General features: G+C 45.3%; 2 protein-coding genes and 1 long non-coding RNA gene across 13 annotated transcripts in view; 2 read left to right on the forward strand and 1 right to left on the reverse strand.

Annotated features, from left to right (window-relative positions):
* Ppm1j (protein phosphatase, Mg2+/Mn2+ dependent 1J) overlaps positions 1–2,913 on the reverse strand; it is a 5,816-nt gene extending 2,903 nt beyond the window's left edge. The window contains exons 1-4 of the mRNA XM_078027027.1: positions 2,549–2,913; positions 1,115–1,229; positions 330–617; positions 1–48 (exon numbers count right to left, since the gene is read on the reverse strand). The exon at positions 1–48 is cut by the window's left edge and continues 71 nt beyond it. Of these exons, the coding sequence (XP_077883153.1) occupies positions 1–48; positions 330–617; positions 1,115–1,229; positions 2,549–2,874 (777 nt within the window). The 5' untranslated portion in view covers positions 2,875–2,913. The remainder of the gene's footprint in view (positions 49–329; positions 618–1,114; positions 1,230–2,548) is intronic.
* A 3,521-nt stretch (positions 2,914–6,434) lies between these two features.
* On the forward strand, positions 6,435–18,045 carry Tafa3 (TAFA chemokine like family member 3). 7 transcript variants are annotated; one of them, XM_021734780.3, is made up of 8 exons: positions 6,435–6,837; positions 8,075–8,133; positions 9,992–10,113; positions 10,493–10,580; positions 10,700–10,815; positions 11,776–11,925; positions 12,761–12,885; positions 14,054–18,045. In XM_021734780.3, exons 5-8 carry the CDS (start codon positions 10,701–10,703, stop codon positions 14,063–14,065), a joined length of 402 nt encoding a protein of 133 aa, XP_021590455.1. In that variant the 5' UTR covers positions 6,435–6,837; positions 8,075–8,133; positions 9,992–10,113; positions 10,493–10,580; position 10,700; the 3' UTR covers positions 14,066–18,045. The 7 variants fall into 7 exon arrangements, with proteins under 7 accessions (XP_021590455.1, XP_040143299.1, XP_077883156.1 ...); XM_078027030.1 differs by lacking the exon at positions 6,435–6,837 and adding an exon at positions 7,339–7,357; XM_021734781.3 differs by lacking the exon at positions 6,435–6,837 and adding an exon at positions 7,707–7,896.
* An 8,028-nt stretch (positions 18,046–26,073) lies between these two features.
* Positions 26,074–57,981, forward strand: LOC144368256 (uncharacterized). 5 transcript variants are annotated; one of them, XR_013428056.1, is made up of 6 exons: positions 26,074–27,163; positions 28,171–30,077; positions 30,171–30,304; positions 47,908–48,049; positions 56,495–56,842; positions 57,528–57,981. It is a non-coding gene; the product is annotated as an uncharacterized LOC144368256 (long non-coding RNA). The 5 variants fall into 5 exon arrangements; XR_013428055.1 differs by having other exon boundaries at positions 28,171–29,463; positions 30,044–30,077; positions 56,495–57,981; XR_013428053.1 differs by having other exon boundaries at positions 56,495–57,981.
* The last annotated feature ends 2,967 nt before the right edge of the window (positions 57,982–60,948 follow it).

Consider the following 60,948-nt stretch of genomic DNA (forward strand, 5'->3'; position numbering starts at 1 on the left):
CTCCACTTGGTGGCCACGACGCTCCCGCTCCCGGGCCATCTGCTCATCCTGCCAAGTGAGGGAGGAGAGTAAAAGAAGAGTTTGCAGACACCGAGTCGCCCTCCCCACTCCTATCTGCAGAAATCATCAGGCACAGCCAGACCACAACTGGAAAATAGTGAAACACATGGGGGTAACTATCCCTTCTGCCTCCCCTCAGAACCAAACTCTGCTCTGGCTCTCAGTGGTGTTGTAGGTTCTCAGGGTCAGTCCCTGAGGCCACCGGGCTCTCACACAGAGTTGGCCAGAGTGTCTGCCTAGCCAGCCTTTGGCCCAGGCCACCCACTCACCATGAGCTGGAAGGCATTCTCAATGGCCCCTACTACCAGGCTTTCATGGGTCACTTCCTTCTGTGAAGACCAGCAGGACTGAGGACCAATCAAGTGAGAAGAATCAGAGCAACCTGGGGTCCCTGAGGTGCCTGGGAGGCAGAGGGGAGGTGGTGAGGGGTCTTGAAGTATTTCTACTAGGTCCTTTAGTTGCTCGCGGATGTGGCGATGCAGGAGCCGTGAGGCCATTTCGGCAGCTCCACCACCGGCATGCCCATCAAACAGGCCCCAATAATAGAAGCAGAGTCCCTGGTGGAGGAAAAGTTGAAGGTGAGTATATCTGTGTGTGTGTGTGTGTGTGTGTGTGTGTGTGTGTGTGTGTGTGTGTGTGGTATAGGGAGAAGAACAAGACTATAGGCATCCAATAAATATCAGAGAGGTTGACATTACAGGCAAATTAGATTTATTCACTTATTCACCCAGGGCACACCATGTGTCAAAAGAAAGGAGAGCCTCAAAAAAGCCAAATTCTGAGGATAAAAGATGCAAAAATCAGCATCAGTGATTAATTAAATTATCCATAATTTAATTACACAAACATCTACATTTGAAGTAGAAAAGTAAACATTCATCTGACATGGCAGGATTCAATGAATCAACACCACATAAGGGTTCTGTGGCAAACACAGAAAGCTAGTGAGTTAGGAGACAGTTCTTCCACGTCTCAGATATGAAACCAGATGCCTGACACCCCTCAGGATGAGTGTCTGTGTCTCCGGAGGCTAGGAGAGGGGGTGAGGTCTTACCTGGCTTTGGCTAGGTTCCCTGGGGGCCCCGGTAACACTCCTCCGTCCTTCCACATACACCACTTCACAGCAAGCCTGGTCCTCATTGTGCCGGCTCTTGCCAGCGTTGATGACCCTGCCAGGCCAGAGTGACCACATCAGGTTGGACACCAGACCAGGTCCTGGAATAACCCCTACCTTAGACACATACACATCCTCCGCTGTCGGCTGGCCAAGCTGAGAAAGGTCACAGCCACCTGGGATCCAGGCCAGAGAGAAAAGGAGCCGGGAGAGCTGAGGAGGAGTACTGTCTGGGTGGCAGGCCCTACTTCATAGAAAGGTAAACAGTAGCACCTGCCTGCCTCAGTTCCCCCCTTACTTGGCAAAAGAGGATCCCTCAGGGGTTCTGCTGGAGGAGGCAAGATGAGGGTAAGAAGCTTTATTTCCCTGCAAGCCGAGACCCTACATTCCACCTCCAACCTCCATCAGTTCTCCCAGTACTTTGTCCTCAGCACCCCCACAACTCATGGGCACACCCACCCTCACCCTAAAACTAGCCAGCAAAAGTTTCTGCCTGTTTGGCAGTGAGGAAGTGCTTCAGCCCAGATCCGGAAAGAGGAACTGAGAGGAGAGTAAGAGTATAGGCCCACCTGGACTGGGAAGGAGCCACTTAACCACAAACTTCTCCCTTGGAGGAAGTTAAAAGAGGGCGTGGTGGGGCCATGGGACCACCAGCCACCTTTCTCAGCGATCTCAGTGTCCCCATCTCCCTCAGGGTTAGGTTTTCTGGTAGATGCATTAAAAACACAGGTAGCCTAGGAGCACTGGTCAAGGGGTCTATTTCCTTGATCTGCAGCACTAGTAGGTCCACCGGGAGAACGCAGTCCAAAGGGTACCCTTCCACGGCCGTGGGCTGCCCCCTCCCCCACCCTGGGAGGCCGGCGGCCTTCTGGTGTCGGGCTATTTCTGGGTGTGGAGGGGGAGGGGAACGGTAAGAGGGACAGGGAACTGGGGCTCTAGGGCTGGGAAGCTGCTGATAGTCTTTCCAACCGCTATCTCCCGTTAGAAGGAACTCCGCTCCTCTTTGAACAACCGCCCCCACCCCGCAGTCCCTTAGCCTCTAAACTGCCCAGCCGCGATTAGGAACTGGCCAACTCATCCTTGGCAGAGCCCCCCACCCCCCACCCCCCAGCTCTGGGAGACAACGGGGGTTTTGAGGCGAGAGAGTGATCAACGAGTTACAAGGTCCCATGAAAGGTGATTCAGGCTGCACCCGATTGGAGAGAGGGCCCGGAGGGGGTGATGCCCGAAGCCCGGAGGATAGCAAAGGTCCCGGGAAATGGGGGGTTCCTGGCTCCGAGCGCCGCACGGGGGGCGCATCCTTGGAGCGGGGATGCAGAGTTGGGGAGAGGTGGTAGTCCCATCCAGGTCTGGGTGCCCCGGGAGGGCGCTCACTCGGCGTAGCCAGTGCTCCAGGGCAGGCGGCGGCCCCTGTCCGGAGGGCTTTGCACAGCCCGGCCCGCGTGGTCGTCGGCGCGTCGCAGCCCCCCGGGACTCAGCTGCAGGAAGGTCGGTCTGGAGAAGCTTGCGCGAGTCTCTACGGTCTTCGCGGACGCCCCGCTCTCGCTCCCTGGCCTCGCTGGAGGGCTCTTGGGCGTTTCTGGAGCGGCGGCCGGTGGCGCCGAGGTCGTGCTGGGCAGGTCTGGGGATTTGGGGCGCGGAGGTGAAGCACCCCCGGAGCTCACCAGGTGCGCCACCGCCGAGCGCACCCGGTTTAGCATGCTGCTTCCCTGCCCCGCCCTCGGCCTGGCCCCGCCCCGCTCAGGCCCTGCCCCTAGGGCTCGGCGTGGGCGGTGCTTACCCCTGTTGGTCCTTTGAGGCCATTGGCTCCCTGCCGGGTTGGGGCGGTGCGGGGCAGAACTTCCCCTAGCTCTAGGCCACCCTGGGAACCGCCCCACGGGCTCCCGGTCTCTTCTCCACCTCATTCCGGCTTCGTCCTGCCGCAGTTTCTCCGAGGGAGAAGGGTTTGTTGTGGGAAAGGTCTGAGAGCCGGAAATTTTTACTTAAGTCGTGCTGTAGGAGAGACAGCAACTAGACCGCCCTATTGTGACGAGGGTCGGGGAAGCAGTCTCCCCACGCCTGGTTCAGGGTGGCCAGGCTGCCTTCAGGGCAACGAAGCTGATGACCTCAGAGCGAAACAGCCGCTTCGGGGCCACTGGGTGTGAAACAGCTGGTGTGACAACACCTCTGGAGCTGCTGGAGGGAGAGCGAGAGCAGCGAGCTGGTGCAGAGTGGAGGCCCTGGTAACCATGCAGGTCACAGCCCATCACCTTGGATCAGAGAGCCTCGGTAAATTCCTGGGCTCTTGACGGTACTGTTAACTCTGAGGCCACTGCCACGTGTGGGAGAGCGGTTGTCACTCATACCCCACTTACTTTCTCAGAACCTTCCCCGTACACCCAGATTTAGACTTCTCATCAGTTAATAAGGATAACAATGTAATATAATAAATAAATACCATTTATAGAAGACCTACTGGGCAGTGGGCCTTTGACAAAGCACATTCTATACACCAGTTTATCACGCCCATTTTACAAATGAGACGGGACTGGATGCACCTGTCATTTAATATGACGTGCCCCCAAGAGATCATACGGCCATTGAGAGATTCGTAACCACGTCAGTCTCCTGATACCAAAATCCGGTTCTGACTTGAGAATAAAGTTGATTTCTCTGAATCAGGGAGGGAGAGTTAGGAAGAAGATGACAGCCATGAGAGGGATGGGGTTCTTCCTCTGCCTGTCTCCTCTTTGCGCAGAGGCTGGGGAGTCCTGGAATGCTGGGCAAGTTCTCTGCCGTCAGGGGGAGACAGAGGCCAGGTTAAACTCCTGCCTGGGTGGATTAAAAGCCCACTTGCTTCAGGACTGAAACTAGACCTAGCACCAGGTGGGATGCTTATTCTTTCTGCTTTCTGCCTCCTGAGGGAAGGTGGTACTGACCTGACCTGGGAAGAGCTCTATTCCTAAACACGGTATCAGGGAATAGATCATTTTAGGTCCCAGGTACACCCACCCAACACACAGTTCAAATGAGGTCAAGGTCTCTGTGCCCTAATGCAAGTTGGGCTAGCCTTCACCGGCCATTGGAATCAGGTTCATTATAGGGTCCCTACCTCTGGGCTCTGTCCACTGAGTGCTTCCTGACAATACCATATTCTGTCCCCCAGGCTAAACTGTGCTCCCAGAAGGGGTGGCTTTCCTGGCCTACAATGGTCACTCAGGTGTATGGATTTGCTGTAATTATGCCCGAGATTTGGGCAGAAAGCCAGAGCAAATGAAGTCACAAGAGGGAAAAAACATCAGACCCTACAGAGCAGCAAAGACAGGGACAAAGAACACGATGCTGCTTGCTATAGGTGTTCCCCTCCTGTTTGAGAAAAACGGGAACCAGCTCTCTGATAAATGACATAACATCACTGCCAGGTCAAAGACTGAAGAAAAATATGACTCCTGGCTATTTTTATTATTCAGTGTTTCTGGGACAGTTTACTTATCACTTCTGACTGTCACACAGCTCCTTATTCCCTGCTCTTCCCAGCATCTATGGAGTGGCTGCAAAAATAGGCCACAGAGCTAGGGTCTGGAGACCCCTTGCTTCTGTACCAGATGGTCCCCAGGGAAGTTGGCAGCGTCTGTGGGCTGTTGAACAGCACCCCGGCCCACCCAGACCCTGAGACTTTCATCTCCCGGAGCCACCCACCCATTCCTGACACCATCACACCTCCTCCATCCTCAGATTGCCCCAGACCTGGTAAGGTGGTCATCGCCCCTACCCATCCCAAGGTGGCAGAAGGTGAGAGGAGAAAGGTAGCAGGCTGGGAAGGAGCAAATCTGTGGGATGTTTTTCTCAGTTCAGACGGATAATGTCTAGCCATGAAGGGGGACTGGAGAGCCTCAAGGCTCTCCACATGCAGGGGTTCACAGTCCACATGCAGGGGTTCAGGGCCTATTATTTTTATTATTTGATGTGTCAGGGATACTTTGCTTGCCATTTCTTCCTCCTTGCCTTTTCCCTCCACATTACCCCAACCCCAGAGCCCTGTTACAGTAAGAGGTATGTCCCTCCTATGAAGAGAAAAACTCACAGAACCCCTTTGCCCTTTATTTTCCTAGTACTTTTCACATACAAAACATAACCTTACAAAGAATTATACAGTTGCCAGGCATAGTGGTGCGTGCCTGTAATCCCAGTGGCTTGGAAGGAGAATGGCAAGTTGGAGGCCAGCCCCAGCTATTTAACAAGGCCCAAAGCAACTTAGTGAGACCCTGTCTCAAAATAACAAATTTCAAAAGGACTGGGGATGTATCTCAGTGGTAAAGCACCCCTAGGTCCAATCTCCAGTACCTAAATAAATAAATAAATCGACAGTGGAAATTATATTACAGTTTTTTTCTGATGCTGACACTGGGTCCCAGAATTTGGTTCCCAAGTTGAGACTCACACCCATCATCCATAGGGACCATTCACCAGCCTATTATAGCCCTCCTGCCTGTCACTAAGGATACCATTTCTGGGGTAGAAATATTGCCTTCCAGATATCAATCTAGGAGAGGACTGCTGAAAAGAACTTTGTAGCTGGATTTAATGGTGAATATTGAGGCCAGCCCTCATCTATATACCCTACTGTCATGTATATCTAAAAACAAATTAAATATATATATATATATACATATATACACACATATATACATATACACACATATACATATATATATATACACATATATATCCCCCTCAAAAAAAGACCTCCTTTCAAAATAAAAAGGATCAGGGATGTAACTCTAGTAGAGGGCCCCCTGATCAATCCCTAGTAGGAGGAGGACAGGGAACAACTTTGTGCAACCATGGGAACGTTCTATATCTGCTCTGCCCAACACACTTGTCCCTAGTTTCTTGTGGCTACTGGACACTTTAAATAGCATTTGAGTGCTAAGTACAGTTTTAATGAGTTTTAAATTTAAATTTAAATAATATGCGGCTAGCGACTACCCAACTGGACGATGCAGTTCTGGAATCTTCAAAGCTCCAGACACCCTGCAGGTCCGGGCAATGCCTCCTCACTTCCAGCGCCCCACCGCCACCCCCAGCCCGCCGCCGCCCTTCACCTCCGAGCATCACCTCCTTCCCCTGAGCCACAGAACCAGGCGTCGGGAGACCTGCAGGTTTTTGGAGGACCTCCTCGGGGTTACCCATCTGGCCGAATCCGTAGGGGCCAGTGGTTCTCCCCTCCCTCCTCCTGTCCTGAGCCGCCAGGGGCCGCTGCGTGCCGGCTGTGCCCGCGAGCCCCGCCGAGCGCCCCGCGCTGTCCCGAAGGAAGCGGCGGCTGGTGCAGGGCTGGAGGAGTGGGGCGGCACCGGCGCCGAGGCTGCAGCGGCCGCAGCACGCTCCCCGGCCTTCAGGCGGGAGGATCGCAGAGGATCCGACTGAGCCCCGCAGGGCGATCGGAACCGGGCCCAGGGCTCTCATCACCGCCGCTTCGGTGATGCGGGTTTGGCCAGAGCCCCGCCGTCTCCTGGGGGCGCAGCAACTTGGTGACGGACGCAGACAGAGCCCCGGACTAGACGGCATTCAAACTGGCCGCACCCGACAGTAGTCTGCTTTTTCTGAGTCTTGGTCCCAGGTTCAGAGAGGCAGCGCGGACCTCAGGCCATCAGGTTGAACAGTGGGCACCTCTGTAAGGACAGGTAGGTCCCTGTGAGAGTGCTCAGAATTTTGGAGGACCAAGTGGACACTGGAGTTGGGTGAGGGTAGGTTGGGGAAAGTTGGAGGTTCTTGTGGTCTTCAACTCCTTGTTGGTGTGCAGGCTGCTCACTCAGTCTCACTCTAGCATGGGTTGGAGCAGGGGAAAACAGGCTGGGAAACTGAGGTAGCGCATAGAAGTTGAAGAAAAATTCCCAGAAGCTTTCTGCAGCTTCCTCTAGCCCCAATCCTCTCCCCTCCCCCAGGTCTTTTGAGTCTTGGGGTTCATAAGAGAGACCAGGTGAGTGGGATTGGAGGGTCTGGAAGCTCAGAAACAAGATCACCTGAGACAGGCTGAGCATGTAGCTCAGTAGTAGAGCCCTTGTCTAGCATTCCTGAGACCCTGGGTTCAATCCCCAGCACCCCTCACCTGGGAGAAGCTGCATTTCTAATAATGGAGATGAGGTTTCCTGATAGGGGCGGAGAGAGGAGAGACCTATTCAGGAAAGAGATACATCCAGAAAGGTGGGAGCATACCTATCCCCAGGGCATTGCCTCACTTCCTCTGAACACCTTCATTCCCCTTTTTAGGACCCTTGTTGCTGGGAGCTAGGAGGCAGGGTTCTCTTCCTTCCCGGGCCTCACCATCCTGTGTTTTACTTCTGCCTCCTTAGGAGGCTGAAAAAGGAGGAGTACTTAGGAGAAAATGTTGGGGAGCTGTGGCCTGCAGTTCAGAGACCTGCTGCACCCCCATTCTGGCTCTGTGGGGTGAGAAAGAGGGTAACAGTGGCAGAATTGAGCCAGCTGTAAGTAAGTCCAGGAAGCAAATGCCATGGGACATTGGTGGTAGAGGCAAACAGGATTCAGGGCTCAGGAATCCTCCCCAGAGGTCTATCCCAGCAGGAATCTATCTGGCAGATTCTGCTTAGAACCCTCCCCTGATCCTCAGCTCTGTCCCAAGATCAGAGAGATGACAGTGCTGATTCTTAGACCCCTCCTACCGCTGCTTCACTCCTGTGACATTGAAGCTCCCTGGCCACTGGTCCCAGGCTCATCCTGACTCTGTAAGGACTATTCCCAAGCCAGAGGAAGAGACTCTGCCCCTGCCTAGAACAGCTTCAGAACTGGACTCCGGCCAGCCCACCCCCTTGCCTTCTCCCAAGCCTTCCTTTACCCTACCACACCAGGGCCCGGGCTCCCTCTAGACCTCACAACTCACTGAAATCTTTCCTACTTGTCCAGGTGGAGTGAGTCTGAGACCAGCAGATGAGCAGACTGAAGCTAAAAGATCCCAACAAAAGGTAAGTGAAGAAACAGTTGAAGATTTGAAGTGTGAGGGGTGGGCAGAGATCGGGCATTTTATTCTAAGAGAGCAGCTGGGTCCTGGCATTTGGTTGATCCCTGATACTCTCAAAATTGTGCTGGCACTTGAGGGAGGTCAATAGTGACCCAAGGGATAGCTGAGCAACAACAGAGGCAGTGACGGGGTCTATCCCTGAGCTTGAGACCCTGATGCCTCCTGAGACTGCTTTTGCCCCCATCTTTGGCTTTGCAGCTCCCAGCCATTGTGTACCAATACTTCCCAGATGGAATTCCCTCCATTTCTAGCCCACTCTCTGGAACAGATTTGGGAGTTTGAACCACCAAGGATGGAGGAGGATAAGGAAAGGGGAAGAGAGTTTGGCTCAGAAGCAAGGTGGTGGATGGGCATAGGGAAGATTGCTGGGTTCTGGCCCCTGCCACCCCCATGCTGCCTGACCTTGGCAAATCATGTGCCTTCCATTAGCCTTCTTTTCATTTTTAAATGTAAATATTGTTTAAATTAAATGGCCACTACATTCCCCAGGTTTGACACTCAAAAAATGAAAAAGAGCCCGGTATGGTGGTGCACACCTGTTATCCCAGCAACTCCCTGAGGCAGGAAGACGCAAGTTCGTGGTCATCCTCAGCAACTTAAGGAGGCCTTAAGCAATTTAGCAAGACCCTTTCTCAAAATAAACAAACAAACAAAAAAAACAAATAAATATAAAGGGTGAAGCAGGGGATGTGGCTCAGTGGTTAAGTATCCCTGGGTCCAATCCCTGGTACAAATAAATAGGGAGTAAAAAAGAAATTGGTAGAAAAATAAGTCATCTTCTTTCTCAGCCAACCACTTTTCCTTCTTAATGGCAAACAATGTTATTCCTGTTTTTTCCATAGCTAATTTTTTGACGTTTTTGCTTGGTGTGGTTTGGTGTTTTGTGTGTGTGTGTGTGTGTGTGTGTGTGTGTGTGTGTGTGTGTGTGATATTAGTGATTGAACTCAGGGCTACTCTATTGCCAGCTACCTCCTTGGCCCTTTTTATTTTTAATTATTTTTCCTGAAATTGACCTTTATTTTGTTGTACTAAAACTTTCTGATACAAAGTAACCTTTTAGTACAGAACATACCAGGCTGTCAGATCCTGTATCTGCCTGCACACCACCCATCACAGCCCAATCTGCCTGCAATGTAGAAAAACGGCGTGTACCCAATGCCTCAAGAATGATCTATAGTTTTTCTCAGTTGTCTGAGCTAGAAAACTTGTACCTGAAAAAGAAAGGTCAGCATTGAGAACTGAAGCTTGTTTCTTTTTTGAACGGCTGTGCAAGAAGTCATATCCCTTTTTTAAAAAATACCAGTAATGGCTAAACTACAATCTCATTTCTAGAATTACAAAGAATAAAATCAAGTCAAAGACATCTTGCTATTAAATGAAATGTTAGGAACAGTATTAAAATATGGACCCTACACCAATAACATGCGGAGCCTGGTGTAGAACCTACTAACAGGACACTGCAGGACACACCATTTAAGGAATCTTCAGCCAGACTTATGTGGCCTCCGAAGTGCATGCCCTTTTTATTGTATTTTGAGACAAGCTCTCACTAAGTTGCCCTGGCTGACCTCCAACTTGCAATCCTGCCTCAGCCTCCAGAGTTGCTGAGATTTACAGGTACAGACCACCACATGTGGCTCCAGAGCTAGTTTATGCCTATTCAAGCAGCATAAATAATCCCTCTCTTTTACACATTTTATACACATCGTCCCACATGTTGCTGCCCCCGCTTAACAGTGGATTATCATTGGAGATCACTGCATGCATCATTATATAAAGCTTTTCCCATTGTGTTTCCATAGCTGTTTGGAAGAGACTGCCCTGGTACAGATTTCTCTTCAATGCATTTAGCCAGTCCTTCACTGGTGGCTGTTTGGGTTGTGTCCAGACTTTTTGAGTTTCCGTTTGCTCATCTATAAAATAGGTAATAACTATCCTACTTTGTGGAATAGTCATGAAGGATTCAAGAGCATGCCTGGGTTAAGAACTCAAAAAAAAAAAAAAGGCGGGGGAGTTAGCATGATTGGTCCTCCTACACCACAGCCCCCCTTTTTAAAAAAATTTTGGGTGATACCAGGGATTGAACTCAGGGGCACTAGACCACTGAGCCACATTCCCAGCCCTATTTTGTTTTTTACTTAGAGACAGGGTCTCACTAAGTTGCTTAGCGCCTGGCTTTTTGCTGAGGCTGCCTCTGAACTCTGGATCCTCTTGCCTCAGACTCGCCGCAAGCCGCTGGGATTACAGGTGTGTGCCACTGTGCCCAGCTCTAAGACCCCTTTTAAATGTCACTTCCTCCTCAGGTCCTCCTTTCCTGCTCCTCTGTTCTCTGTGGCATCCATCGCTTCCTACAGTGACTTTGTTCCAGGCTGTGAGCTGCCTGGGGACAAGGTGAGCATCTTACCCACCCTTGGCTCCCAGAGAGCATAGCACAGAGAAGCGACTGGGGCTGGGCACTAGGAGAGCCCCTCCTGCCTGGAGCTGTGCGAGGTGTGCCCTTCTCTCCACAGGATGAGTGAAAGAGCCGCGCAGAACTGGAACGCGGGCCACTGGCTGCTGGCACTGTGCCTGACATGGCTGTGGACTCTCCTGGCCTCTGCTTCCTCGCAGCCTCCCACTGCCACAGGTTAGCGGGAGGCGGCAGGGACTGGGAAGGAGGTTTTCCAGCACACCTGGAAAACTGGATAACACCCCACCCTGTTCCACACAGCGAGCTGATCTCGGAGGCAGAGTAAAATCCATAGGTTTCAGGGTTCTGGCTCCTCCTCTGTTCATCACCCAGGCAACTGCTCCCTTCTGCTATCCCCGCCAGGAGGATGGCTGGGCAGACCCACCGCTCTCTGTCCCTTCCAGGCCAGAAGGTGTTCTGCAGGGAGAGAGGCCCTCGGGTGGGGGCTTAAGTCTCGTCTCCTGGCCTAATTCTGGGGTTTTCCTTCTGGGATGGCTAAAGCCTATATAAGCGGATGATCCTCCCCACGCACTGTAAGCCCTGGGGCCCTTGCCCTCACCCTGAGAATGCAGGGAGGTGGGGGCGGGACCTGGTGCGGTGGGACTTTAGTTTTCTTCTGCTCCGAGCCAGGGTCTGCCAAAGGGTGATGAGTGCGTCCTTCACTGGGGAAGAGCAAGAAGATTTCATCTGCTTCTTTCTCCCCTGCCATTGGATTTTTCTATGTGTGATGCTGGGGACCGAACCCAGGACTTGATGCTGCTGGGCACATGGTCCATCAGTGAGCTAAAACCACAGCCCTGGAAATCTCTTAAATAACCTTCCCCCAGCCAGTGTAGTGGTGCACACCTGTAATCCCAGTGACTTCCGAGGCTGAGGCAAGTTGAAGCCAGCCTCAGCAATTTAGCGAGACCCCATCTCCCAATAAAATATAAAGGGCTGGGGTGCGGCTCAGTGGTAGAGTGCTTCTGGGTTCAATCCCTAGTACTTCCTGCCCAACACACACAAACAAGAAAGGAAGGAAGGAAAGGCCTTCTCCCTAGCAGGTAGAAGGGGCTCAAGGACCAGCAGGTGGGTGGGAGGGGAGCAGGGCTGGAGGCCTGGGCTGGGGACCTGACCTGAGGTGGCTGGCCCCACCAGTCCTTGTAAAGCAGGGCACCTGTGAGGTGATCGCTGCTCACCGCTGCTGCAACAGGAACCGCATCGAGGAGCGCTCCCAGACCGTAAAATGCTCCTGCTTTTCCGGCCAGGTGGCTGGCACTACGCGGGCAAAGCCCTCCTGTGTGGATGGTGAGTGAGAAGCCAGGCCCTGGTCAGGGGGACTCTGAGCAGAGAGATAAGGAGGTCTGGTTGGGCCTTGCCATCTGCCGGGGATCCAATTTCATCCCCATCTCAGGGCTTTCATGATCAGAGTCTCAAATGATGGGGCACCCTCTGGGGGACAGGAGGGCAGATATGACTATCTCTGTGTCGTAGATAAGGAAAGCTCTTGTCGTGTGCTGGCCCTCACTGCCCAGCCCACACCGACAGACACGTTCCCTCATACTTTAGGCTTTCTGCCACACACAGCCTTTCAGACGTGGGCTCTTCACCTACTGCTCTCTCTTCCACATGCTCTACTCTCGTTCCCACCCCTGGCTTTACATGGACACGTGTGTGCCTTCACATCACCCTTTCCTACCTACCCACTCTGGCTTCTGTTCTCACCCTTAAGTGGCATCCGAGTCACCACGCCCACTGTGATCACATGCATGCCAGCTTGTGCCCTCCTGGTCTGTGGACCTCTGCACCTGGTGCATAGTTGCTCACACACACCAAGCTGCAGATTGGTGACTCTGCCAATGACATGGTTGCCTCAGAGGCAACTTCACCTGCCTCCATTCCCCCTTGATGTCTTTGGTGAGATGCTAGGACCCGTAGGATTAAAGTTGGTAGGGGTATGTCCCCAGGCCTCAATAGTTCTGCCTCTCTGGGCAGCCCAGCGTAGGGCGGAAGACAAGGGAAACACGGGACTCCATGCCAGGGGTGTGTGGAAATGTGTACCTCATTCGCAGACCCCCCCTCTTGACTGCCGGCTGTGCTCGCAGAGAGCTTAGAGCTGCACTCCTGCCTCCTGCCCCAACAGCCTCCATCGTCCTGCAGAGGTGGTGGTGTCAGATGGAGCCCTGCCTGCCAGGGGAGGAGTGTAAGGTGCTCCCGGACCTGTCGGGATGGAGCTGCAGCAGTGGACACAAAGTCAAAACCACTAAGGTATCCAGGTGGACACCTCATTCTACTCCTCTTCTTCCCCTTTCACCTGGGGCAGCCAAGGGAGCACAGGAGCCCTGGGGATCCAGGATGGCATGACCCAAGGTGGTATCTGTGAGCAGTGAGATACTCACTGCATCCCCAGGTGGTCCTTCCATGTACGGTCAGACTCTGGGGACTGGTGTTAGGGCTCTGGATCAGAAATCCAGGAGTGTCTTTCTGGCAGATTTTTTGATGTCCATATGCCTTGGTTTCTCTTCTTTGCCTACAGTGAGTTTGCTTCTGGAAAACATCAAGTCTATACAAACAAAGTGGGGAATTGGGGAAACTATCTAGATAATTCAGGGAGGAGTCTCTCCTCCTACCTGAATTCCAGGTATAGTAGCTACTCTGCCCACCACTTCTCCATGGACTGTCCCCCCATTCCCACAATTCTAAACTCCTTACAGTTCACACCTCCCTTCCTCTAGTCAAATTGCTCTGTCTGCTGTGACAGCACCCAAGAGGATTATTATTTTCATGGTTTGTTGCCTGCCCCATGAAACAAGGGGTAATTAAAATTTTATCAAAGTTGTTAGCAATGCCATGCGTGTCATGGTTAATTAGTTGCATCTCTCTGTCATCACCATTTGTACAGATGAGTGACACTGCGGGGCCAGCCAAGGCACTGCCTTCTACATTCCGTACCCATCACCACACACATCAAACAGGCAAACAAACAAGAAGACAAGGAAAGGCAGCCTCTACAGTTTTGAAGAAAGCAACCATTTTCCCAGAGCACAGAACAATATGGAGCAGGGAGTTTGACTAGATATAGAGCATCTTATCTGTAGGCAGAGAAAGGAGACAGCCATTCTGAATATACCTAAGCCTAGATGAGAGTGAGACCCACCACAGAGCTTGTGACATTTGTCGCCACATTATATGTTTAGGCTTTTAGCCCATGAAGCCTACACTGTGCTTGCAATTTGTACAGTGACCTGGAAGCAAATAGTGGGTAAAGTGTGCCTGATTTACGTTTGCATGGTCCACCTGGCCACTTTCCCAGCCTGGACTGCTTCAGGAGCAAGGGACCAGCAGCAATGTGACCTGCATATCCTGGAGAGTCTCTGGCACACTGGAATGGATCCACCTTGTCTTCTCTAACCTTCCTCTGTTTTTTGCTGTCCAGGTCACACGATAGGTCTTAGGGATCACAGCCAGGACAAGAGAAGCTTGATTGAGCCTTGGACTGAAGAATGGCATCCAGTCATCACCCAGCAAATTTAGAGATTAGCTCACCTGGACTCATGCTCCATGTCAAATTCAGCATTACCTCTCTTGATTTTAATCAAGTCGCTAAGCAGACATGGATGGATCTCCCACCGCATATCTAGAAGACTGTGCTCTGCTAGAGACAAAGAAGGTCAAGACACAATTCCTGCCTTTAAGGAATATCCAGTTGGGCTGGGGGAATTGAAGACAGATAATTTAGGTCATTGAGAGTCTGTGGCACCATGACTTCTGAACCATCTGCTGTGGGCATGGTAGGAGTTTGGGGATGAAAATTTCGAAGCTCTTTGGGTACCCCCCTGGTCACAAGGCACAAAGATGAGAATTCACACACTCAGCACCTTTCCATCCATCCTGATTCCCTGGTAAACTGCTAACAAGTTGAAGGAAAGCTTTCTCCCTTATGCCAGGCCAGCGGTCTCTCATTTGGATGGGATTGGATTGACTTGGGGAAGGAAAGCAACGATCGTGACAACTTTTCCAGCAAAGCATCTGTGGAGTCCGGGCATGTTTGAGCTGTTTGTTGGGTACGGAAGGCGCAGGTCCTTAGAATCAGCCTCATCCAAGCACCTCAGGTTTCTGTTCATTTCCTTATTGTAACGGATAAGAAAGCTGGATGTGGTGGCGCACCCCTATATAATCCCAGCAACTCTGGGGCTGAGGCAGGAGGATCACAAGTTTGAGGACAGCCTGGAAAATTTAGCAAGACCCTGTCTCAAAATAAAAAGAGCTGTGGGTGTAACTCAATGGTAGAGTGCTTGCCTAGCATATGTGAGGTCTGGGTTTGATTCCTCAGCATTAGAGAGAGAGAGAGAGAGAGAGAGAGAGAGAGAGAGAGAGAGAGAGAGAGAAACTGAGCCCCAGAGTGCTGAGATTGAGATGATTATCCCATGAGCTCACAGCCTGGTCTCATCTCAAATCTCTAAGACTGCAGCCTTTCACTAGTGTGGACATTGGGATTCCAACCTGGACCTTCCTTGTTACGCCTGACCCTGTAAAGCATTGGCTGGACAGTAGCAACATTTTTCATGGAACATGCTAGACACTTTGACCAAGTTTACTGTTCTCCTATCTGCAATAACCCAGAATCTTCACACACCAGGATGTAGAGTCACTTTGTCTCCACTCTGCCCTAAGCCCCCCCAAATTCCAAATAGGCTCCATGATAACACAGAGGTCACGCAGCCCACTTGCAGTGGGGGCGCTCGGTTGGCATCCCCATTGCCTGCTCTGACCCGTCTCTCTTGTGGTCTTTAGCCTCTGACACTCTCAGAGGTTCCGGTTCTAGGAGAAAGTCTGGGAGGAGTGTAGGGCTGGCCAAAGTCCTGTCCCTTCAAAGTCACCCGCTGAGGTGGTAGGCTGGAGCCTTTGTCTAGGGCTGAGGGTCAGCTGGCACCATATGATAGTTTGGATGCAGCCTCTGTGACGGTGGGGATCACCAGGGCTTTAGGGGGTAGGGTGTCGTCAGAAACCAACTGGGGTGATGCCGCTTTCTGATCCTCAGGAAGGCAAATAAGATGATTTGGGACTACTCTCAGTTCCTCCCTCTCTGCCTACCTCTTTATACAGTAGAACCAAGACTGATGTGTCCCTCACCCCACCCTAGTGTATTTTTTCTTTTTCTTTCTTTTTTGTTAATGGGGTGAGCAATGGTGCCAGCTTCTCGCTGGACTGTAAATATCAGTGCTCTGACAACTACAATTTCTGCATACAGGGGGCTCTCGGGTGGGGTTATTGGGGAGCTGATCAAAGCCATCCTTGCCTCCTTCAAGGCTGGGAAGGGACCTGGAGGAGGGAGTAGAGGTTGACATACTATTCCTGGAAAGAGTCGGAGAGTAAATATTTTAGGCTTTGCAGACCACAGAAGTCTCTGTTGCACATTCTTTGTTTTCGTTGTTTGATTTGAAAAAAAAAAAAAACTTTCAAAATTGCAAAATCATTAGCTCAAATACAAAAAAACAACTCTTGGCCTTTTTTTAGACGGTCACTAATCCCAGCGAACCTCGGAACTCAGGCCATGTCTGCAGCTTGGGATGGCTTCCCAGCCTCCTGTCCTCCCTGGGTGCCGTGGAAACCTGAACTTGAGGGCAGGGGTGGGTTTTGTTTTTCTCTGAATGCTCCTTTACAGATGGGTAAGTTAGTTATTTAGACCACAAGTGAGACAACTTTAGCAGAGTCAGGCAATAAAAGACTGCTCTTCTGGAGGCCAGGATGTGGGCTCCTCCATTCCCTCCCCACCCTCAAGACTGTGTCTAGGAGGGAGGGACAGAGCTCCAGGCCCCTGCTCATCATAAGCCCACCAGTGCCAGCCTCTGCACCAGCCAACCTCATTCTCCTTCCTTCCCTGGCCTCCCTCACCCCTGCTCAGAGGAGACTGCTTTCCTTTGACACATGCTGGGATCTGGTATTTTATTTTATTAGCTCCTCAAGGCCACATTTCCTCCAAACCTATTCATATATTTATCTGAAGGGCTTTGAAGGGTATCCTCGGCATGGCCAGAAAAGCCCCACATGAAGGATCTGATGGAGAAGGTGTCCCACTTTCCAATAGTAGCTCCCTGGGATCTTGTTTCCAGCTAAGTCAATATTTGTGTGCATTTTGTAGCTGTGCAATGACAGCCTAGAATGTAAATTGGTTTCCCTGGATTGTCTTCCTCCTCTCCCCTTAGTGTGCTGGGCTCTCACATCCTCTGAGTTCACAGGCACCCTCTGCCCCTCAGCTGTGAAGGCCTTAGGAAGGTTGCTAGTTACAGATCACGAGCGGATTTCTATTGCCTCCTGGCAGTTTCCTTAAGGTCTGTGAGTGACATCTTAATTAATGGCCCCAGACAGTTGCACAGAGTTGATGCTGTAGCTTCCTAAAATCACAAACTCACAGCTGGAAGGGATTTCAGAGGCCAGTTAGTTAACCCCCTCATTTATTAGATAAGGAAAGAGTGTCTTGGAGAGCTTAGGTAATTTTCCCAAAGATACGCAGCAGACTGCTGGCTTGTTCACCCAGACAAGTGATCTTTTCATTACTGCACATCACTTCTTACCCCAGAACTGATGAGGGACCTGGAAAGTAGTTAGCAAGAATGAATGTGAAGCTAGGTGCTGTGGTGGACACTTGTAATCCCAGCGGTTCAGGAGGCCGAGGCAGGAAGATCTAAGTTCAAAGCCAGCCTCAACATTTAGCAAGACCCTAAGCAGCTTCCTGGGTTCGATTCTCAGCACCACATATAAATAAATGAGTTATTGTCTTTGAATAAAGTATAAAATAGGCTGGGGATGTGGCTCAGTGGTTAAGCATCCCTGGCTTCAATCTCGAGCACAAAGGAAGAAAAAGAGGAGGAGGAGGGAGGGTTGAAGAATAAGAGAAAGAAGGAGGAGGAGAATTATTAACATGAAAGAGTCTGGACACTTTCATGGCTTGAGTGCAAGAGGACAGAAGAAAAATGGAAACATTGAGAGATATACACACAGAAAGAGGGAAGAAGCAGCCAGGTACAGTGGGGCACACTTGTAATCCCAGTGACTGGGGAAACTGAGGCGGGAAGATGACAAGTTTGAGGTCAACCCAGGCAACTTAGCAAGACTCTGTCTCAAAAAGTAAAAAGGGGTGTGGATGTAACAGTGGTCAAGTGCCCCTGGGTTCCAGCCCAGTACTGCACCACTTCACCACCACATCAAAACACCAGGGCACAGGACACGATAAAACAAAACTAATGCCACGACAAAGAGAATTGATTTTTGCCTTTTCTGGAGGGAACGGAATGGAGCCCCTGTCAACCCCTGAAAGCTGTGAAGCCAGCCCTGATGGCTTCTAGGTTCTTACACTCTGCGACACGAGTCTGTCAATGAAACTCCTTGGTCACCTTTCCTTGTTAATAAAGTTTTATTGCAACAGAACCATGTTTATTTGCTTATTATTGCCTACTTATTATTGGCTACTTTTGTGCAATAACAGCAGAGTTCCAATTTTTTTAAAAGAGACCATATGTCCCCCCTCCCCAAAAATACCTAAATAATTATCTGAGCCTTTATAGAATAATTTTGCCAATCCCTGCTAAATTTTTTTTTAAGCTTTCTCAATATGCACACTTCAAAATCTGGAAAATGAGACTGCATTGTATTCCTGCTTTGGGGGGCCTGTTTGTTTGACACTGAGTGTGCCTGTGTCCTTTGATTCCCTTCCGTTGTGATACCTGAAAAGAATTGAAGACATCAAGACTAAGAGAGAGGAACTGAGGCTGTGTGGCCCAGAGGTAGAGCACTTGCCTAGCATGTGTGAGGCACTGGGTTTGATTCTCAGCACCACATACAAATAAATGAATTTAAAAAAAAAAAAAGGAAAGAAAGAAAGAAAGACTAAGAGAGAGGCCAAGAGTAGACTTGGAGCAGATAGAGCCTTCCCTAAGGTTTTGTCACTCCATGCATCAGTTCAGTTCATGCTTTCCAAGTTCATGTTGTTTCTACTTTTAAACTTAGAGAATATAACTGCAGGGGCTGGGACTGTAGCTCAGTGGTATCGAGTGCCTGCCTCATAAGTGTGAGGCACTGGGTTTGATCCTCAGCACCACATAAAAATAAAGATATTATGTCCATCTATAACTAGAAAAATACTTAAAAAAAGAATATAACTGCATATGTATCTTGGTATAATGATAAAAGTGTACATGCATGTATGCTTCTGGTGTTTGGGGTGTCTGTGGATTTCATATTTCCATGCCTACAAGCGAGGATGATATTCAAAATACGTACCTACGTACAAACTAGTTCAGCACAGAGATGATCAATCAAGCCAGATGGCTAGACCAGGGCACACTGGCTGCACACAGCCCAGCAAGTAATTGTACATTCCTCCTCCACCTGCTGGGGCTAAGATGGCACTCCTTTACAGGGTAGAGAGGACTCATTTCTCTCTTCCCCCCCAGGGCAAGTAGCTAAACTGGATCCCGATATCCTTAAGCTTGTGGTTTGTCACTGAGTGTGGTTCTGCGGTGGACATGGGCACAGCAGCTACTGGACTCAGATGGCTATTCATGTATTTGGAATAGACTTGTAAAATAGGTAAAAAAAAAAAAAAAAAAAAAAGCCCAGTCGACTGCCTTTTAAACCATTCATGAGGGTACTAATTCTGGAAGGGGAGTTCAACTTTTGAAAACGATTGTGCATTTTCAAAAGTTGGATTGACCTACATGCTGGGTGATTGGCAGTGCACCGTCATCACTGCTGTTAATGAATGTCTACCACGTATCAAGTACCATGCGAGGTAACCATATATTAAACATGTGAACTAAAGATCTCCAAAGAGCCTGCAGACTGTTTGATCTTGGACATCTAACATATCTTGAGTGGAGAGATGGAATGTGGCAGATCAAGAGCCAAGTTAACTTGGGCTATCTTCAATCTCTTTTAATAGCTTTTTATTATTGACCTCTGTATCCGACGTAGCATTCTTGTGACTATGAAATAAAACTCTTGGAATGAATACTAAGCTTGGTAAAAACGTGATAACATCTGAATCTTGTAAAAGATTTCCTCAGTTTATGAAAGATAACGCCTGAATCTTCTAGAAGAGGTTTCTCCATCCCTTTGTAGTCCCCGTCTACTTTCTTCTGTGACTCTAAAAGCCCATTCAACTTCTTCCACAGGAGAACCATGTCATTCCAGGGAACTTGAATCTGTTCCCAGCCCATGGTTACTCATGTTTGGCTCAGAATAAATCATTTTCTTATTCCTTAGAGCAGAGTTGTTATTTTCTGTTGACAAATGGAACTCCTCCCATCTTAAAATTTTGAGAGGGGGCTTAAAGGTTGGAAAAAGAAAGTGGGGTACAAATTATTCTCGAGCAACCCTACATTCTAAATCAAGATGCTAGACTATTTGTTCAGACTTGTAAAGTGGGTGATCAACAGCTCATTGCCCACCTCCTCACGGAATGACAGAAGGCTAAGAGTTGAGGCTGAAAGGTGCACTTGAAGAGCTGTCTGCAGAGAGATGTCACTTTCTTCCCCCTCCAGCCAAGGGTGTTGATTCTTTCTTACTATAACCCTTAAGGTGGGTAATCCAGAGGAAAAAACCCTAAGAGTTTGACTGGAATCATTGATACATGTGGGGGGTAAAGGGACTCAGGCCTAAAGATAATCTAAAGGCAAGTGGCTGTGGCAGGATTGCTGCTCTCATAGTGAGTCCAGATGACTGCCTTCAGGGTGAGTGCAGCCCTAAGAGCTTAGTAGAGCAGATGTTTGCATTTTCCATGGGCCAGATGTAGACTGCCCTGGAGGGCCTGGAAAGGAGAGGTGACCCTAACTAGGGAAGGACTTGCAGAAGCCACATGGCCAAATGGTCTTAAGTGGCCAGGGGAGGAGGCATTGCCCACATCAAGGGACCTATAAGTAAGAGATCCTCTGTAATAGGACATCATCCAGAAACCCAGGACAATGTCCCTCGAGACAATGCCAGACTGTGATAGAAACAGAAAGATTCGTAGACATTAAATAATTTGCTCAATATCAAGCAGCTAATAAATGGTGTATGGTGGTTTTGTGTGGTGTCATTTGGGTAAGCTAGAACTACACTTTCCAGAATCATCTTCTTGTCGTGGTTAGGATTGGCTGAAAAGATATATTTTTAAATTATGTGGAAGGCAGAGAAATTCAGCAGTAGCAGCAATTACTTCCAGCACGTTCCAGGTCATACTTATTCTGCCCCATGCCACTACCAGAAGTAGTAGCAACTTCCAGCCATTTTGACCCACAGAAATCCCAGTCCATATTTCAGAGGCAGAGACAACAGACTTCCATTGACTTCTCTAGGATCCTGCTCTTAGTAGCTGGCCTGCCTGAGCTCAAAAAGTTTGAAAGTCTTTCTCTGATCCTCCAGTTTCTCTATGCAAACCCTTATTCCCTCAGTGTCTCCAAAAATCATTGCTATTGCTTGATTATGGTTTATTCCCTTCAAAGTTCATGTTGTAATTTGAAGTGATGGGAGGTGGGACCTCTAAAAGGAGATTTGGTTGTTAATGCCTTTCTCATAGGAGTGGGTTTTGCCTCTTCTGCACACACCCATATGCCCTGCCACACCGAGGCCCTCACAGAAACTGGCACTGTGCTCTTGGATTTCCAGCCTGTGGATCTAAGACCTCTTACGGCATCTGGTTTGCAGGTGTTGACCTGGCAAAATGCTTATTTTTTTTTATGCCTGTTTAGGAAGGATCACCAGACTCAGCTTACTTCCAACTGGTAAAGCCAGCAATATGCCTTCATCTTCCTTCCTCAGGGCTTTATCTACCACAGGAATGAGATGATGCTGAATGGACCAGGTAGGTAGCAAGTAGCAAGTACTTCAGAGGATTTGGTAAGACACACGCATCCAGATGGTGGGAAATCAGTACCACGGAAATTTGGGTAAAATTTATCGAGGCCCAGAGATTTGAGGTACATTAAAGTATCACATCTAAGGTGAAAGACAAATTGCTACCACCTCTCGCTTCTCTACCCTGAGAAAGGGGTGCAGTGTTTGGTGAGCCTCCTTAGATTTGGAAAGTAACCTTCAATTCCTTGGGTCATGCAGCTTTAATATATCAAACAACTCAAGTGTCTGGCAGTTTTGAGTAGGACCCAGAATGAGACAACTCTCTGTCATAGGTATAGGCGGATGTGCCAACTTATCTGCTCCTCAAACCAAGCTGTCAGGTTCAATGGCGCTTCAAGTGTCTGGTACTGTGTAGGACTATGAACAAGTGTGTGGAAACTTCAGCAGATGCCAAAGATGAATCACAGAACAAACCTTTTAGGATTTTGGATCAAACTATGCCATTCTCTTCAGATAATACTTTCCCTTTTTGGTTTCATTGGGGAGGGGCTACTAGAAACTCAATGTTTGACTCTGGATGACCAAGTTACCATGTGACCTGAGCTGCCTATCATGAGCTGGATGTTATTTACAGCGATATTCTACTCTCAAGTGGAAGTGGTATGTATATGTGTTAGAACCTGATCAGGTCTTAAAGGTGAAAAAAAAAATCGCATGAACCAGTGCCCCAGATTCCCACGGCTCCTAACCCTGCTAAACTGCCTCTTCTCTGTCATGTGTCCCCATGAGAAATTCTCTCTGACCCAGTTGACCTAAAGGAAAATATTTGCAGTACGACTGTCCCACTCAGAGGGGACCCAGAAAGATAGCTGGAAAATCCTCCCTTTGTTCAGAAGTTTGAGCAATACACATAGTTGCTCATTTTTCCTGGAAGGCCAGATAGCCAGCGATAAAAATATATACTCTTAAAAAAGTTTTTGTGTGTGTGTGTGTGCTGTGGCTGAAAGTTTGACTTGATACTCATAGTATTAGAGGGAAATATACATTTGGAAAATCAGTAATAAGGAAATCTGGGGAAGAGGTATGTGAATGAACCATGATGAGCTGAGACAAAGTGAAAACATTTGTGTCTTCTATGAATGTCCACGGAAGTGAAATCTTAGTGGAGGATGATCTTCATAATCAGGGCACTAAGATAGCAAATTTCTTTCCCCAGCTGTTGTTATCAGCCATCTCTATCTTTGTCCAGTGTCTCATAGTTGCATTATATAAGTTCAGGGACAGAAATTGTGCATGGCTTAGTGATATGGAACTTCTGTTCATGAAGTCTGATCTGTCTACAGTCACTGCTGAGAGGTCAACTTGCCAACAGTTTAGGTCAACACCGAACCTTCAATGTGGTGCCATTCCCCAGGGTGAATAGCCAGTCACATGGCAGCAGGCTGATTACATTGGAACACTTTTATCATGAAGGGACAAGCTTCTCCTCACTAGGGGACCCTTAATCTGAATATAGATTTTTCCTTCCTTGTCTACATACTGCTAACTTACAGAATATCTTATTAATATAATATTTCACTAAACATGGCTTCTGATCAAGGATCCTTTAACAGTAAATAAAATATGGCAAAGTACTCGTGATCATAGAATTCAGAGGTCTTATAATGTACCGGGTCACTCTGAAGTAAATGGCCTAATAGAATGGTGGAATGGTCACTTGGTGACACAGTTTCAATGCCAGCTGAATACTCACATTGGACAGAGCTGAAGCAATGTACTTCAGGAAGCTGTGTATGTCTTGAAGCAATGATCAATATGTAGTGCTTTTCTCCCCCCATAGTCAGGATTCATGGTCTGAAAATCAAGAGGTTGAAATGAGAATGATTCCTATCATTGTCATTCTTAGTGATCCACCAAGGAAATTTTTGCATTCTAGCCCCACAACTTTGTTCTTTTCAGGTTTAGAAAAAATATATGACTGCCTAGGTAAATGGCATGTAAGTAAAACAGGTAATACAGATATCTTTCTTTTTTTTTTAAGAGAGAGAAAGAGAGAATATCTTTTTTGTAGATGGACCCAACACAATGCCTTTATTTTTATGTGGTGCTGAGAATCAAACCCGGGTCCTGCCCATGCTAGGCGAGTGCTCTACCGCTGAGCCATAATCCCAGCCCAATAATACAGATATCTTTCAGTGATGACATTTAGTGTGCTGGAAGCAAAGGGAATATAGATTGCTTTAAAAACACCAACTATGACCACATAACTAGCTATAAAAAAAGAGAACTGCAATAGTTAAAAATGTTTTCCTTACATTAACATGGATATTATTATGACCATAATCATACAATTATAACATAATTCATTATATTAATACAATATATTAACATAAATACTAAAAATTATTTTCTTCCCTGAAACTCATGAAAGTGATCAGGGCAATTTATTATCTGAAAGCAACCAGAAATATATACAGAAGCTGCCTGAGATTCATCCAGAACCACAAATATGATTGCACATGTTGGGATTAAAGACAAAGGTGTGGTAAATAATGAAACTATTTCCTGCTTGCGCCCCCCCCAACCCGCCACCAAGTCATTATAATTCAGCGAACTGGAAAAATTTTTCAGTGAACTGATTACATGTACCTTGAAACATTTAATCCCCTCAAGACGTATGAGGTAAGTGCTATTAACACCAGTTTACAGATGCAGAGAGGAAAAAAAAAAAAAAGCCTTTGGGCCTTCGATAGCTGTCATACTAACTGGGAGAACAGGACCAGGAAAATGCATATGGAAAGTGAGAATTGTGGGGGAGGATCAGGCAATGTGAATTGAATCCTCAGAACAATTCCATAAGATAGCTATTACTATTCTCATTTTATAGACAAGGAATCTAAGACCCAGAGGCTAACTAATATGCCCAAGATCACAGAGCCCACAAACAGAAGAACTAGGATTTACCCAGGACTGCCCAGCTCTAGAGCTTGTAGCATTTTATAACATGTGGGCTGTGTTCTGGTCATCTCCTTGGGGACCCAATTCCCCACAGTCCAAACACTCCACAAGAAATGCTTAGGGAAGATGAGCAGGCCTAGGGATAGGCTGAGTAATAAATGACACTGCAGAAGCTGACAGTTGGCCAAGGGTGAGCTTGGAAGAAGCTGGATACTGTGTAGTTTTAATTCTACACTAAAGACAATGGAGAGCCACACAAGAACTCAGGAGCAAGATCGAAAGTAGATGACCACATGGAAGACAGAGCTGCTAAAACCAGATGAGGGGTGAAATTGCACAGGAAAGATTAGAAATTTTGACAATAATCAAGGTAAGAAATGATAAGCCCTTAAACCAAAAGTTTGCCTGGGGGTGCAGAGATAGGGGAGAGGAAGATGAAGATATTTTCCATCTCCAGGCTCCTTCTATTCTCTAGTCAATGCTTGGTATTTGTTGTTGTTGTTGTTGTTGTTGTTGTTTTTTCTCTCTCCAATTGCAGAGGAATGAGTGGCAGCCTGATTCCATCTACTAGGCAGATGAATGACTGCTTACATACTGAAGATTCAGTATTACAATATACTGCCTTCTGCAGAGCCTATAATCCCTCCATGGGAGTTATTATTATTTTTTTACAGCTGATTCATAAAAAGCAAACATAGAGAACTTAGTGGTACTTTGCTTAATGACATCTTTAGGGGCTACCATTTGAATCTGAACCAACTGTGAGGAAAGACTGAAATTCAAAAGTTTTGATGGGATGGCCATTCTGGAGGACCGGATGTCCAGGAATTCCCAAGAAAGAAAAGAGGCCACTCTGCCCCGCAGGGATGGACTGCCGGGGTTGGGAAGGGGATTCTTTGAACATAAATAATTTTTGCCCTTTGGCTTCTAGGAATTTTAGAGCTTTGTCTTTTCCCTCTCATTCTGACTCAGCATCAAGTTTCTCCTTAACTTCTCTTAAGGCACAAGGATTCCCAGAACAAGGTTGGTACATGCCAGCTAGAGCCTGGATGGAGCTGGAGAGGCACATGATAGAACATTTCCTCTGAGGCATTTTTCCACAAGAATGGAGTGACAGATGTGGAAAACGTGGCCTATTCAGACTTGCAAGACCTATCAGTGACCCGTCAAAAACAGGAGCAGTGTGAGCAGCCTCTGTATCCAAGTCCCACCCTGCACAGTCCCTAAGCCCTTGTGTAGGACTGAGCCCAAGGCATCTAGCTGAAAGGACTAGAAAGTGTTTTTGTTTTCTCCTTAAGAGTGATATCTGGGAAAGTCTTCAAAGCTGGAAGGTCCAGGGTAGCTCCCTTATTCCCACCTGAGGGGGTTTTTCCTTGCTGTTCTCCACCAGCTCGTGCCACTGGTCTGGTGTGTCCAACACACGCCAGGGGACATGCAAACGTCGTTTGCTTTTAGTTGCTGATTGTTAAAGATTAAGCTGCTGGTAAGCTGATTGCACAACAATAATCTTCCAGAAAAAAAAATCTTTTAATTAAGTTTACATAGAAACAATTGGTTGCAATCATAGACATTAGTCAATTAGATGTCCGAGGGGAAGGTGGGGGGCTGGAAAGATGGAGGTGGGGTGTGGGTGAAGGATATGTACAAGATGCGGGGGGGGGGGGGGGAGTTGTCTCTGGGTTAAGCAGGGCTACAGCTCTTCCAAGACAGATTCTGCTCCCCTGTCGCCACCACCCCCTTCTGGTAGGACAGTGACTCCCAGGAATTCTCCTATTTTACTTAGAGGTGGGCAGAAGCGGCCGTCCCAATTCTGCCCTCTGATCAGTGAAGCAGCACCGACCCAGTACCGTCGGGACCGGACCGGATTGGGCTAGGCTCCGTCGGTGCCCCTCGGGGAGCTGCGGAGTCTGCAGATCTGGGTTCGGGCGGCGTCTCCCAGAGGACGTCCACTGATGCGCCTCTGGGCTACAATGCGGTGCCGGAGGCTAGTGGACCAGCCGGAGCCACCCGGCGCGTCCCGAGTGAGCTGGCTTTGCAGGAGGGCAGATCAGGGCGCCTCTGGGCGGGTGATCGCCTCCTGGGAGGAGGCCGAGGCTTCTCCTTCCCCGCCCCGTAGGCTGCTCTGGCCGGACAGGTCCTGCCCGCTCCGGGTGGTCCACCGGGGACGGTGTCATCGCGTCGGTCCTGGAGGACTCGGTTGACTCAGAAGTGGCACGCGGCGGCGCTCGGTGCCGGAGCGGGTGCAAGGCTGAGGCATTGGGGACCCAAGGGTGGATCCCCGACCTCCAGGGCCATCCGGCCTCCGCGCAGAGTCAGGGGCACGCATATTGGCTGGGCGTTCGGGACTCCAGCCCCCCAACAATCAGCGGCCCCTAGCGGTGGGATCGGGTGGTGCTCCCGGCTCCCAACCTGATCCGGGGCGACGAGGGAGCTCCTCCGCATCCTACCTCCAGCCCTTCCCCGGCCTGGATCCAACCCGCGCCACCTTCTCCTGCTCCCCTGTCCTGGAGTCCACCCGGGCTGAAGGTATTAACTAGAGTTCCTCTCGATGTTGGGCTCTGTGGCACCCCGACAGTCTCCAAGCAGCAAAACTTGGGGCCCTGTAGGTGAAAATGAAGATACAAAGGTGCCAGAATATTGCCTGTCCAGGTTGAAGCTCAGTGGAAAGCTGAACCTCTTTTTTCTTTTTATTTCTTTTTTTTTAACTGAACTTCATCGAAGTATAGTTTGCATGCAATAAAATGCACCCATTGTAAGTGAATATTTAATAAGTTTTGACACATTTACACCCTACTGCCATGATTATTTATATATTACGTGCCTCTCCTTAAAAGTTGTCATGCATCCTCAGTAACACACACACACATACACACACACACACACACACACAAAGTTATCTGTGCGGTGTCCCAAACTACTCTCAGCTCCCACTCCAACCCATCCATGCATCTGGGTTCCAGGCAATCACTGGACTGCTTTCTGAACACTATAGATGCATATTTATATTTAACTGTGCCTAATTTCTTTCACTTAGCATAATGTTCTTGAGAATCATCCCTATTGTTGCAAGTCATTAATTTACTCCTTTTTATTGCTAATATTGCATTGTCTGGTTGTAGAGCAAGTTTATATTTTTTCTTGTGCATAGATATTTGGGCTTTTCTCACAGTTTTGGCTATTTAAATTAAGATGTTATGAATATTCAAGTGAGTCTGTGGGGAATAAAAACCTCATTTTTTTTGAATGATTATCTAGGGATGGATTGCTAGGTCATATCACAAAATGTATTCAATTTTATAAGAAACTGTCCAAGTATTTTTCTGAAGTGGTTGGAGAATTTTACCCTCCCACTTGTAGTATATGAAGTTTCGATCATTTTCACACATTCACCAACATTTGTATTTTAGTTATTCTAGTAGGTGTCTTGTGGTATCTTACTATATTTTAAAATTTCAAGTCTGTAACTATGTGGAGTTTCTTTTTATCTGCTTATTTTAACTTATTGTTAAAATAAGCAGATAAAAAGATTCATATATCTCTTTTAGTGCAATGTCTGTTCAAATATTCATTTGCTTTTATAAGCTTATTTGCTTTATATTATTGAATGGAAAAACGTTCTTTATATATATCTAGGATATAAGTAAGTCTGTATTTTTTAATGTATTTTCTTAAGTCTGTGGCTTGACTTTTTTCTTTCTTTCTTTCTCTTTCTTTCTTTCTTTCTTTTTTTTTTTTTTTTTTTTCTGGTACTGGATACAGGGGGTTCTCTACCATGGAACCACATTTCTAGCTTCTTTTTATTTTTTATTTTTTTGGTACCAGGGAATGAACCCAGAGGGGCTTAACTCCTGAGCCACATCCCCAGCCCTGTTTATATTTTGAGACAGGGATTCACCGAGTTGCCTAGGGCCTCTCCTAAGTTGCTGAGGCTGGCTTTGTAATCCTGATCCTCCTGCCTTAGCCTCCCCAGTCGCTAGAATTACAGGGGTTCATCATCACTGTTTTTTATTCTGAGAGAAGGTCTCACTAACTTGCCAAGTTTAGCCTCAGATTTGCAAGCCTCCTGCTGCAGCCTCAGTAACTCAACTCTGCATTCCAAAGAGTAAAGTTTTAATTCTGGTGAAGCCCATTGATGATAATTTACCCTTATGGTTTGTGATGTTTGGATTTTAGCTAAGAAATCTTTTTTTTTAATGACTTTACTTATTTATTCATTTTTATGTGGTGCTAAGAATTGAACCCAGTGCCTCACACGTAAGTGCTCTACCACAGAGCTAGAGCCACAGCCCTTAGCTAAAAAATCTTGGGCCTTAAATGAAGTTGCACAGATTTTTCTTCTTTTTCTTATAATTTTTATAGTTTTAGCTCATATCTTTAAGTCTATAATTTATTTCTGGGTAAATTTAATATATGGTGTGAGGTACAGGTTGAGGACCATTTTTTTTTTTTCTACGTGGATGCCCCATTGCTCCAGGATCATTTCATTTGTTGAATAACCTTAGCACCTTGGCAGCTAGATCTTAAGATGACATCTAATGAACACCTATATTCAGGTCCTTGTGTAATCTCCCACTACCTTGGTTGTATTACAACTAATAGTGTATAATTTTGCAGAAATGGAGGAGTATGACTTACAATGCTAAATCATAAAAACATTAGCTTCTACTAACATTACCTCTTGGATCACTTTCTCTGGGGGAAACCAGTTGGATACTCAAACTACTCTATGGAGAGTTTTTTTTTTTTTTTTTTTTTTTTTTTTTTTAGCAGGGAACTGAAGCCTCTTGTAGCCCATGTCTACCTACCAGACAGGTAAGTGAGCCATTTTGGGAGTAGCTCCTCGAACTGCACTCAAGCATTCAAATGCTTAGTCTCAACCAACATCTTGACTGCAACCTCAGGTGAGCCTGAACCAGAACCACACATCTAAACTGCCTCTGAATTCTTAACATACAGAAAACGATACTTCTAGAATCTTATAATTTTCTGGTCCTTGGATTTATGTCTCTCCTTACATCAATATCACACTGTCTTGATTACGGTGGCTTTATGGTGAGTACTCACACCCTGTAATCTTGTTTTCTTTTAACCTTGTTTTGACTATTCTAGACTTTTTGTCTTTTATACCAATTTTAGAGTTAGCTCATCAATTTCTTAAAAAAAAAATCTTGCTGAGATCTTGGCTTTTGTTAAATTAAATTTTAATGCGGGGAAAATATTGAAACTTCTGGTCTATGAACATGGAATGTCTCTGCATTTACGTAGGTTTTCTTAAAAATTTTTAAGCAATACTTTGTAATTTTGAATATTCAGGTTTAGTCTTGCAAATATATTTTGGCAAATTTATCTCTACATAGTTCATGTTTTTTAATAATAAAATGACTGATGCAGTGTTTTAAATTTCTGCTTTTAGTTGATTGGTGGCAGTAGTAATGACAAACAATTAATATTTCTATACTGACTTTTTATCCTGTGACCTTTTTAAACACCCTTTTTACTTCTAGTAGTTTTAAAAAAGATTCATTTGGATTTTTCACATAAATGATCATGTTGTTTGTGAATAAAGATAGTTTTACTTGTTACTTTCTATTATGGAAGATTTTTAATTTATTTTTCCTGCCTCACTTTGTAGATCGGACCCTCTGATACAATAATTACTAGAAGTTGTAAGTACAGACCTATTGCTCTTATTCCTGATACTGGAGGAAACATTCAGCCTTTACTGTTCAATATGATATTAATTGTAGGTTTTTCTTAAGTATTCTTTATCAGATTGAAGAAGTTCCTTTCTATTCCGAGTTTGCTGAGAAATTTTATTATGAATGGGTGTTGATTTTTTATCATGGGATTTTCTACATCTCTTGAGATGATCATCTGGTTTTCTTTTTTTCTGGTGAGTAATATGGTAAATTAATAATGTTTATTCTTGAATGTTAAACTAATCGTGCAGCATTCCTAGAATAGATCCCATTTGAACATAATGTAGTTCCTTAATGTATTGCTGGATTTGATTTGCTATAATTTGCTAATATTTGGTTAAGGATTTCTAAAAATCTGTGTTCATGAGTGATATTATTCTGAAGTTTTCTTTACTTATAATATCTTTGTTTTGAAACCAGGGTAATGCTGGCCTCATAGAATGAACTGAGAAGTATTCACTGTTCTTCTACTTTCTAGAAGAGTTCATGTAGAGTTTATATTATTTTTGTTCCTCCAATTGTAATGATTATTACTCACTAATGAAGTCATCTGGCTTAGGGTTTTCTTTGTGGTTTGATTAGTAACCACAAATTAAAATTCTTCAATAATTATAATGAATATTCAAGCTATTTCTTCTTGATTAAGCATCAGTCTTTCAAAATTATTTTTTTCCATTTCATTGAGGCATTGAATTTGTTGACATCAACTTATTCAGAATGTGCCCTTATTATTTATTGAACATCTGTTCAAACTGTAGTGATGCTTCCTCTTCCATTCCTGATGTTCGTAAGTGTATCTTTTATCACATTCATTCTAGCTAGAAATTTTTCTAATATTGTCCTCTCAAAGAATCAGCTTTTCAGTAATTGATTTCCCTACTCTCTCTGTCTTTTCTAACTAATTTATTTTGTTCACCTTTCTTTTTGCTTTTCTTTTACCTTATTTTGGATTTGTCTTTTGTTTTCTAGTTTCTTAAAGTAAAATCTTAGAATACCAATTTGAGATTTTTTATTCTTTTTTTACTGTAAATATATAATGCTCTTACTTTCCTTTAAAGCTTAGCCGCTTCCTACAGATTTTGATATGTTGTATTTTTATTATTCTCCAATTAAAATATTTTCTAATTTCCCTCTTGATGGCTTCCTTGGATCAGAGGTCATCAAGAAGCATGTGGCTTCATTTCCAAATACTTGGGGGTTTTCCACTTATTTTTCTGTTATTGAGTTTAATTACATTGTAGACAAAGAATACTCTACATGGTTTTAATGACTTCATATATGTAGGGACTTATTTTCCAATAAGTCTGTGGTAAATGTTTCCAAATGGGGTCTGTTTGGTAAATGTTTAGTATTCACTTGAAAAATATGAAAAATTTTCTATTGTGTAGAAATTCAATTAAATAAGTTGGTTTGTAGGGTTGTTCAAGTCTTTTATTTCTCAACTGCTTTTGTATGTGAGGGGGTCCATTCAACAATTACTGAGAAAGGATTGTTGATGTCTCCAATTGTACTTGCAGGTTTGCCTATTTTTCTCTTTTTATCCTATGAGGTTATATTTTCTGCGTTTTAGTCTACTTTGTATGATAATAATATAGCTATTTCAGCTTCCTTGTAACTGAGTCTTCAGATTTGAAGCATATTTCTTGTAAAGAATATAGTTAGATCTTGCTTTTTTTTTTTCTTAATTTGATCTGACAGTTTCTTCCTTTTAATTAGAATATTTACAGCATTTTCATTTAACGTAATTATTGATATGGTTAAATTTAAGTCTAACATCTTACTCTTTTTAAAAAATATTTATTTTTTAGCTGTAGATGGACATAATACCTTTATTTTATTTTTTATGTGGTGCTGAGGATCGAACCCAGGTTTTCCATATATTTTTTTGTGTGTTTGTTTTTTGTTTGTTTTTTCTTGCAGAGAGGTTGAATGCAGGGCCTCATGCATGCTAGGTAAAGCACTCTACCACTGGGTATCCTCCCAGTCCCACCATATCTATCTTTAACTTGTTGTAGTTTACCTTTTCATAATCGCATACGCCTTTACGTATCTGTGAGATCCTTACAAGAGTTCAGTCGGGTTTCTCTCCTCTGGGTATTTGTGTTCCCCTCTGTGTCTGCTGTTTCTGGAGCTCTTTATTCCTTGGTGTACGTGCAGATTTCCATTAACACGATTTCTTTCCTGCTTAACATGTTTTTTAAATTTTTTTTTTTTTGTAATTCTGCTCAAAATGAGTTCTCTTAGCTTTCATTTGTCTGAAAAAGCCTTTGTTGCCTGCATTTCTGAAACATATATTCAGAATTGAAAATGTGGGTGAAGAATTCTTGACAGGTTTTCTTTGTCTAATTTCTTTCAGTATTTTAAAGGTGTTGTAGTATCAGGCTCTAATTTACGTGGTTATTATGACAAATTGCTGTCATTCTTATCTTTGTTATCTTAATCCCTCTGTAGTGTCTTTTTATCTCTGGTTGCTTTTTAATTTTTTTCTTTGTTATTAGTTTTCAGTGTTTGGTCATTATTTGTCTTAGTATGGAATTTTTTTTTTTCCTTTTTTTTTTTTTTGCACCAAGGATTGAACCCAGGAGTCGCTTAACCATTGAGCCACATCCCCAGCCCTTTTTATCTTTTTATTTTGCAAAAGGTCTTACTGAGTGGCTTAGGTCCTCACTAAATTGCTGAGGCTGGCTCTGAACTTGTGATCCTCTTGCCTCAGCCTCCTGAGCCACTGGGATTTCAAGCATGCACCACCATGTCTGGAGGTATGGGATTTTTAAGATGTTTATCGTGCTTAGGATCTTTTGAGCTTCTTGGATCATTAGGGTTATAGTTTTTGTCAAATTTGGAAAATTATCAACTATTTTCTCCCTCTTCCTTCCTATACTTCTGGGACTTTATAGGTACACCTTGCACATATTACACATGTCCAGTCAGACATAAAACTAGACCACTTGTGATTGTTCCTCAGGTCATGATATTTATTATTATTTTTAGAAGACTAAAAATAATAATAATAAATATCATTATTTTCTCCAGTCTTTTCTGTCTCTTTGTTTCTTTTGGTATAGTTTCTATTCTGATTTTTCTTTTTTTCGTAGTATTTAACCTGTTGCTCTTCCCATCCAATGTACTTGTCAACCCAGCTATTATAGTTTTCATTCCTAAAAGTTCCATTTGATTTTTTTTTATATTTTTCTTTCTCTCATCTTTATGTTCTTCTTGACCTAATTCAGCAAAAGGAACATATTTATGATAGCTATTATAACATTTGTGACTGCTATGTATGTTATTTTTGTCATTTGAGGGTCTATATTTCTCCTACAGTATTGGAGATCAAACCCAAGGGCACTGCACCACTGTTACATCCCCAGCCCTTTCTATTTAGAGGTAGGGGCTTGCTGAAGTGTCAAGGTGGGCCTCAAACTTGTGATCCTCCTGCCTTGGGCCCTGGAGTCCCTGGGATTACAGGCATGCACCACCATGCCCATTTATGGGGGTCTATTTTGATGGATCAATTTTCATCTTTGGGCAAAATCAACCAATCAACCAATCTTGATTGGATGCTGACCTAGTGAATTTTCTGCCTTGTTTTGGACTTTGCTGGCTCGATGCATTTTGTTGTACTCCTTTAAAAACTGTTGGGTTGTTACCGGTAGATCGTTAAGTTACTCGCAGGTTAGTTTCATCCTTAGAAGAGTATTTTATTGGGGTCCTAGAGCAGGCTTTATTCCAGGACTTCTTTAGCCACACTTTTAAAATAAGGCATCTGCGCGGTCTCTCCAGTCTGTCTGGAAAGAAGTTGAATGGCACACAGCCTGGTGTCACCTTGGCATATTGCTGGTTCTCCATCTCCCAGGTAGGTGGTGGTCCTACTGATCTCGGAGATCTGATCTCGGAGTCCTCCATTCTGTGAGATGGCTGAGCTTTCTTTGGGTTTCTTCTCCACTGTACCCTGAAACACTGTCCAGGAAGTCAGCTGATGCAATCATAGGTCTCTCTCCATTTGTTACTTTTCTTTCTGCGCTCTCTCTTGTTCCTTGGTTACCCCACTGGGGCGGATTCAGTCCCCATTCCCAAGTGGGTTTGGATGTCAAAGTGAATGCCGTCACACTTGGACCTAGAGGGTATGAAAACATTTATCGCTCACACAATAAGACTTTCTGGGGAAGAGCACAGCAGGCTAGTACTAAAGCTCTGGGGATAACTTGAGCAACGACCTTGGTATTTCATGTGGTTGGAACCAGGGTAAAGGTTCCTGCACATAAACCATATTTTGTTTTTCCAGTGGAGATCAAACCCAGGGCCTTCCACATACTAGGAAAGCACTTTTCCATTGAGCTACGTCCCCAGCCTGAGCCATGTTTTGAACTGCCCCTGCTGGTCCCAAGGAAGGGAGCATGTGTCCTTTTGGGTTTGCTTAGATGGATCAAAAAAGGAGAGAGAATGAATGGGGATTGAAGGTTGTTAGCAGTCAAACATCAAAAGATGCAGACAAACTCTTTTTGCAGTTGACCTGCACTGTTACCCAGGGTCTTAAAATAGTTATTTTATATATTTAGTCTCTTTTTCTAGTTTTTTTTTTTTTTTTAGCATTAAATCAATTGTCATAGCAGTTAATCCTTCACAAAGGAAGCAGAAGTTTTCTGTGCTGCATTAAAACCTGGGTTTGCAGTGATGTGCTTATCCAGGCCAGGAGACTGGGGAGTACCTTATTTTGAATGGTTGACATTATAGAGCCTGGAGCAGGTGCTGGGCAGATCAGTGGCCCAGGTGAGATAGGCCTTCTCACGGGAGGTCTCCAATCTACCTCTGGCAGGGAAGGCAAAGAGAACTCATTGATTTCCTGACACTCCTCATAGAAAAGGCTTTGTACAAGTCTAGGTATGTGTTCAACATTTGCAAAATATTTGGCCATTGTCAAAGCAATTCCATTATACTTGGTCTCCTTTACTCTCTACAACAAATGGAAACTAGGATGGGTAGAGGGTAGGGGAAGTGCTTTGTTCTTGGGTCTTAGTTGACAGGCCAGTGGAAATGGAGGAGAGGAGAGAGTCCTGACCCAGGAAAAGAGATGGAAAAGACTGGCAAAACTAGTTGCCAGAGTGAGTGTCAGCACACAGTTTTCTTTGATATGATTCCATTCTTCTGATAAAGATAAGAACCTGCTCACAAAATACTTATCTATTAAGCATCTGGACCCAGACCCTGGTGCTCAGCACTTAGCTGGCTGAATCTTAGGGATAGCTGCAAACTTGAGCCCTGTAAAAACCAGACTAGGACTTTCTGTCTCCACCGATCAAGGCACCGGGGACATCCATTCAGCAAGTGACTCTTTCTCTTTACCCCAATTTCCAGGGCCTTCTGGGCTGGGCTCCTTTGTCTGGGTAATAGCTTGTCTCCCCCTGATATCTCAGATCCCAGCTCACCTCCTCCCCCTGAGAAGTCAAAGTGGTGCAGGGGTGGAGGCTAGAAGGTGGAAGGGCAGTTGTCCTACATTGATAGAGCTGCTCCCCAGGCAGAGGAAGCAATGTGAAAGGAGAAGAGAGCAGTGATAAAGAGACCAAGGGTCAGAGAGGATCCTAGCAGCCTATCCTACAATTCATATTGCCCGGAGTCATACTTTCCCCCTGCGTTGTCTCTTCACAGGTAATAGGCACACATTAAATAACTATTGTCATGTTTTTTCTGTTTCCTGAACTGAGCACAGGCCTATCTGTGAATGGGAGGAATATGTACCTGTGTGAGGGAGGGAAGGTCTGACTTGGGAGGATGCGTGTGTGGCGAGCGGCTGTGGGCAGATGGAGGTCCGTGGGGCTGTGTTTTCTCTGTGGGCTAAGAAGTCTGCGTTTCAAGCATGTGGTGGTGTGTGCTGTGGCCCAACTACTCAAGAGGCCAAGGCAGGAGGATGGCTTGAGCCCAGGCATTCAAGCCCAGTTAGTGACACCAGGTGTCAAAAAACAAAAACAGCTTAAAATGTTCGGTCTTACTGTAGAGGTCTCCAGAGGAGGGAGGGCAGATCTATCAGAGCGGGGGTTCTCAGGGGTTGTCTGGCAGCAGGACCCGCCCCCTCGAGGCAAAAATAGTTCTTGGGCTCCCATTGTTATGCCTCCATCAATCCCTGGTGACCTGTTAAAAGACTTCAGACTGGGAACCTCACTTGCCCTTCACATCTCTTAACATGGAGGACTTGACCCTGAAGAACGTCTGTGAGTGCTCATTAGCCTCTAGAGAGGAGGGGGGAGAGAATAAAACATAGACCCAGAGCTGGAGAAGGCCAGGAAAATGCTGCCCAGGCAACGGGAAAGGGAGTTACTCCCCGAATTCTGTTAAAATAACCTCAAGGATCCACATGCTTCCTGAAGGTGAGGAGGAGTAGGGGGGACAGTTACAGAAGGATCTGGGCCCAGAGAAAAGTAGGAAGAGAGGAGGAGCCCAGCCGGGGATCTCCCTGTACAAAGAGGCACAGGGAGTGGCCTGGGCTGGACAGAGAGGACAGAGGCCACACAAAATGGGGAGCACTAGGCACTGCAAATGGGGGGCACTGCAGTCCTCACCCCTAATCTTTCTTACCTAATCTATTAACTAACCACAGCCACTTCTATCTGAAGTCCTACTTTATTAGGAAGAAGAAAATTAGCACCAGGAACATTCGCAAATACTAACACTGCCCATAGTTAGTAGAGAATTAGGTAATAGGACCTTCACGTTAGAGATAAGGATTAAAAAAAAAAAAAAAAAACAGGAATTGAAACCAGGGGCATAAGACAAGAAAATTGAACACCAAAAAGTTATGTCTGGGGGCTTGGGATATAGCTCAGTTGTTAGAGTGCTTGCCTCAAGTGCACAAGGCCCTGGGCTCAATCCCCAGCACCACACACACACACACACACACACACACACACACACTCACACAAAGTCATGGCTGGGTCATGGCTCAGTAATAGAGCACTTGCCTAGCATGTGCAAGGCACTGGGTTCAATTCTCAGCACCACATGTAAATAAATAAAATAAAGGCCCATTGACAATTAAAAAATATTTTTTAAAAAATATCATGCCTGGTTAGGCGTGGTGGGGCACTCCTGTAATCACAGGAACTCAGGAGGCTGAGGCAGGAGCATCACAGGTTCAAAGCCAGCCTTAGCAAATTAGCGAGGCCCTAAGCAACTTAGTGAGAAACTGACTCAAGCTAGAAAAATAAAATAAAATGGGCTGGGAATGTTGCTCAGCGGTTAAGTGCCCCCTGGGTTCAATCCAACAACAAAAAGTCATGACTGGAAGTCATGCCTGAGTCTGGCTCCTAACGGTGAATTAGTCTGCTTCTATGTTAGTCACCTTTCTATTACTGTAGTAAAATGCCTGAGATAATTAACTTATAAAGAAAGAAGGTTTATTTTTAAGGTTTCATTCTATGGTGGCTATCTATTGTTTTGTGGCTGTGGTGAGGAAGTACATCATGGTAGAAGTGCATGGCAGAACAAACCTATTCACCTCATGGTTGGGAAGCAAAAGAGAAAGAAAGAGGAAGGGGCCAGGGTTCCACTATCCCTTTTGAGGGCATGTCTCCAATGACCTAAAAACCTCCCCTTAGGCCCCACCTCCTAAAGGCTCCACTGCTTCCCATATTATCTTGCTGACGACCAATCCTTTAACAGTAACGTGGGCCTCTGGGGGACACTTAACTCAAACTATAGCAACTTCTATCTTTTGGGTCTTGAAGTTTAGTTTGTTACTATTCAATTTTTCAATCTTCATTTCCCCCCTGGTTTCCAGGTAAAGCATGCTTACTGAATGGCATTTTTTAAAATACTGAAAGTTACAAAGAAGTATATAAAAATCATTTGTAATCTGTAGTGATTTCTATTTTCTTCTTTATACCTTTAATAATTCTTATAGATAGATACTGTTAGGAATGCTTTCAGTTGAAATACAACTTGATCACCAACACAAAGATAAAAGGTATTTTTAAAATAGAGATTTGTTTTTCTTATGTAATAGGAAGCCTGGAGGTGGACAGCTGCTGCTGCTGCTGATTTAATGGTTTGGGAACAAATCAACATGTTGAAAATGCTTTTGGATTTTGCCTCATACTTAATAAATAACTGTTGAAGCAACTCCAAAAATCATTGTCATATTCAAGTGTAGTAAGAAGAAGGAGGAAGCACTGCCAGGAATTTTCCTTTTCTTTGGTACTTTCCAGAGATACTTGACAGACTTCTGTTTATAACCTACTGGCCAATAGTGGATCATGAAGCCACTTTAAGTGGATTAAGGAGAAAGGGTTGGGAAGGGGAGTTGCTTGCCTATCAATGATGTCTCCCATAGATTGACCAGGTCTGGTGCACACCCACCTCTGAAACCAAGTCACATGGACTGAAAATGATGGAGGAAAATGTGATACTTTAAGCATAAAAGGAAAATGGATGCAAGGGAGGCAAAGATGAAAGATAATGGACATTACATTTTATATCACAATTACTGCATAACGAATTACTCCCAAACTCAGTAGCTTAAAACAAGCATTTATGATTTCTCATACCTCTGTGGCTCCATTGAGCAGTTACTCTGTTCTTGAAAGTGAACTAATAGTGGCTACTGTGGACTGTTTTATTTGTCAGCTTTGTGTTACCAAGAGAAATACCCGAGGCAATTAATTGTATAAAGAGAAAAGGTTTATTTAGCCCAAGTTTGGGAGATTCAAGGTCCAAAGAGCCTAGCAGAGTCTTGATCAGGGGTGCTCTTGAACTTCATCCATCTCATGGCTTGGCAGTTCAGCATTAGGTGCTATACATGGAGTGTTTTATAAATTTTCACCCTGACCCTGGGAGGCTTGAAGCATATCTATGTAAAGCCCATTTTTTCCATGACACAATTGCCAGTGTATAACAAGTTAACAAATGAAGCATTGTGCAGATATTGTCTTCTAGATGGTTAACATTAAATGTGAGTGGAACTTATCTTGGATCAAAATAAAGAATGTCAGCTGTTGTTGAATATTGTTATTGATTTTGTTTCAGAGGAAAATCTCCACTATTATTTGAAACTCCTGAAATTAAGATAGATAGTTAAAAAGGATCCTCAAATTACAAGGTTTATAATATAGCTATGATTTACAACTATTTATTTGTGGAATCAGGACTTTTGTTCTGGGTAACCGAAATAAAATTAATCAACAGGATACATGGGATTGCAACTAGCAATCACCATCTCAATTTCAAAACTTTGTATTTATGAAAGCAACCTCTTGATCTTTATAGTTAATATTAAGATGTTAATATTAGAATTTTTTTAATGTTTTATTTTTTAGTTCTCGGCGGACACAACATCTTTGTTGGTATGTGGTGCTAAGGATGAAACCCAGGCCGCATGCATGCCAGCCTAGCGCGCTACCGCTTTAGCCACATCCCCAGCCCTAATATTAGAATTTTTAACTTATAAAATGTATTCATCCATATAAACATCATTTTAGCCTGTTTTAGATATTGAAGTTCTGCATAAAATTGGATTTTGAAAAAAGTTGTTCTGTTCTCCCCTTATGTCACATGATCTCACAATAACCCCTGGGTAGTCGGGATTATTACTCTCACTTTACAAATAAGGACCAGACAGGTTAACTGATTGGTCCAAGGAAAAACAAACAAACAAGCAGGTGGCAATTCTGGAACTGGAAACCAGTTCTTCCAACTGCAAATTCCAACATCTTTCCATTGCACCAAGCTGCTCTGGCCCTTCTCATTTCCAAGCTCCTAGGAATAATTATCGCTGGTCCTCACCCAAGGAGCTCTCAAGTCCGCCACTGGCAAAATGGTCCCTTTGAGTGGAGGGTGGAAGGATGCAAAAGCAGCAGAGGAAGAATAGCTTCCTGGGCCCTGAGCATTCTCCCCGAACCTAGCCAACCCAAAATTCCATCCAGGACTCCGCAGGGGTGAACTCGGAGGCATTTCCACCCTGCCAGGAGCTGACTGGGAGGGAGAGGAGCCCGGACTACTCTCAGGCAATTCCGCAAACGCGGCTCATCCTCGCTTTGGCTAAGTGTCTCGAGGCTGCTGGAGAGGAACTAGAAGCAGAAACCTCTTTTCCAGGGTGGGGCATTAATGCTTCCTTTGGTTTCGGAGGTTGGCATCGAGGCAGGAGGATATAACTTCGGTCCCACGAGCTCTTTGAAATTTGCACACTACTCATCTTCCAGGGTGAGAACCATTAGACGAGTGACCAGCCACTCCCACGCACGTGCATGTCCTCCAGCCATTGCCAGGGAACTATTTATGGGTAGTAATTAAAGGGTACGCGCTGCCCCTGATGATTCCTCTTCCAGAGCCTGGGGCCCCTTGGCTGGAGGAGCAGCACTCACAGCCCACGTCTCCCCTCGCGGTGATCTCCCAGGTTAGCGCTCGCTAAACCTTCCCGCTTTCCTTCGGCCCCCTCCCACTTTGCCTCGTGTGGCCTCACCACTCTTGGCAGTTTAATGCCACCTCTTTCCTGGCCCTGAAGCAAACCCAGGAAGTCGCACCTCCTCTCCAAACCGACTAGCTGTCCATTAATACTCTCCTCCCCTTAGGGCTCCCTTCCCCCAGCATCTCTCCGCTTTCCCGCCAAAAATCACCTCCCCTGCCCCCTGCCACCTGCGAAGGGACCAGAGGGCAGCAGTCCCTGGATGGACCCCCCCCCACACGCTGTTACAAATTGGAATTCACGCTTGGAATAGGAAGTGCTAATATTTACGGAACACTATTCTGACACTTCACTGATATTAACTCACTATCACAATCATGAATTAGCCACCGTTATTAGCCTGATTTGCAGATTAAAGAAACTGAGGCACAACTTGCTCATCTTGTTTAGAAAGTGATAGAGTCAGTATTCAAACCCAGGTTGTCTGACGTGTACCCTCCTCTCTCCTTCCTCTTCCCCCTCCCCTCCCCCTCCTCCCCTTCCCCTCCCCCTCCTTCCCCTCTTCTCATTCTCTCCTGTTTTCTTCTTCACTTTTATAAGGATTTAAACAGAAAGAATAGTATAATGAATCCCCACACCCATCACCTCAATTGAACAACTGTTACTGCCATATTTTTCATTTATTTTTTAAATTATCTGATAAACAAGGATTTTAAAAAAATAGCATTGCTGCAATATCACAATCCCAGCCAACTACAGAAACAATTTCTTCATATTGCCTAATTTTCAGTCCATGTTTTTTTTTTCCTGGTTTATAAAAATACAGTCCTTATATTTACATGGATATGCAAAGTTCACACATTGCCCTTGGTCCACCTGCATCTCTTAAGTCTCTTTTAATCTATAACACTCCCCTCCCCCAGTTATTCCCTAAAGCAACTAACTTGTGGAAGAGACTTGGTCTTTTATCCTATAGTATTTCTCATATTCTGAATTTGCCTAATTGTACTCTCGTGGTACTGTAAACCAGCCATTAGACCTGGAGTGCTGATTTATGGAGCACACACTGCTGATGTTCTCTATTCCTCTGGGCATTCATTTCTACAGGTCAAAGGTTAGCGCCATGCTGCCAATACACTTACCTGTATTTGGGGTAAGTCAGGAAGGCAGGAAAAGGAATATCATTGGGAACAACAAGATCAATACTTCATTAACTTTTTTCTTTTTATTCAAAAGTGAGTTGGTATCCCAGTAACCTCCAAAAGTGACAAATTATAGCTTTTCATAAATAGAATCTATTGCATTCTTAGAGTTTATATTTTTGATATTTTTACTTCATTGCTGTCATTGTTTTTGATGCTCCTATGTTCCCAGCTTTGGCTAGTCGGAGCCCCACCAAGTTGACTGCTATGTCATTTTTTGTTTTTTGGTACTAGGAGTTGAATCCAGGGGCACTTAACCACTGAGCCACATCCCTAGCCCTTTTTAATATTTTATTTGGAGACAGGGCCTTCCTGAGTTCCTTAGGGCCTTGCTCAGTTGCTGAGGCTGGCTTTGAACTCAGGATCCTCCTGTCTCAACCTCCTGAGCCTCTGGGATTAAAAGCATGCACCACCATGCCCAGCTTGCTGTGTCCTTTTGACATTACCTCAAAGACTTCAAGAGCTTGATTTTAGACAGGACAAGAAGACCCAGATTTTCTTGAACATTTCCAATTCCACCTGGAATAAACCATTTCTAGGAACAGCCCTGGGTGTTTGAGAATACAACGTTAACAGTAGCAGTTTTTGTTGCTACCAACTCATCACTACTTCTGGATCTTTTTAGTAATCAGAGCTGAGGAATACACATTTCTTAGAAAGAAATATATATATTCTGAGTTCATACTGTTATTTCGAACTCCAAATAAATAGGACAGAATTTGCACTTTGGGATTGGGGTGTAGCTCAGTGATAGAGTACTTGCCTAGCACAAGTGAGCTCCTGGGTTTTTTCCCCAGGAATTCCAAAAAGGAAAAAAAAATAATTTTTACTCCTTTGGTTTTAATAATTGTATCTTGGGGCTGGGGATGTGGCTCAAGCGGTAGTGCGCTCGCGCGCTCACCTGGCATGCATGTGGCCCGGGTTCGATCCTCAGCACCACATACAAACAAAGATGTTGTGTCCGCCGAAAACTAAAAAATAAATATTAAAAACAGTCTCTCTCTCTTTCTTTAAAAAAAATAATAATTGTATCTTGTTTGATTCCCATGTCTTGTCTCTTATCCTGAAAATTTTACATCTTAGAAATATGAATATAATGACTTGTATGCTTTATTCTATTACATATACATGTGTGTATACACATGTGTGTATGTTTGTATATGTGCACACCTACACACATATACATAGATACACACATTAGTGTGGGAGATTGCATTAGTGGCTTTAATTCTTCACTCTTTTCTACAACTATACTCTTTTCCATATGTCTTTTTCAGTCTCTCACTTAAGAAGTTCATTTTGTTTAACTCCTCTTGAGTCCGGGCTGGGCTTGTGCAGAGCTTTGGCCAACAGAATGAAACAAATTGATAATGTGCCTGCTCCAAGTCCAGACATCCAAGTTCCTTGGCCACTTCTATGTATTCACTTATACGTCCATCAAGATCCTGAGAACACACCTGAGCGAACCTATTCCTCAATAGATCGATGTGGAACAGAGCTGAGTAACCCCCACCCCTCAGTCATTCCAGCAAGACTGAGATCACCCATCATCTAGTTGTTCCTTCTGTTGTTAGCATTTAGAACATAAGCAATCATATGTATGTATTCCTATTTCCCTGTCTATTATTTTCCTAGGGTGGTTGTAATGAAGTACCACAAACAAGTTGGCTTGAAAAAAACAGAAATTCATTCTTTCACCGTTCTGGAGCCTTGAAGTCCAGAACTGGTAGGTGTTGACACACCACTTCTCTCTGAAGGCTCCAGGGAGAATCCTTGCTTGCCTTTTCCTAGTTTCTGGTGGCTGTTGGCAACCATCTTGGTTTGTAACTCAATTATCCCAATCTCTGCCTCCATCATTCCATGGCCTTTGACATAGTTTCTGTGTCTAAATTTTCCTCTTCTTATAAGGAATTATAAGTCATTGGATTTAGGGCCCATTCTAGTCCAGCATGACCTCAGCTTAACTTGATTACGTCTTCGAAAACTCTATCACCAAATAAGGACTTGAACATATCTTTTTTGAGGAACACAATTCAATCCACAACACACACTGCCGTTTTTATACAAAAGAGTAGCATATTATTCTTGCTCTTCCGTGCCTTGTAGAGTCCACACGAATCTGACATGATCTGATTTCTGTTTTCCAGGATCATTTGGGCAGCAGTATAGAGGTTGAATTGGAGGCAGCAAGTCAAAGAGGCTATTAGAAAGAAATTCACAGGTATAAATGAGGCAGGAGTGTCTGATTTTAAAAAGTTCAGCATCTATCCGGGCACAGAGATGCCCACCTCTAATCTCAGGGACAGGAAGACTGACCCAAGAAGATCACAAGTTTGAGGCCAGCCTCAACCAGTTAGCAATGCCCTAATCAACTAAGTGAGATCCAGTCTCAAAATAAAAATTAAACAGGGTTGGGGATGTAACTCAGTGGTAAAGTGCCCCTGTATTCAACCCCTGGTACAAAAAAAAAAAAAATTCATTCAATCAACATTGGTGTGAACAACTTGAAATTCAACACTTCAAAGCTTCCTCTACTTCCTCAGTCACCTACTCACTCCTACAGCCATTCCCTGGACTCTCTCATCCAGTGATGGCTGTTATTTATGTCTGTTTAAAACAAAGCTGCTGATCTTGGCCCCTCAAATGTGCCCCCTTCCATTCACACTTGTGATTTTGGTGAACAGTAAATCAGTCAGCCAAAGGCCGAGCCTGAGCTCATCCTGGATTCTTCCCCTTCCTCAACCTTAACCATCTAGTGTTCATTCAAAGGCACAGCGTTGAGCACATATGTGCTCCAGGCTCAGTGCTGGGTGCTGGCAATACAAGGAATAGTCAGGCCCAGTGCCTGCCTTTAAGGAGCTCACAGCCAATGGAACATTATGATGGAGCATTACATAGCCTAGCAGGACCACCTCTTATATTATTTTCTGCATTCTATAGATGGGAGACTACCAAAGGACCATGTGTCCAAGTTTAGTAAGTGACATGACTAGTGCTCAATATTAGGTCTGTGTGATACTATAAAACATAATTTTTCTCCTTTGGGTAGCCAGAAATTCCTGCCCATTTTATTTTCTGCTGTTGAAGACTTCTCCATTGCTGATGTCATCATAGACTTATTATCCCTCCCCGGGACCATTATAATTTTCTGCTAACTGACCTCCTTGCCTTGCTAACCATACCTCTATATCACGGCCAAAATGACCTTGGGAAGCAGAAATCAGGTGGTGCCTTTCCCTGCCAGGCAGGGTGACCTCCACACAGCTCAGCCTTTCATGCCCCACCCCCACCTTTCTGGCTTCACCATTTAAGGCACACCCCCACTCTGAACTCCAGTGCTCCTCAATCACCTCCGTTCCCCAAATTGACCTTGAGCAAGTTCTTCACTATCCTGAGCTCCCGGTTCCTCATTTGTAAAGCGGAGATAACAATAAAACCTATCACATAGCGCCCTTGTGAGCAATAACTGAAAGAACACATATATAAAGCTCTTAGAACCTCATCTGGCACGTTCGCACATCCAATAATGTGGTACGTATAATTTTATTTCTTCTTGTTCTGCTTTATTTGTTATTTATGTTTGAGACTGGTCTCCCTGTGTTGCCCAAGATGGCCTCAAACTCCTGGGATCAGGGGATCCTCTGCTTCCCAAGTAGCTGGGACTGTAGATCGGGCCATCACCCCCAGCTTGCATCACTGTTAATTGACTTTGGGATGTCTTTCCTCCTTCTTTGAAAACCCCAGTCATCTTTCCAAGACTCATCCTCTGACCCTAAACTCTTTTCAGACATCCCAAAATAAAATCCGCCATGGCCTCTCTGTGCCCCGCTGCAGGCACAGCCTTTCGGCAGAGAGTTACCACATTCTATTCTCTCTCCCTAGTTAACCTCCTCCTGCACTGTAAATTTTTGGGTTTCAAAAGCTGTGTCTCATTGACTTTGTTTCCTTGCACTGAATGCGCTTTTTGATTCTATGCTGGTTCTTAGAACATGATTGACTGGTGGGTGGATGAATGAGAGGGTCATTGAACTTATCTAAATAATAGAGTCTGCACAGGGGATACCCATACCCCTAACCCTGGCCTGGGCTCTTCCCATCGCACCTAGAAACTTGTGCTTCCCACTCCTGGAAAAGAGGTTGCTAATCTCCTGTCATTCCCTCCCCTCTGCATCGCCCCTCCCCACATCTGGCCCCAACATCTGGCTCTGCCTGATGAAATGCTGGATTATTGACTCCATTCAGCATGTCCAGTTAAAACCACTGCCCACAGCTGTTTGAATTTCATCAGAGCCTTTGGCACCCTTTCTCCCCAGCCCCCAAGGCCACATTTAGAGGGGAGATTTCAATCAACAATGTCCAGATCAGCCGCAGCCTATCTGCAACTTCTTTTTATCCCCCTCTGTCTCCTTATTTCAGACGTGGAGGAAACAGATGGGAGCTATGGGGGGGGGGGGAGCCAGATGACAAAGGGAACCCAAGGATGCATTATAGTCTTTTGGAATAAATTAATTCGTGTCTGAGGAAAACCTGAATCAAACTTGGACGGAAGGATCGGGGGCCGTAGAAGAGATTTAATGTGAAAAATGAAGGCCCTCTTAAAAGGCGCTTCTAAGAAGGTGGTCTGCAATCTTCCAAACTCAGTTGTCTTTCCACCTCTGCCGTTTGGGGGCTATTTCCAGGTTGCTCTTTCCTCCCCCCGTCATACCTTCTGAGACCCGGCTGGCTCTCCTTCTCCAACTCTAGTCAGCCCAAGGCTTGGCTCAGTGTTTATCTCTGGGAGTCAGGATGGGGCCTTAGTGTGGGCCCTGGCACTACCCTGATCTAGTTGTGAGCCTGCACCAGTACCTTCCCTTCTCTGAGTCTCAGTTTCCTAATTAGTGAATCGGGAAGTGGAATCCGGGACTGGTCTCCCTCCCGTGGCTGTGGTGAGGTGGAACGGTTCCTCTCCTCATCCGACCCTCCCAGGCTTGTCTTTCCTGTTCCGTCATTTTGTTCCCAGCATCAGAGAGAGTCCCCAGCACATAATAGAGCTTCATAAAAAAATGCTGAAGAGATCATTGTAACAGTATCCCATTCTGTAGCATTAAGTAATGCTAAGCTGATAGGATCCCTCCCACCACGCTGGCTCTTTCAGAGGAGATGGAGAGCCAGGAAACCCTACCCTGGACATCCTCGTTCCCACTGCCATCTTCGCTCCCAACCACAGGGGTGTGGTATGTTCTGTCACGCTCACTCTTCAATTTTTTTTATAATTCTAAAGAACTTTATTTTTTTTTCATTGCTATTATATTCATTATCATAATTTAACCAGTTATTAAAGGAGTCAGTTCAAATGAAGAAACCAGGGTCCAACATGTGCAAGTGACCTGATTTGAGACACCTTAAAGAAGTAGCTTCAGGGTCCCATTTCTCTGTGGTCTCTCTTCCCTTTTGATCTATTCGTGCACTATTCCCCCTGCTGCAGATTATATTCCCCCTTTTCTTTTTCTTTTCTTTTTTTTTTGGGGGGGGTAGGGGGGGTGGTTTACCAGGGATTGAACTCAGGGGCACTTGACCACTGAGCCACATCCCCAGCCCTATTTTGTATTTTATTTAGAGACAGGTTCTCACTGAGTTGCTTAGCGCCTCACTGTTGCTGAGGCTGGCTTGGAACTGGCGATCCTCCTGTCTCAGCCTCCTGAGCTGCTAGGATCATAGGCGTGTGCCACTGTGCCCAGTTTCTGTTCCCTTTTCTAACAGTCACTTCAAGACTCATCTCAGGTGGAAGCTCTCCAGGGACCCTTTCCTGGCATTCTTAGCCTGGGTCAGAGGCCTCTCCAAGTATTCCATTCCACCCTCTCTCTCCTAGCAGGGATCCAGTCTGTGCCTGCCCACTGGACTGGGAACTTCTAGAAGACAGGGATTGTTGTTCATGTCTGTATCCATGTACTGTATTTGGTACATGGCTATAAAAATCTCTCTGATAAGGGCTGCGGTGTAATTCAGGGGCAGAGCACTTGCCTAGCATGCCCAAGATCCTGGATTCAATCCTCAGGGGAAAAAAAAAAAAAAGAGTGATAAGTAAATAGATGGATAGAAATACCCAGAGCAGTTGAGTAGTTTGCCTAAGGTCACCTAGCTAGGAGTATCAACTGAAAAATGTTATTTGGAAGTTGAATAAATGAACTATGAAATGAGGTTTTCTCTATTTTCCTTTGTCCCATGTCAGGTGTCCTGGATTCTAATGCTATCTGCTCCCCGTTGACCTCTCATGAGTACCTGTCACAGAATGGAAATTCTGGGAAGTAAGATCCTGAACCTGTCATCGCCAGTCTGATAAGAAAGTACCAGTGTTTGAGAACTCATCCCAGGTAGGCGAAATGTTTTCCCGCAGGACTTTTGCTGAAGTAGAATGACCCAGGGTCCCTTCCTCTTGCATTTCAGATTTCCACACCTAAAAAGGCAAGTGATGGGCATTCTGACTGTGGCCTGTGACCTGGAGCCTGTATGGCTCCTGGACTATTCAAGCCCCTCAGCAAGGCAGGGGAAAGGGCGCTGAGGGTCTGGGACCAGCTCTGTACCTCCTGATGAGGGCAGGTCATTCAATCTTGAGCCTACTGTGTAGACACCAGCTGTACCCACCCTACTGAGAACTCCAGGAAAGCCCATCAGTTACTGCTGTCACTGCTGCCACTGTAGGGCAGAAGGTAGGACTCCAGACATCAAAGGGTCTTACCTTGGTTTGGGTTCCTCTGAAACAGACCCTGAGATGACAGTGTGAGTGCACCGTCTTTGAGAGGTGGTCCCAGGAAATGTCCATCAAGGGTGGGAAATGGAAAGGGAGGGAAGGAAACCAGTAAAGAGATGTAATTGAGCCAGGTACCAGTGTGGACAACTGGAACCCCCTCCTAGGGGGTGACTTTAGGAGATGGTGTGGGACATGCTGTGGAGTCAACTGAGGGCAAGACGGGTACTTATTCCCTGTTGTCATTGGCTGAGGGCTGCTTCTGGGGCTTCCAACTCTTTAGCACATCTGGTTTGCTAGGCATGCAGATGTTCTCAGTAGGTAGCCTGGGGTGTGCAGAGGAGAGGGTCAAGATGATGTGGCCAGGGTCGGGGAAGAGTCCGCTGAGGTCTTGTCAGGGTTCCAGCCTGGCTCACTCCTCTGGCACTTCCTCCTCCTCTTCCCTAAAAGGGAGGTGACAATCCACTTCCCAGGCTGGGCCTGGGTGAAGTTAGAGGAGACAAAGGTACGTGACACCATCGCTGTAAGGTGAAAGGGAATGATGAAGATGGCTTTAGAGCAGATTATGCTCAGTGAAGCTAGCCAATCCCTAAAAAACAAATGCCAAATGTCTTCTTTGATATAAGGAGAGCAACTAAGAACAGAGCAGGGAGGAAGAGCATGAGAAGAAGATCACCATTAAACAGGGACGAGATGGGGGAGGGAAAGGGAGAGAGAAGGGAAATTGCATGGAAATGGAAGGAGACCCTCATGGTTATACAAAATTACATATAAGAGGAAGTGAGGGGAAAGGGGAAAAAAACCGAGAGAAATGAATTACAGTAGATGGGGTAGAGAGAGAAGATGGGAGGGGAGGGGAGGGGAGGGGGGATAGTAGAGGATAGGAAAGGCAGCAGAATTCAACAGACACTAGAATGGCAATATGTAAAAAAGTGGATGTGTAACCGATGTGATTCTGCAATCTGTATACGGGGTAAAAATGGGAGTTCATAACCCACTTGAATCAAATGTATGAAATATGATATGTCAAGAGCTTTGTAATGTTTTGAACAACTAATAATAAAAAAAATTTTTAAAAAATGAAGATTAACAATAAGGACTAATGACGGCTCCCTGTCTCCTGGCACATTAAAGAAAGATTCTGACAACAAATGCCAGAGAGAAAGCTGAGCAGGGTGACTCCAAGGGGGAAGTGGCTTTTAGCTGTAGATCTTGATTGAATTTGAGTTGGGTAATGACGGAGGCAGAACCTTCCAAATCTGTACCCAATTCCTGGTCAATTCATGCCCAACTCATGGCCAGGTCTCAGAGAGGAAAAGTTACTTTCAGCTCCAAATTTAGGTTTAATTATTACTCCCCAGTGGACAGGAACTACCCGGGAAGTGAGACAAAGCCGCTGAGGTAATGAGGACTGTTTACTGTTGGGTAGGAGGAAGCGTTGGGCAACGTGGTCAGGAACAGGAGGAACTCCATCCCATTGGACACAGATGGCTGAATGGAATGCATGTGTGATTCTGGGCTCTCCCCTTTGAAGAAGTTTCTGAGTAGGAGGGGAAAGGCCTGAGAAAGAGGCAGAGGCTTCTAAGCCGCTCTTTCCCCATTACCAGCAGCAGTTAATGGCAATAAATTCAATACATCTATGGGATGCCCATCTTGCTGGAAGAATTGACCGTCATTCAGTCCACTGTGGGGATAATCAGATTTGTGCATAAGCTTTCACAAGAGCCTACAAAGGCTTTCTATACCTTGATGGGTATAATCTTCAAAATGATGGTGCCCTGAGCTTAGGATGGGAGAGGAGAAGAGGCAGCAGGGAGACAGGGATGGTTTCGGGGCCTAAAGAGGTGCACAGACCCCTGTGTTCTCTAGACCCTTGCTCCAGACCCTTACTCTACCCGCCCTTCATGACCTGCATCCAAAGCTGATGAGGTCCCAGTTCATCCCAGGAAAACTGGCCAAGGTTAGTAAGTAGGGACATCTTCAGGCAGACACTCCCCACTCTCCCTCATCTAATTGTCCAATAATCTCTGATCCAATCAGGAGTCTGCCTGGCACATAACTGCCAATTAGGAAGGCATTTTTATAATTATTATTCAGGAGAATGATATATATAAAGTTGTTAAAGGAGACATTTATGCATATTACAATTGTAAGGAGTTTATTTGAGCAGAGTACTCATGAATCAGGAGACACCAACCCACTAGCTGTTTGGTCTCCACTAAGGGGGGATGAGGGGGGAAAAGTCTTTAAGGTGTCGTAGTAAGACAAAGAAAATATTTGATTGGTTAAAGTAGAAAGTCCCTAGTTAGTGGTCAATTGGTGGTTTCTGTTTGGTAAACTCTCTAATTAGAGGATAGTTGGCAGTGATTGGTTAAAGTTTCAGTTTACCATTTACACTGAGTGGATTTCCATTTGCCTGTGTAGGAACCCAATATGGTGGGTTATTATTATCCTATTATGCCGGTTAATATTATCCTATTATTTTATTATTATTGCTGTCATTTTTATGATGGTACTAGAAATTGAACCACGGGGGAACTCTACCATTGAGCTACGTTCCCAGCCCTTTTTATTTTTTATTTTGAGATAGGGTCTCACCAAGATGCCCAGGCTGATCTCAAACTTGAGATTCTCCCCCACGTTGCTAGGATTTGAGGTGGGTGCCACCACACCTGGCTCAATTAGCTTTTTTTTTTTTTTTAAACAAAGTATGTTTTTTTTCATACAGAAAATGCTTTTTAAAAATGTTAACTATTACTACCAGGAAAAGTCCTTTGACATTAGAGCATCCTAATCTAATGGACACAAAAGCAAGAGAAGTTCAGGAGCTCAGGTGAGTGGGAATGGGACAAGAGAGCCTGGGTGGAACTTTCAGGTGTTGGAGTTGCGCATGGAAACCAGCCAGACGTGGAAGAGCTAAGCCTTTCCTTAACAATGGTTCAAGCAACAGGCTAATAGTAGACACTCGTGGAATGGGAATTAGTCAAGAGTCAAGTGGATCAGCACAGACCTGGGGATCCTCTCACTGTCAATAAGACCCTAACAAAAGGTCCCAGCTGTTTTATGGACCTTGGGGCTGGGGCTGGGGAAGGAAGTAGAAGTGGGAAAGATCGGGGTACTGAGAGGGGAGAGAAGCTTTTTGAAGTTTTCATCCCTCTCTCCCCAATAAGGTGCCTCAGGTAGGGGCACCTGAAGAGGACGGTGGCCTAGGGCCTCAGGTAGGAAGCTAGGGCTGTCCGAACATGACCAGAGGGGCCCACTCCAGTACCACTCCCTTCAGAGAGTGGGGTGCATCCGCTGTGCTGTGTCTCGTGTCAAAAGCGCAGCTTTCCCGTGAGAACTAGGGAGAAGCCTTGGCCAACTGGTGTGAAACACAATGCACTGGTCACCAACTTTTCTGAATCCTGTGGGAGGGAACACACTAATGCCAGCCATCAGTCACCTGGAGAGGTTTACTCACAGATAGCCTAGGACTCATTGTGAGCCAGATCCCCAAGGCTCAGAAGGCTGCTGGGGATGGAGGGAGTCTCCTTTGCACAGGTCCCCAGATTGTGCTGTAGCTGAGCGAGGCAGGAGGCAGAAATGGGGACCTTGAAGGATGGGATCCCACCACCCCAGATTAAAACTCTAGAATAAGCTCGGGAGGTTTTTGTTTGTTTTGTCGTTGTTATTTCTGGCCTGCCTGACTGGAAGGCCCCGCTTCAGCTTGGACGCCCATACATTCTGTTGTTGCCCAGGGTTCCTCCATTCCCCTAAACATTAGTCAACCCCAAAGAGTCGTTTTTAAAGCAAGAAATTCTTTTGTTTTCAGGAACAAGTACACCATGAACTCAGGTTAACTAACACATTAAACCATCCCATATGGGAGTAGGAAATTAAAATTGTACCCTTTCAATTGAGTCAGAAAAAAAAAACCAATCAAGAGTGACTTCACAATGAAAGTTTAATTCCTCATCAAAACAGTGTAAAACCTCGCAATAGAGAGCCACCAGGAGCCCTCTGTGGGCCCCCTCCCATATGGTGGGAGCTTTCCTCACTTGCTTTTGAATTCTGAATTCTCAGCCTCCGTTGCCTGAGTACTTCATTCTTTGGGCACATGAGACAAGAACTCTCTAGCACTCCCTTGACCCTATGTTACATGAGTAACTCCAAAATGCACCCCAGGTTCTGTACCTTGGGGGTCATCTACGCGCAGGGTGAAGTGAGGAAGTGATGCTGTTGTTGAGGTTCTGAAACAGCAGGCTCCTCCTGATCTTATGATGCTCCGTTCCCTGAACATCTGCAGTTCTTCCTTCTTCTTTTTTTTTTTTAACCACGTAATCTCATTTGTATTTTGAGTCTTATAAAAGTAAATACACAGAAGTAGAGAAAATATTGATTACCACAGGGGCAAGGGTGGACAGGGATGACTGGGGAGATGTTGGTAGAAGGATATAAAGATTGAAGGAATAAATTCAAGAGATTTATCGTGAAACATGGTGACTATGGTCCTACAGTTATTCTTGAGAGCTACAAACAAGAAAAGTGGAGAACTAATAGCCTATGATCAGGACTGAAAAATCATGCATAGGTTTTTAACCAGGGGCCAGACTTCTCAGAAGGTACATGATAAAGGGTTGTTGGGCACCAGTGCTTTCTGCAAGGCCAGGCCAAGCTAGTGAACAGAGGTTAGGAACAGAAGCACCGAGACATGGACCCGTTAGCCTGTGCTCTGAATTACAAGTTCTAATCAACTTTGTAGATGAGGATGGTTTAATAGTTCAAAACTTTTTTTTTTTTTTTAATAATTCTCCTTGATCCCTTCTGTTTTGAGTTTCCAGTTGTGTGATAGGGAGGAAAATAAAACTGAAATAATATGACTGTGTTTTCATTCTGAGTGATCACATTAGTCCCCAGGCTGGTAGTTATCTGCAAAGCACTGACTGTGAAAAAGAATACGCTCACTTTAGCGTGGAGAGGACTCTAGGGCTTCGCACTTTGTAGTGGAACTGGGAGAGCTCTGGGGAGTAGAAAAAGGTTTCTCCGCTATGAAAGAGCTGGCATAGGAGTTGGCAAGGAAATTCCACCCCCCCACCCCCTTCCTGTCCTTGTCCTTTAACCCAGGGAGATTAGAGAGATGCTTTACTGACAGTTCTTGTAATTTGCATTTCAAAGTAATGTATGCAAAAATACTAGATTACAGCACACCCCATTAGCATAGACAAACAAATTGGCTTTGGGCACCCTTGCCATTTAGAGCACCCTCATTCTGACTCCAAGTCAGAATGCATCTAGGGAAGAAAGAGGAGGAAGAATTTGGAGGTAAGGGAGACAGAAGAGGCAGTAGAACAGGCACCTGAAGAGCTAGGGGTATGCATGAGAGAGAGAGAGAAACAGATAGACACAGACACACAGACATATTGGGTGTTGGGTACAGAAGGATTTGAATGGGGAAATCTGCCCGATAGAAAACTGCCCTTGAGGAACGGAAATTGGGCGGGTGGACTGATTGATTTGATGAGGTGTTTCTCTCTCACCTCTCCCTCTACCCTCTGACCTTGGAGGAAGGATGAGAAAAGTAGAAAGGTAGAGTAAGCAACCTAATAATAATTCCAGGGACCACCCAAGGAAGGCTGAAGAGCTTAGGCTGGAGAGTACTACAACCCCAGCCCAGTGGGACTTTAGAGACTCCAGACTGAAATGGTTGCTGTGAGATCCATGTGAAGATGTCCTATCTCCCAGGAGAGACAGACAGACAGACAGACACACACACACACACACACACACCTTGGGAGATCCTGCCTGCTCACACCACCATTGCCACCGCCCCACATCCTGTGGTCTCTCCCTGGTTGTAATTAAGTGATCTCGTTGTCTCCGATGAGGAAAACAGAGACTGCAGATGAGGGGAAGTTGAAGTATAATTTTCAAAAAGCTAAACGTCACTCCTATTTACATTATTTAAATATTATTATTTAACTCATCGATTAAAAAAAAATCCGTCAGCATGGTAAAGCTATTACAAGGAAGGACATGTGATTCTGTACATATAACCAGAGAAAGAAAGGTTGCAACTGTTAACTATGAAACTTGGCTAATGTCCCACAGGGCAATGACACTGTTAACTCTTTGGATTTTGATCTTTTCTACTGGATAGAATTCGTTTGCAGCTTTGTTGAACAAAAAATTACGTATAACTTATCACTTGTGTCTGAAAGTTTACATCTAACTTTACAGAGTGTGGGTCTCAACTGTAGGGATGAAAAAGTAGTATCTTTCCTCACCTGCCACAGGATTCGTGGCGGAGTCCCTTATAACAAAAGACAGATTATCAACAGAGAGCATATAAATTGATCTAACCAAGGTTTTATGTGACGTCGGTACCTTCATGGACCAAGTCCCAAAGGCCTGAGGAAAACCGTTTTCATGGACAGAAATGTGCAGAAATGAAATCGGAGGCCAAAGGGTAAAAAGCTGGGGAACTTCACCAGGCTTCTCTGTCCAGATGCTCCTTGGTCTCCCTGGGTGACACTTCTTCCCTTCTTCCCTTCTCTGTTACATGAGGGTCTTCAGGGCAGAAGGGAGGGAGAGGGTTGGAGATACCTTCCTGGTTTGGCTGTTTTCTCAGATGCCAACGTGCCCTATTTGGGGGTAACATTTTGTCCCCCACTGTGTGTTACACCTAAGACTGAGGAAGGGGTGGAGGGCCCCGACAGCTCATAGAGGCCAAACTTCCTGTTCAAAGCAGAACGTGCTTCAAAGCTGAAGCAAAGCACTCAAGTTCTAAGAAACAGCACTGATGAAGGAACCCGGCCATTTTTTTCTCTTGCTCTGATTACCTCCCTGTACAAACCAACCTCAGGCTAAAAAAACGATGACTCAGAAGGAGTGGAGAAGGCCCAACAACGAGGTTCTTTTCTTTTTGGTCTTTCTTATTCATTAGTGAGGATGGGTAGGATATGTGCCTATCAAGAAGGGAAGTGAAAACAGCCAAGTAGTCTTGTTTGTGTACCATTTCTACCATTGGTGAGAAGGAAATTCAGATGGGCCTACAAGCTACACAGTACGGGATTGTGTATCTCTGGTGACTCCACGTAGGAATCAAATGTTCTCACCTTCACCTTTAAAACCGGAACTGCACAATATAATGATGAACAGTAGAATTTTTGCTACTATTGAAAATTCATTTTATTTTTTACTCAGAATGACACTATGCAGCAAATACCCCATAAAACAAATCAAGGGAGAAACTGTGGAAGAAACCAAAAGGCTTTCATATGTTAGTACTTTTTTAAAATTTTAATTTGTTATATGACAGCAGGATACATTACAATCCATATTACATATACAGAGCACGATTTTTCATCTCTCTGGTTGTACACAAGTAGAGTCACATCCTTCGTGTCTTCATACATGTACTTAGGGTAATGATGACCATCGCATTCCACCGTCTTTCCTACCCCTATGCCCCCTCCCTTGCCATCCTTCCCCTTTTCCTCTTTGCCCTATCCAGAGTTATTTAATCCTCCCATCCCCCTTTAGTACTTTAAAAAATAAATAAATATATGAATATATATTTAAACATATATATGTTTAAATATATATATTTAGTTGTCCATGGACCTTTATTCATTTATTTTTATGAGAATCAAACCCAGTGCCTCATACATGCTAGGCAAAGGCACTATCACTGAGCCCACAACCGCTGCCATATTTTAGTACTTTTAATGTGACTTTTTTCCTGTTTTGTGAATCGGGGGCCCTGAATTTCCATCTTATATTGGTTCCCACAAATGTGTCCAGCTCTGTGGGTTATAGGTCAGATACTGAAGACACAGTAGGCGTTTCCACCAAAGGACAGTTTGTAAAGTGATGAACAGGCCACTCATCTTGAAGCCAGATGACTATGCTTGGGTCCCTGGGCTGTCGGAAGTTAGCTGTGAACTTGATTAAATTACTTTGCCTCCCCTATAACATAGGAACAGTGGCATCCACATTGCAGGGCTAATGTGAAGATAAAATTGGAAACTATATCAAAGCTTCTGGTACTTACCATGTTTTTTTTTTTTAATTTTTAATATTTATTTTTTAGTTTTTGGCGGACACAACATCTTTGTTGGTATGTGGTGCTGAGGATCAAACCCGGGCCGCACGCATGTCAGGCGATCCCGCCACCGCGTGAGCCACATCCCCAGCCCTATCATGTTTCTTGATGTAAGGGCTGAAGTAAAAAAGAAGACTTCAAAGAAGAGATGAGATTTGGTATTAAAGGATGGAGAGGGTGAGATTCACACAAAGGGAAGAATGAATTACTCTAGAATGTTCTAGAAGAAAGTGACTTTGACTTGATTGCTGCTGTACTCCTGGTGTGTGGAACATGGTCCAAACAGAGCAGCCATTCAACAAACATTTGTTGAAAGAATGACAGCCGCATTATGAGGTGGGAATGAGGAGAAAGATGGCGGGGGGTGCAGCTGAGAGGTGGCCCAGGGCCACTTTTCGGCTCCTGGAAGCAGGTTTCTCCCAGGCTGGGCCTGGGGCCTGGTCTACTAGGACAGCAGGACCATGAAGGCTCAGGGTGGTGCTGGTTGTATGGAACCTCCAGAGCATGAGGTGCCCAGCAGTTCTTCCTAGGAGTCAGAGAGGGAGGTCCTCAGAGACCCCAGCCAGTCTGCTACCAGGACCCAGATCCATTACCTCCCCAGCCAAGCCCAGGACCCAGACCTGCAGTCAGCAGGTGGTGACCTTTGATGGTCTGCCAACTTATCACCTCTTCTTCACAGATAATTCCTAACCCAACAACTTAATACTCACTCATTAGAGTTAGTAGGTTTCCCATCTTATATCTTTCTCTTTTAAATCTTTTCAGGCTCATTTGTGAATTTTTTTTTTTTTAGATGGGGGTTTCACCATATTGCCCAGGCTGGTCTCAATCTTCTGGGCTCAAGTGATCCTCCTGCTCCAGCCTTCCCAGTAGCTGAGATTATAGGCATAAATGTTACACTACACCAGACTCTCATTTGTGATTTTTTTTTTCCCCCTTTGGTAGTACTAAGGACTGAAGCCAGGGATACTCTACCACTGAGCTACATCCTCATTCCTTTTTATTTTTTATCTTGACATAGGGTATTGTTAAGTTGCTGAGGCTGGCCTTGAACTTCTGATCCTCCTGTCTCAGCCTCCTGAGGTTTGCACCACCATGCCCAACTAGAAAATGTTAATCTTTGAGGGGGGGAATAAAAAAAAAAACTCTTTGAAAATGAAATAGCATTCTATGCTTCCTAATGAAAAATATACTTAGGAAGCAATGTGAGTGATGACCTTGGTTCTGGAGAAATTGGAATAGAACAGGCACACACAAGGGCTGCAGGAGAGCTAAGGGGTACAGCCCTTTTGAAAGCCAATATGTCCACGTGTAACAAGAGTCAAGAAGCAATTTGTTCTTTGTCTCTTTGCATTTTGTTCTTTCAACTTACTTGATGTAATGCTATTATTTCTTACTGCCTTTTCCTGTTTATGGCTAAGCATAAATTGTTCTATAAAATAAAAAAGATAAATAAAGAGTGTTCCCTGAGCAGACTTCACCTTCTAGTATGAGAGGCAAGGTTTTAGACACAGCCTAGAAAAGAATAAAAGCGGTGAAGGATCCATGGTTCGATTTGGATGATGAAACTGATGGAGGGGTTGAATGAATGCTGAGGGGAAAAATGCTGAGAAGTGACCAGAGCGGTGGCCTTGCAGGATGCCAGGTACATGTGACATTGTCCTGGGAGCAAAGAAGCCCACAGAAAGCTCTTAGCACATTTTATCCACTCGAATCCTCCTCATCCGTAGGCTTGAGGAGCTATATATTTATGATAAAAATTCAAAAGATACCATTAAAATGTTTTACATTGTTTTAGTGCCAAAATACAGTTGGCCCTCCATATCTGTGGGTTCAGTACCCATGGATTCTGCCAACTGCAGATCAAAAACATTCAAGGGGGAAAAAATGTACCTTCACTGAACATGTACAGGTTTTTTTTTTTTTTATTACTCCCTAAACAGCACAGTAGAGCAACTATTTATGTAGAATTTACATTGTTATTTCATATTGTAAGTAATCTGGAAATGATTCAAAGTATCTGGGAGGGTGTGTGTAGCTTGTATGCAAAAGTTATACCATTTTTTAAGAGGGACTTGAGTATTCACAGATTTTGATATCTGTGTGGATCCTGGAACCAGTCCCCCATTGTTATTGTTTGAACGTGAGGTGTCCCCCAAAAGTTCCTGTGTTCATGCAGAAATATTCAGAGGTGAAATGATTAGATTGTGAGAGCTGTGACCTCATCCGTCTGTCATAGTTTGAATGGACGGACTGGGTGGTAACAGTAGGCAGGTGGGACAGCTGAAGGAGGTGGGTGACAGGGAGTGGAGTGTGTCCTGGAAGGGCTCCTCTGCCCTGTGTGGGAGGGGTCCTTCCTGGCCACCACGAGGTGACCGGCTTTCCTCCACCACTCCCTTTGGCCATGATGTGCTGCCTCATCTTGGGCCTAGAGCAATGCAGCCAGCCAGCTGTGGACTGAGACCTCTGAAACTGGGAGCCCCAAATTATCTTTTTGTCCTCTCAGTTATTCTGGTCAGGTATTTTGGTCCCAGTGACACAAAGCTGACTAACACACCCATGGATACCAAGCGATGACTGCATGTTTCTTTTTCGTTTCTTCCTTTCCTTCACCGTAAATCCGTATCAGCATGACCGTACGATAAAGATGAGACGAATTGTTCTGATAGGTCATTTCTGCAAAGTCCCATGCATGCGCTTGGAGTCCACGCTTTCAACTCCTGCAACAATTTTGTAAGCGCTCGATTCTCTGCATTAAATTTCTTGAAGCTAGAAATAGCTAGAGTGGCTTATCTCCTGCACCGACCCTGGCTGAAGAATGGGTTGGAGGGCCCATGCCAAGTGGATCAGCTTCAGAGATTCCATGGGACAAATACGTCATGCCAGCAAGGAAGGCGAGAGCTGCTGATGGCTGTGGAATTTCCTTCTTGTATAACCAGATCCTGCCCTCATCAATTAAGCCCATTTATTCCTTTACTACCCTCTGAAGAGAGCTAGACATCGAGGAAGTTAATATTTGTTAGACAACTGCATTGTGTCTGGGGTATGGTGGTGGGACCCCTTCTTACTACAGAAGCTGTTATCACAACACTGGGCCACATCTTCCATCTACACAAGATTTGCTTCCAAGGGAAAAGTACCTAGGAAGCCAAAAGGCTCCCACCTGTCCCTTGAAGCTATTTCCCTTTGGCTGACACTGTGCAGCAAAATGGATTCATACCCATGATGGGCGATTGGCCTTCAATAAATAATGCCGCTTGTTCTAATGTACCTGGCATGAAATATTCAGAGGTATTAATGCATTTCGGTTTAAATAGTCACCAGAGCTCTTGTCCAAATTGGTGGTGAGCTTAGGGTCTATTACCCTTTCTGTGTGTGAGTATACATATTAGATGTGGAGTGCGGCTTGAAGTTCCAGGAAGAGGCACCAGGAGATTGATCCTATGCAGAAAGTGGGGAGCTATGCAGTGCATGAATATATGATGTGGGTGTAACCAGAGTCTTCTCCTGGGGCTAAGGGCTCTTGGGTTCCGTCTCAAGTCTGGTACTGGCTACCTTGAAGGACTCGGTGCTCATCTGGTCATGGGAAGCCAGATCTGGGCATTGTCAGGTGTCTTTCCTAGTCCTTGATTGTAAGCACTTAAAATGCTTCCAGTCTTGGGAGGCCACAGAAAGGGACATGGCATAGTGATCGTATAGGTCGGGAGGAAGACTCCAATTACCAAGCACTGGGGCCTCTGCAGGAAACTTCAGACAGCCGGAGAGCTGAGATGGCTGGGCTCAGATATCCTGATGATAGAGAGATGGTTGACATGCCTATAAATCTTGTCTGGGGAGCTGTGGTCCTGATTGGCAGGTAGTGTGTGTGGGAAGCATCTGAAGGGTGAGCTGGCAGGAGTGGGGGAATCTGTGCCCACTGGGACAGAAGTACTTCCTACTGCCCTTTCCCATCTTCTGTTAATATTTAGGGCATTGACTCAGAGGAGAAATGCTGGTGTGGGGAGCTCTCCTGACAAAGAATTGCCTAGAATCTCTTATCTCCAAGTCCCCACGCCCTTTCCATAGCTCTGCTGCTTCCCATCCTGCTCTGCCCCAGATGAAGTCCATAAACAACCTCACCCAAGGGGATTTGAAAGAAAGGCCACCATTTAATTCCACTGAGGCCTCGCAGCCTCCTCCCCAGCCCTGAGCCGAGGCTGGTTGGAAACAGGAAGCATCAGAGAAGGGCTCAGCTCTCCGAGTCCCAGCTGAAATCCTAAATATTTTCCTTCCCTCTTCCTAGGGAATGCTGACCTCCCCTCATTCTTGCGCCTCTTCCCACCCTTCCATCAGCTTAGCTCACTCAAGTGCTCCGCTCTGGGTCTCTGCCAGTTCACAGCAGCTCCATCCTCATCTCACAGCTGGTGATGGATCCGCTTTCCCCAGCATGGCAGCTCCGCTTC

The sequence above is a fragment of the Ictidomys tridecemlineatus genome, chromosome 11, assembly GCF_052094955.1.
Source record: "Ictidomys tridecemlineatus isolate mIctTri1 chromosome 11, mIctTri1.hap1, whole genome shotgun sequence".
In the NCBI taxonomy this organism is placed as follows: Eukaryota; Metazoa; Chordata; class Mammalia; order Rodentia; family Sciuridae; genus Ictidomys; species Ictidomys tridecemlineatus.

Excerpts from the sequence above, each read along its gene's own strand:
- Tafa3 (XM_021734780.3), top strand. The coding sequence starts at position 10,701 with ATGAGTGAAAGAGCCGCGCAGAACTGGAACGCGGGCCACTGGCTGCTG. Across the intron at positions 10,816-11,775 it reads GCAGCCTCCCACTGCCACAG|TCCTTGTAAAGCAGGGCACC; the intron begins GTTAGCGGGAGG and ends TGGCCCCACCAG. Across the intron at positions 11,926-12,760 it reads AAAGCCCTCCTGTGTGGATG|CCTCCATCGTCCTGCAGAGG; the intron begins GTGAGTGAGAAG and ends CTGCCCCAACAG.